This window comes from Nannospalax galili, unplaced genomic scaffold (assembly GCF_000622305.1).
Source record: "Nannospalax galili isolate Female #2095 unplaced genomic scaffold, S.galili_v1.0 scaffold547, whole genome shotgun sequence".
NCBI classification, from domain to species: domain Eukaryota; kingdom Metazoa; phylum Chordata; class Mammalia; order Rodentia; family Spalacidae; genus Nannospalax; species Nannospalax galili.
In genome coordinates, this window is record NW_008355824.1 from 1 (window position 1) to 55051 (window position 55051).

General features: G+C 38.0%; 1 protein-coding gene across 1 annotated transcript; it reads right to left on the bottom strand.

The window, feature by feature from the left end:
* Positions 1-3631: 3631 nt before the first annotated feature.
* Ythdc1 (YTH domain containing 1) lies at positions 3632-20158 on the bottom strand (the record flags this gene model as incomplete). The annotated part of the gene is given in 10 exon segments (XM_008853818.3): positions 3632-3749; positions 3848-3956; positions 5304-5398; positions 5951-6004; positions 6461-6550; positions 9186-9609; positions 9729-10057; positions 10377-10478; positions 15908-15943; positions 20023-20158. Coding segments are annotated over 10 exon segments (1385 nt in total), but the record flags the coding sequence as incomplete, so codon positions are not given.
* Between the last annotated feature and the right edge of the window lie 34893 nt (positions 20159-55051).

Here is a 55051-nt window from a genome sequence, read left to right on the forward strand (position 1 = left end):
GCACCATATGCTCTTTAATCTTTCTTCTCACTATCTGTTACAGAACAGACATCCAGAACAGATGGTATGAAGAGTACAGCTATGACATATCTTCGCTATGAATGACCTAGACAATATGGAAATACTATGACTTAAGCCACTCAACCTGCGGCAACCTAACAAAAGAGTATCAAATGTGGTACAGCCTCTTCTATGCTAAATAATGGGTTGGTCATTAAAGTTAAAAGAAACAATGGAAAGACAAATGGGTTATTTGGAATGGATGAGAAAGAACTGACAGTAAAACAAGTCAATAAATTTAATCCTAGATGAATATTTGAGAAATTATGCTAAGCTTAGGTAATACAAGTAATATTCAAAATAGAACCTATTGCAATCTAAAATCCTAAAAATGAGTAATTGTCTCCTGTTCTCAAAAAAGCATCATCTCCAAATATTCTACAATGACATCAATGTTTCCTTCAGTTTTTACAATTATACACATGCAAATAAATAATTACAACCTTTTTAAATGTCCCAGATTAAAGATAATCATATCGCCAAATTTAAAAAACTTAATATTCATTGTGACTGTATGTGTTTGAGATGTACGTGCAGCATACAAGAGGTCAGAACAACTTGTAGGACTCAGTTCTCATTCCACATTATAGGTGCCAAGGATCAAACGAAGTTGTCAGGCATGGCAGCAAATGCCTTTACTCACTGAGCCATCTCACCAATTTTTAAAGTTTGTAAGTCAATTTATAATTTTGAATGAACTGTACATTTATAAACCAGGGAAGGATGGGGCAAGAGAGGGAGAATTTCTCACCCCAACACTCTATATTCCAATATTGCAATTATATCATTTTAATGTATTCTATTTTTATGTTATTACACGAACAATCATTTTTGAAAAATATTGTACCTAAGAGACAAACCATTCTTTACCTAACCAATTTTACATTTATAAAAATTTAGACACTTTTCAATATTTGCTATAAAGCAATGATAGACTGAATGTGATTTGCAAAGTTTTTCACTTCTCCATTCATAAGCAACCTTATATAGTATCTCCGGATAATCTAAAGATTATCTTCATCATAGTCCTAGCTAGAGTATATATAAGCTTAGGCTGGTTCACCTTAATCTTCTTTACCTTTGGCTCTTCTCTTTTACATAACTATCTGATTCATTTAAAGAGGTAGCTTCCCAATGGAGCTGTAACTGACCTGGAAGCCTTCCCCCTGAACACCAGCTCTCATAGTTCTACAGGATACTATGCAAACTAATAAGGGAGAAAAAAATCAATCGATGCTCCAGTCCAACTGTAAAATCTAATAACCACAACAACTGGCACAACAAACTATCTCTATTGGTGCAGTAGTGGCACTTTGATCTAGAAGGTAATTAACAGCTAATTGGACTTAAAGCGGTATCAATGGGAGGCAACTCAAGGGTAGTACTGTAAATATAGCCAAATACACAGGCTGGAGAGGTCACAGATCCCAGAGAAAGCCCTGTCATATCTATAGACAAATGAAATTTCTTTCTCCCTTATTTGGAGGTCACAGATCCCAGAGAAAGCCCTGTCATATCTATAGACAAATGAAATTTCTTTCTGTATGCTAAATATGGATCCTTATATTTACAGACAAGTATACTGTACACTACTGATCAAAGAAGCTTCTTTTTGCAACAGATGAAGGCTATTACAGTTCCACAACTGGTCACACACAGAAAATATGTCTGTGAGATGTCCTAAGTGACACATCTACAGTGGAATCTCTACACCTAAGGCTCATGAAATACAGCAGAACAGGACGTAGAGAGAACACTAACACATTCCTCAAGTCTCAACAGTGAAACCTCCTTATACAACAGTTTGTGATGCGCAGAGAAGTCCTTAACGGACAAAGTTTTAGAGAGCAAGAGACTGTATGGTATGTAACCCTGGATAGGACTCCTATACTAAACCTCACCTACCCATGGCTCAGGGACCACTGATGAAGAAGGGAAAGAAAAATTGTAGGAGCCAGGGTTGGTACATGAACATAGGGAAGCAAAGGCTTCCAGGCCTCTGGGAACTTGCTTATGAACTTGTGGTGACAGCATGCACAAGAGCCAATATGACTCACTTAGACAAAAACTCAGAATGGGGGAAGTGGGCAACAGGTCCCAACCCTAGCCAAAGACTATTGGCAAATGATTACTTCAAGTAAGTGACTCTAGATATGCTGACTCCAGTGGATGGACTTGCACAGAGGGACATATGGGTACAAAAGCTTGACTGGTGCTGGGCATGGTGGTATGCCTTTTATCCCAGCACTCTGGAGGCACAAGCAGGCCAATTTCTGTGAGTTCCAGGCTAGCTAAGGCTAGCCTGTCTCAAAAAGACCAAAAAAAAAAAAAACCAAACAAAAACCCCACAATGCTTTACCAGATAGGACTTAACATATATGATAGAATACCTAAAATATGGTGGGGGGATGGGGACATGTGGCAAGGGAAGGGGTTTAAATTTGATTAAGATTATAGGAAATGCACAAAAACTCAATAAAAAATTTTAAAAGTTAGTTCTCTATTGCATTCATACAACCTCAATGCTATGTTTCCATGCTCCTCTTATGCTGTCTTCATGAATGAAACATCATTTTTCCTTCTGTACTTCTCTTTTGGTTTATTAAGTCAGTCCTACTATGTAGTCTATGACAGCCTTGAGCGCACTAATCCCCCTCCTTCAGCTACCCAAATGTTGGTATCACAGGTGAGAGCCACCATACCTAACTTTGTTATTTATGCAAAACTAATGCTTCTAGGTCCTTCAAAATCCAATATTCATGGTCAACTTCTAAGTAACAGAGAATTCATGATTCGATATTTAATTTTACAGGTAATAATTTTACTATGCCACGAAAACTTGGCTTAATAACTCAGTGTTACAAAAATTTATTTTTCTGTCTAGGCATGGTGGTTGCACAGGCAGATCTCTGTGAGATCAAGGTAAGCCTAGTCTATAGTATGCTCCAGGCCAGCTGTAAATAAAAGGAGACTCTGCCTCAAAAAAAATAAATAAATAAAACTTTAATTTTCTAATAAACATAGTTTAATTTTAATCCTGTTTTTAAAAATAACAGATACTTGGGTCTGGAGAAATTGCTCAGTGGTTAGAAGAGCTGGATGCTCTTGCAGAGGACCTGGGTTCCATTCCCAGCACCCACATGGCAGCTAACAATCATGGGATCCCACACCCTCTTCTGACGTCTGAGGGCACTGCACAACATGTATTCACTTACACACATACAGGCAATACACTCATATACATGTAATAAACCAATAGACAGCATATTGAGCATGCAGTGTTCCTAAAAACAAATTGTCCACCAATAAATCAAGTCTCCAAAATTATCAGGCAATTCAAAGAGTAATTGGATGTAACTAGAAATGCCAGATATTCCCAACAACTGAAGTACAGGTAACTCAGTAACTCTTTCCTCTCAGCATCCTATATTTGATTATAAAGGCCATAAAGTGTAATGGCAAGATATGTTGTCTTTATTTTTAACATCAACGTAGTATATTTTAACATTATTCTCAACTGGTTCACTACTCAAAAACACAGCAGGTTTCTCTACTAATGCACATAATTTACCTGCAAATCCAGTCAATTTTAAAGACACCTCCAAGCATTTTAGCACTCATTCCTGCTGGAAGTACCCAGTGTATAGGTGATCCACCATGATGTGACTCTGAAGACAGTCTGGCAAACCCTAAGGGAATCATAATTATTACCAAATAGTATGCAGGTTGCTAATGTAATTAGTAAGTGTTATAGTGTTATATGCCAAAAATAAATTATTTTTCTTACCTTGAAATTTTCCACTTTCTCTGACAGAAAATATTAAGATAACACTCCTTGCAGATCTGAATGCAAGATTTAATTTCTTCTCATTTACAGGTAATGTGGACCATACACCCTACAGAAATAATGTAAATATCACAAATTGAAATGCACATGTCCATAGCTATATTGGAAAAGACCAAAAACTACTGATTTCACTGTCTGAAATTTAAGAAAGCTATAATAAAAGTCATTCATTGGTTATAAAAAGTATTGGAAATTATGTGGAAAAATAAGCAGAAACTAGCAACTTTACAAAATCATTAGTTCAATCAGTAAACAAGGAGAAAGCATTAGGCAAATTTTATGGGCTAGAATTCAGTAAAATTAACTGTAAAAGATTAGTAGTAAAGCCATAAACTAAGAATGTCAAAATTCTAGTGGCTTTTTTTTTCTTTTTGGTCTTTTTGAGACAGGGTCTCTCTGTAGCCCTAGCTGTCCTGGAACAATTCTAGTGTTTTAAGTGCGAAGTTTTTTATCTAAGTTGAGGAGGCCTCTGTTTTTTTCCTAGAACTGGAACATAATTATTGACCACGAAATATTTTAACCAGTTCATAATAAAACAGACAGAATAGTAAGATGAAGATAGAGAAATTCTGCTTTTCCTCACAGTCATCAGCTGTCTGTTCATTCACACTACAGTACTTAGTTACTTACTGTAGCCTAACCCCAGGAGAGATAAGGAAGAATGCAACTAGCTAGGCTCTTACTTGCTACCTTCTACTTGTAGAGTTTTATGAATAACTACTGACCTAAGTTAGAAATACAACCTATCAATATTGACTGAAATATGGTTAGAAAAATGTGTAACATTCTGACAAGCAGCTGAAAATATTCCTCTGTTTAAGACTGAAAATATTTAATAGCTGGCATAAAACATAAATGCACTTTTATTTCCTCAAAATCCTGCAGTAACTCCTTTTGGTAGTCTGGGGTGAGCCTTTAAAGCTAATACTCTCTTTTCCATATATATCATTAAGAGATCTTACTTTTAAAGAATGAACTCTCCATAAAGAGAGTTCATTTCAAAAGGAACTTTTGAAAGGCTTCTTTTCAAAAGGAACTCAAAGTACAAAACAATCATCAGTATAAATATAAGTTAGCCTAAGAAACTTTTACTTGTTCAAAAAAGATATTAACAACTGGATATAGAAATATTAACAGATTTATGATAGTGTAAAGTTAAACTAGGCAATCTTCAACACCAAATACTGTGATTTATAAAATATGAAGTAAGTAACTCAAATTACCACCAGGTTTCCTTACTCGCCAAAATCAGATAGTGAGTAGGAAGTGGACTGTAGATCTTTAATTGCTTTAATGAAAGTGAAAGCATCTTAGGCTACTGGAGGTAATTCTCATCAACCTTCTCATTTAAACATTTTGGCTTAAGAATAGTTTCAACAGAGCTGACAGCTAATACCTTAGCTTTGGCAAGAGATACATTCTCATGGTTGTTACTCTTTATGAGGAAAAATCTTGCATCCTGAAGAACATATTTGAGTTTACTGGTTTGATCTGAAAAAAAAAAAATTCGTATTTATTAATCACAGACCATTATCACACAAACAAGTGAAAACTGTACTAAAATTATCCATCTAAAACCCAGTTAAACTGTAAAAACTCAGCAATCACCCATTCAACCTAGAAAGCTAAGCCACGACATATAATAAAGCAAAGCTAAGAAAAGACGACCAGCATTGTGCAAGAAGGTAAACCTAAGCCAGTGATGTTCCGATATATCAGATATACATTTTAAGTAAGAGAATGGCTTTAAGTTTTATAGATTTTTGTCAATTCATCTATGGACTGATCGCATACTGTTTTGTATTAAATATATGTGCATGCTTGTATATACCTAATCAGTATGCCCAGAAACTAAAATATCCTTGTCAGTAATTTAAGATACCCAATTTGAAAAGCAAATAGAGCATGGAGCTGTTTATAATACTTTTCCCCTTGTGCTATATCGGAACATTACCACATTAAAACTATTAATGCAGAACCAATAAGGCAAAATAATGACTTTATGGGGCATGCAATGAAAACAATTTCAAATTTAAATGATACCTTTTCGGACAGCACGAACGGAAGATGATAATTTCTCATGCTTCTTTTCTGAACCTGTATTTAGCCAAAGTACATTTGTTCAGATTGAGCTTTAATAGAGATAAGGCAAAATTTCTACAGTCTTGTCACATAAAATTCTCATTCAAGACATATTATTCTTCCTGGCGCACCCAAACACACAAAAAATACTTCTCAATGTGTACGAGTGTTTTGCTTTTTGGGTTGTTTGAATTTTTAAAAAAAATATATTTGAACAATTTCCCACTCAGAAAACTAGTCACTGAATCATCATCTTCCAAGGGAAAAAAAAAGTGAATTGGAAATTCCACTGAAGCAGTAACAGAACAGGATTAAAATAAGAAAAAGCTTAGTTTCTTCTAGAATTATTACACTGAACATGCCAAAAATCAGTACTAATGAACATCAACAAGTTCACACTAAACTACAGCTTCCACACTTTCTAAAGCAGATTGCAATCAATCAAATGAGCATAATGTTAAATAGGATTACCTGCATATGACTCTGATGCAGAACTTCCACTTCTGTCAAAAACAATGGGTGATATGCCTCGAGCTCTCTTCCTTTCCTTTTTTTTCTCATCTAAAACAACAACAACAACAAAAAATCCAAACAAGTTTCAAAACTATCACAATATAGAGAACCTTGTCCTTTAGATGTAGTTTTTATACAGCTCTTAAGTGTTAGTTATTGCTTCTATCTCTTCTCATTGAACTTCCTCGGGTGTCCCACTTAAAAATGCTGTTAAAAAATACTGTTTGTTCTTGTCACCCATTTCAAGCACTTAGGTACTTAACTACCCTACAAAGCAAGACAACACTGAATAAAGTTTTCTACAAGAGGGGATTTGTAAAACAAATGTAATTTTCTTCAATAAAATTTACTATGTCGTTTCTATACACCAGGAAGCAATGCACTAAATCTTGTGGTTTGTTCATCACAAACTCATTGGTAAGATTTTTGAGAACACCAGAACTCAAAACTTTCCAACTGGAAAGGCCATATGCATGCACACGCCTCCAAAATGATTTCACCCTTCTGATGCAAAGCTTAGTCTTATGTATCTTCAATTCTGCTCTCTACCATTTCCTCCCTGGAATAATTATTTTTATTTAATTTACATTAAACTTATCACTAGGTCTTAATGGTAGTTCATGTATTTATTTAAAAGAACTGGGAATCTTCAGTACACAGAAAAAGATTTAGATTACCCATCATGTAAGGACTCTTATCAAGTTTAATTTGAAATTTTGTAAGCATGTATTGAGGACTGAAACCGAATTAAGCTCTCCTGTTTCTTGCCATTTTATTCATTACCATGAAAAAGTTCTTTACTCTTTAGCTAGAAGATAGGAAGGAATATAAAGAGATAAGAATATATTTACTTTGCAAAAGAGCTGAAAAAATAATGATCACACATACAGTGTCCTACTACATAGCGACAATGAACTACTCAAAAAAAAAAAAAAAAAAACAGAATTTTCTTCTCAATTTTTAGCACCCACTCATTGAGATAGTCACAATTACAGATTAGGAAACCTCAACCCAAAGAGCCAAGTAAAGCCAAGGTCCCACAGATCCTCAGTTAGCAAAAGATGAGGCAGGGCTTCAGGCCTGAGCGTACAATCCTGAGCTCTATTCTTTTGGGGAAGGGTAGCACAAGGGTTTATTAGGACGTACCCTAATAGAGGTACTAGGGGTCTTGCCCATGGTGCTCTTGAGATATGAAACTGGGCCGTTCTACTAATTCTTGAGCAAAACAGTAAGGTCGGTACTTCTAGGACTGGCTAATTTTTGGAGGGTTATTTGTTTTCCAAAGTTGTGACATATTTAATTTTTCCTCTCTGAACAACTGATGAGTCTAACATTACTAAATTCCTTAGGTTGAAAGAGTAACACATCTCTAGAAGCTGTTTAAAAAGAATAGTACATCAAAGTATTATAATCTCAGCGATAACACAGGAAAAATAAATACAAGCAGAAGATCCTGTCCAACTGATTCTAAGTCATGTCAACCCTGGCATTAGTAGGAGAAATAGCAAAGACACTTTCAGCATATTATATGAAAAGTTTCCACAATTCTTTAAGATCATGGCCTCCTCTTAATTACTCTTAGGACAAAAGCACAAAGAAGGCCATCTAGCCAATACAGCTTTTATCTACCAGTGTGTCACTTTATAAGTTACTAAAAAAATCCCGAGAAAAGATAAAGTACCTGGAGAAAGTAAATTGGAGTCCAGAAAAATGATACCCAACTGTGATTCCCTTAAATTTAAAAACAGCCACCTAATAATCAAAATTGCCTTATGAGAAAAATTATCTACTGCAGTGTCTAAAGTGGTTCCACATAAGGGATTTTCAGGGTTCCAGCTAGCTCTTAAATCTATTAATAAAATTTTAGCATCTATTAATAAGATTGTAGGGCTGCCATTCAATCTGAAATGTATGCTCCACAAAGTAAGGTAAAATGAAGTAGAGTAAAAGATTCACGTAGGAACTTGTTAAAAATGCAAACTATTTCAGACCCTAATCATTTCAATAAACCTCATTATTTAACAGTAACATTAAAGACTAACACTGTTCCTACCTAACAAGACAATCCTTCTAAGAAAATACCCTCTACTATTATGGGTGGTTTCACATATCTCCACAATCACTGACAATTTAGTCATACCAGCAATGCTTTTTGGTTTTGTTCTTGAGACAGGGTATCACACATCCTCGAATTCACAATCTTCCTGCCTCAGCCTCCCAAGTGCTTAGTATTTCACATTTATACTGCCAACCCATCTCCCAAATCATTTCTAATGCCCTATCTATTACATAATATGAAAAAAATATATGCAAAGAGCATGATGGAACGAATATTCTGTAACTACTCATCCAACAACTCATCTCTTCAGTTAAGTACCTTTTGGGGGTGGGAGGGGGCGGTTGGGATAGGCTTCCTGTAGCTCTAGATGACCTGAAACTTGCTACTAGATTGAGCTGGCCTCGATCCCAGAGATCGGTCTACCTCTGCCTCCCAAGATGGGATTAAAGTCATGCACCACCACACCCAGCCAAAATTAGTAAATCTCATTTAAAATTATTTAAACATATTATACCCAGTAGCCCAGAATTAAGTTATAAGAGATAACAGAAACAATTCTTTATCACCTCCAAAGCCAATGAAGTCCTTAAAAAAAAGGGGCAAATCTTTTCACATAAATAGTACCTGATCCATCCGTTCCTGAACCAGATCTGACAGATCCATCTGTGAAGGAAACAGACTCAGAACCAGAATCACTGGCCTCACTTTGTGTGTCATAATCATTTCCCTCCTCCTTCTGGTCTCTTTCATCCTGTTCATATTCCTCTTCCTCTTCCTCCTCCTCCTCTTCCTCCTCCTCCTCTTCCTCTTCCTCCTCCTCTGCATCTTCATCTACTTCCTCATCTTCTTCTGCATCATCTTCTACCTCTTCATCTTCCTCCCCATCTTCTTCCACTCCTTCCTCCTCATTCTCAGTGTTGTTGCCTTGCTCATCAGAAGAACCACTGCTACCAGTCTCATGGTCAGAGCCATATTCTTCAGAGTTCACTTCTTCCTTTGAAGACTGGCTGGATCTGCTTGCACGTCTATCAACTTCAAGCCCAATTCTCTGATGTTTAAAGAAAAAGGGAATCAGCAGTCATATAACAGACAAGGTCAAGACGAACAAATAGTTCTAAAGCCTCAAAAGAACTGCTTTGTTTTATTATCTGCAATAACATTTACTACCTCAGAACCATCTGGTGTAGGAGATTTGGTCCTTCGTTCAGGATCCCTTTTCCGAGGACAAGTTTTTTCAGGTTGACTCTTATAAGGTTCTCTAGAGGAACTGCTTGATAGACGAATTTTCCGATCAGCATCTAGACGCTTGTTTCTTTCAGATCTTTGATATTCCTCATTTTTATAATCTGTGACCGACTTTCCTTTTGTGCTAACTATTCTTTTATTGTTGCCAACAGATGAACTTAGTGGCTTAGAAATCAACTGTCTTGAATGGGCAGAAGGCTTTTGTCGCTTGGTGTCAGTAGATTCCATTCGGTCACTTTTTCTTTTTGATCCTTTAAAGTATAATTTAAAAAGACATGTAAAAGTACTTGCAGTTTTCATTAATTTCACCAAAGATTTACAGATAATACACATCAGGGAGAGAGAGAAACCTCCGTGATGTTAACAGCTTTAAATGTCTAAAGTGTTTTTACTACAGAAAAAATTTGAAACAAAACAGTTTCCTAACTGCTAAACTAAACCTGAACATTTAAGAGGTTTTAAATACTTTTAGAAGTACTTTTATTCACAATGTTTGGAGTCATATAGGTTTTTTTGATATTAAATCTCCTTTATTTAAACTGTTATTTCAATGAAAATGACAACTCTTACCTTTTTTCTCATTTTTATCTTGTTCACTCTCTGGATTATACAGTTCATCGTCCTGCTCTGGTACTTCAGTCAAAATATCATCTAAAACATTAAGTTCTCCATCTGTAAACAAATTGAAAAATTAGGAAAATATCAGTATTATTAACCATTTCTTTTTAGTATTAAGTATAAGTGATCATATCCCTCAAGAAGGCCTTATTTTAGGATCAAATGCACTAAACAATACAAGGTAAAGGATATATGTAATTGTTACCTACCAAGCCAGGAGTTTCTACTATGTAAGTTCTGAAAACATGGTAGGCACCAGTTCAATCAAGTAATCAAAGTTAGTATCAGAATGGTGCAAACCACCATCAGGAAACTTCTGGACTTAGAACAGTAACAGTTCTTTGGTCATACCTAAAATACAAAATAAAACCTGTACAGGAAGAACATAAAGTCAACCCATATAAGAGGGTATCTGAAGGTCTATCCAGAAATAAAGAAACCATTCCTTGTTAAAGGAAACAGGAGAGACAACTGAATACATATGAGGCTTAACTTGGAAAACTGGCGAAATCTAAGTAAGTTTTTGTATTGAGTATCAATGTTAATTCTGATAGTATGATTAAGAAAAAAGAATTAAGTATTTAGTGAATTAGTATTTAGTGAAAAAGATGTGTGTCATGTCCACAACAGACAAACGGTCAAAAAAACATGGGCCTGCAAGCACATATTCAAAGACAGATTGACAGAAGTGAGAGTGAGAGAGAGAAAATGAGACAAACAAATTTGACAAATGGTGGAGAGCACACAAAAATTCTTTGTACTACCCTTATAGCTACTTTACCTCAAACTGTTATCAAAATAAAGTTACCAAAGCACTGGTGGTATAGTAGTTAGCATAGCTGCCTTGACAGTAAAGTTGTAAGAATAAAAATTATTGCGGACTGAGGCAAGAGTTCTCAAGTTCCAGGCCAGCCTAGGCAAGACAGTAACACCCTGTTCCCAGAAAAACAAAAAACAAAATAACTATTGCTGTGCTACACGATCTAAAACACTGGCAGCCTCCTAATAAAAAGAGGATACCTTGTTCAGAAAAGGCAACTCTACCTAAATTGACAAATTTAACAGATCCTAAAAACAGAACTCAATTTTGTCTCTCTATTCTCAAACTAACAAGAAAAAAATAAATCTCAGAAGTACACAGAATTGCCACTTTCTATTGATTTGTATATGCCATACATTAAAGCTAATGGCCAATATTAAGTCTTGTAGTATAAAAATGTCTGCAAATTTAAGCTAGCAGAGATATACAAAGTTCTAAATGCTGATGAAACAAAATATTCATATAGCCAGTCTGTGGACAGACAACAAAGCCCACTCAAAGCACAATGCGATTTAACAGCTTGGAGTCTATAAATGGGACTTTTTTTCCTATTAGCAGAAAAGAAATAAGTGACTGAAGATACCTGTACTAAGCAGTAAGAAAAGCAAAGCTACACAGAAAATAGAAATACTAGGTTTCTATTTAAGAAAGATTAGAAAATTATATGTTATGGTATTACAACTGGCTTCTCTAGGAGCTATATTTATCTATATTTATCACTTTAAAATGCAAGAAATATAACATGAGTTATATTTCTTCACTTGCTTTTTAAATGTTACTGAAGTCAAGGTATGTAGAACAAAAAGGATATCTCACCAGATTTGCATATCATTTAATGATCCCTCCAGATTTGAATGGAGGCAAACACCATTTTAGGCTGTATGATTTACTTTTAAAGAATTTAAATGATTTGGTATAAACAATCCAAGTTTGGAAGGTATTTAATGATTACCTGCTCAAAGCTCTCTAATCAATAAAAGTGGAACCGAAGGATCTTGAAACAATCAAATCCATTTGTGGAAAACTATCACGAAATAGGTAAAATAGTGAAAATGATATGCAAATCTATTTCTGAAATCACTAATTTCAAGTAAAAATAACAGCGCCAAAGCCCAAACACACTGCACAACACGGGTGCACTTACATATACATTCAGGCAATACACATATATACATAAAACAAAAATGAAGATAAAAGTTTAAGGGGTTAGAGAGATGGCTCAGCAGTTAAGAGCACTGACTCCTCTTACAGAGGACCCGGGTTTGATTCCCAGCACCCACATGGCAGCTACAAACAGTCCTTAACTCCAGTTCCAGGGGAATCTGAAGCTTTCTTCTGACCTCCGTGGCACTGCACAACAAGGGTGCACCCACATTCATGCAGGCAATACACTCATACACATAAAATAAAAATAATAAATAAAAAAGAAATTCAGAAATTGAAGTTAATGAAGCATACTTTTTTAGTACAGACTGATACCAATCTGGAGTTCAAGCTTTCTAAATCTATTAGATGGGAAATAATAAAGAAACTTAAATGAAACATAAAAGGACATGATACAAATAGAAACTATTAAAAAGTAAGCTGGGTGTGGTGGCACACTCCTTTAATCCTAGCACTCTAGAGGCAGTCAGGAAGAACTGTGTGAGGAGGAGGCCAGTCTGGGCTAACTAGTAAGTTCCAGGCCAGGTGGGCCTATGGTGTTAAAAAGAAGGTGTGTTATTTAAAAAAAAAAAAAAAAAAAAAAAAAAGGTAATAAGCACAAATTTCAATGTAATGTACCAGAGAGCCCTGGCTCTGTATCCACAGCAACATATAAAATTTACTTGATACAGAAGAGCTATCATAACACCCTCACAAGAGGGGGACAGTTTTAATTACTGTGTAATCTATGACATCTATGTCCCACCAAATACTGGCAGGTATATAACCAAGAATTGTTGGCATTTGAAATGGCATTTCAAACAAGTTATGTTTTATATTCTCTCATCCTTATAATACAAATAGAAACTATTAGGAAAGGAAACTAGGAGATAAACAAATCCAAGTTATCTTATAGTAACTAGGTACTGGGAATTCAATCTTCTGAACCCTTAAGTTTCTTTGCCTCTAACCAGACATTAAGAATATCACACAATAATTCTAACACACATACATCAAAGAGGAAAGAGATGAAGGGGTTATGGGGGGCAGGGAGGTAGGGGAAGGATGAGAGAATCTTAAACACACCTTGTCTGAAATGCCATGATACCTATTACTTTGTATGCTAATTTAACAAACAAAAAGAAATAAATAGATCAGTGTTGGGGAAAGAAAATGTTGAGTGTCTCAACCTATACACCTTTCCTTACCATGGTGAGATCTTAATAAACTCTACCTACTTCAACCTTTTTATAGTAATGACTTAGGCTACATGATACATAAAATCTAGTACACAGAATAAAATCTATTCAATAAGCATATCCATGTTCCAATGACATCACCCCAAAATTTGGTTTACAGTAGTAACAATTATTTTTCATTATTGTTCATTGTTCCAGGGATTAACTGGGGTTGGGATTTCTCAGGGGTCTAATGATCATGTTGGCCAAGTTTAAAAGCCTCCAAAGACTGGTCCAAACACTTTGGGCTAAAGAAAAGGCTGAGATGCCTCAAAACAGTTGGGGCTTCTTGGATTTTTCTTTAAGGTCACATTCCTTTATGGCAGCTATGTCTCTGAATGCTATGTCCCAACACAGAAAACTAAGTAGAACCCAGCAACAGTATCTTGGTACTTTATTATTCATAAGAGACAACCAATAAATGCCTGCCCAGGTTCAAAGAGAAGGAATACATCTCTTTATTGCTGGGAGAAATGTCAAAAATGGAAGACACTTTAAAAACCACTACATACCGTTAGTTTTAAGAGATCAATGAATTATATAACTTTTAAAAAAAAAGGGGGGGGGGATTATGCCTACAAGTATGTTAAGTGCACCCATGTCATGCGATACCCATGAAGGTGAGAAGTGAGCATCAGATCCCCTGGAACAGGAGTTAAAGACGGTTGTGAGTTACCATGTGGGTGCTGGGATTTGAACCCTGGTTCTCTATAAGAGCAGAAAATGCTCTTAACTGCTGAGCCATCTTTCCAGTCCTATTATATAACTTAAGGTGATTCCTCTGGCGACTTCCTTCACTGGCTATAAAAGTATACTTTGTACATGTTTCGATTAATTTTTCATCTTAAAATGGTTATAAAGAAAAATAATATAACACTGAACATGCTTTATTAAAGACTATACTCTGACATAGGGAAATAATCTCTATGAAATAGTCATTAGTTTTGGAACAACTTTCTTTAAAGTACCTTAATAAATGTTTAACATCACTTTCTTTGTCCTGAAGCTTATCACCGATATTCTATGCCACAGCACTCTAAACTGTAAATCTCAAATCCTTAACAAGATGGGATGGTCAATAATTTGGCACCAGTAAAAGGTTTCTGAATGCAGAGCAATAAAAAATTAATTCAAAACTCAAATGTAATAGCCCTGAAATGTTTCTGGAAGCACTTGCTATGTTACACCAAGATTACACTGTAGCCTTGGTTCTAAACAAACGACATGCGTATTTTGCACTGGGTTTTAGTGTATTGCTTAAGTTTTATGTTCCTACAGAAATACAAAGAAAATTTTACTTACGGAATACAAAAATATTTTCCTACAGTTAACTGCCAACATATCAATTAATGTATCTTTGACTACATGTTAAGAGCGTTTGGTTTTAAAAATTGCTGTTTGTTGAGTTGCTGACTTGAGTTTCATAAAAATTGTTAAATGAGGCTTGGTTGGCTTGGGATTAGGAAAGAATTTCCAATAAGATCTGAAACAACTCTAAACATACTTCTGTCATTTTGTACTGATTATTATGAAGTGGCCATTATCAGCATCAAGGATTACAAAACCTAACTATAGGTCAAGTGAAAATCACTGTAAATGTTCAACAACCTCTAGTATTAAAAATTCAGCCAAACAGGCTTTGGTGGCACAAACCCTTAATCCCCACACTCAGAAGGCAGGTCTATGAATCAAGTTCCAAGCCAGCTGGGCCTACAGGGAGACCCTGTCTCAAAAAAGAAAAAAAAATTTCTTGGGTGAGAAGAGGTCCTATATGCATATATTCAATGTGTACATCCAATTACTTCATAGTAATTTGATAATACCCTAACCAAACCAAAACACTAGCAGTAAAAGGAGCATAAGTTAATAAACACCACTTTTAAGAAAAGTTCTATGGATATAATGCATGGACTATAAAATAATCCTAATTTCTGTGGAATTAAAGCACATTTGAGTTTCTTTTGATGCTACACAGAAAACTACAGCCCTAAAAGAATCATTTTAAAACTAAAATTATTTCAAAATTAAGCTGCAAAAAAATTTTTTCTCAGAAATGTGAGCAATAAAATTAGCTCAAAGAAATAATTTCATTCAATAGTATTCCAATTTAGAACTAAAATTCAAATGCACTAAAAAGCTATGTACTACTAATCAATAAAATGACTATTACAGCACTTACTCATTTCATGTGCCTATACACCTCGGATGCATAAGTACTTAATTGGGTGTTCTGTTTTAGAAAGGGCCAACCAAATATTTAACATAAAAACCCAGATTCTCACCTGCAAACAACCAGCTGGAGCCATCCTGGCAATCTTCTGTTAAAACAGAGAAGGAGGCATGTCAAGGCTTTGCAAGAGACACACTGGGTTCATGCTGGTGAAACAGTGTATTGACTGATACTATCTGAATACAGGCCATGTCTGGTCTCTCTAAACACAGTAGTATTGCCTCTGTGTTTACAGAACTTTATCTGCCTGATCCTAGAATGAATATATGCCTACAAAACCTAAATAATACTAATGCTAAAAAGATACCATCATTCCTTTCAAAAGGTAACACAGAAGCATCAAACTTCTATTTCAATTCATACAGGCATATATATCAATGTGTTCACATTCTAGAAAATGTGTCTGAGAAATTTGTGTGAAACCTTAGGTAGTTCTGTCATCTTGTAAACATCTTATGCTCATAGATGAAGATATCTACAACCCCTTAAGGCACTATACTCTTATAGGATCCTCATCATACAAGTAATCCATTATTAACTCAAATATTGCTGTGGAGTTCAGGACTATATTTTCTAAGAGCACAGGGGCCAGGGCACAATTCTACTCAATCCAAATGGATTAGTTTTGTTAAAAGAATGTAAGTATTGTTATATCTTGCTATTGTTTCAATTACACTTGCAAATTCAGATTTTTACTTGGAATGGTGTTACTTTTAAAAATATTGTCTCAGGGCTAGAGAGATGGCTTAGTGGTTAAGAACACTGGCTGTTCTTGCAGAAGACCCGGGTTCAAATCCCAGCACCCACATGGCAGCTAACAACTGTCCCTAACTCCAGTCCCAGGGGATCTGACAGCCTCTTCTGTCTTCTGTGGGCACTGCACAATACAGGTACACTCACCTACATGCAGGCAATACACACATACACATTAAATAAAAAAGAAATTGTCTCATGGGGTTGGAGATAGCTCAACAGTTAAGAGCACTGGCTATTCTTGCAGAAGACCTGGATTAGAATCCCAGCACCCACATGATGGCTAACAACCATCTGTAACTCCAGTTCCAGGTGATCTAACACCTTCTTCTGATCTCTGCAGGCACTGCATGGCTCAGGTGCACTCACTGACATACATGCATACACATGAAATAAAATTAAAAAACACGGCCTCAAAAAAAAAAAAAAGCTAATGACACTGGTGTGGTGGCCTAAGCCTTTAATCCCAGCGCTCCAGAAGCAGAAGCAGGTGGATCTCTCTGAGTTCAAGGCCAGCCTATTCTATATACTGAGTTCCAAGCCAGCTGGGGTAAGGCAGACCCTAGGCCAAAAAAAAAAAAAACAACAAAACAGCTAATATACAGAAACAATCTGCCAATATTTTCTATTTACATTGTTAACGTATATGGACACTACAGTAAAAAAAAAAAAAGTGGGGGTGGAGGGAGATGGCACAGCACAATACATGAACACTATTCTTAGGAGTCTTGTTCTCATCTCTCATCTCAACGTATTAAGCGTAACAAGTCTAACAATTCTGTTGCTTGTTGGAATTTTGTTTTAGACTAAAGGAGGAACAAGTTCTCAAAGTAGTTTAGCTTCATATGGTTATGTTTGTACCAAGAATTCCAAAATGACATTGAAACAATTTAAATGACTTAACTAAAATCTCACAACTGTATATTAGATCACAAACCTTAACTCCAGAGGTATCAGGGTAGCAAAGTAACGTCTAGCTGGGACACACTGTTCTAACCACAGAAGTTTGTAGGTCAGAGGATATAAAATACTATTTATGTCCAGGTCCCGCATCAGAGTAAGAGTACTTAAAGGAAACTAAAAAGTTAAATACATTTTCCAACTCAGGCACCAAAGTTCATCACTCATTTTTTTTTTTGTCAATTCACCTGCTTGGAGTAAAACAAAGAGCAAGATTTACAGCAATGTTCCTTCTGTTACCTTACAAAGTACTTTAACATTAGAATTCCTCAGGTACATTTATTATTGAAAGCATTCTTTCAAAAAGTCCATGGACTTGAATTTATTATCCCACCCAAATTAATAGTGTTCAAAACCATAAATACTTAAGGTATAGAGATATAACTGCTTTAAAAGAAACCTGTACACCAGGCATGGTGGCAACACCTGTAATTCCAGCACTGGAAGATAGAGGAAGGTGAGATCGTGGCCAGCCTAGTCTACACAGCATGTCCCAGACCAGCTGGGGCTTCAGGGAGGCCCAGTCTCAACACCCCCAACCCCCCACCCCAAATACACACAATAACTGTGAACAAGGCAAACATACTCCTGGCCCTGGGGGAGCCTGCAGTCTGGTAATATGGAAAGTTATCTACAAAACTGTAAACTTGCATACATTTTGAAGTAACTGCTCTTTGTAGACTACTATACGCAAATAAAATTCATGTAAAATACTTATTGTAACAGAAAAGAGGTACAATTCTTCCTTATTTAGAAAAATGACTGAGATGTGGTTCAACAGTACAGTACTCTTTTTGTATGCAAAAGGCACTGGGTCCCCCAGTGCTTCTTCATAAAAAAGTTTACGTATTTGAACTGCATCTTCACTTACAGCTACTTCTAAAACAAAAATTATTGGTTTTCTTCAGTGTGCATTTTTGTCTACTACCCAACTCTAAGTATGTTCATTCTAATGGACAATATATTCTTTTTTAAAATATTTATTATTTTTAAGTGTATGAATGTATCCCCTGCACGTAAGTGCACCTGCAAAGCCCACAAAGGTCATAAGAGGACATCAGATTCCTACAACTGTAGTTGTGAGCTACCTGGATGTAGGTGCTGGGAATTGAACCCAGGTTCTCTACAAGAGCAGCCAGTGCTCTTAACTGCTGAGCCACCTCTCCAACCCCTAGACAATATATTCTTGAGAAATGAACTTTTTTTTGTTGTGTACAGTTCACCTTGCCTACAAAGGCAACCTTTAAAACTCCATATTAATAAAGTGCATCTTGACAAAGTCTGAATGAATCTTTAAAGCTACAATTAGTGAATCAAAAACTGCTTATGACAAAGACATCTGAAATATATTCCCATCCATTCTACTTCTCAAACTGTCCTTATCCTTGAGCAATTAATTGAAGCATGCTCAACACAGAGACCAGGAAAAAAGAAGACCATAGGCCTAATGTAACTTGATTTTAGAGCTCAATTAACAACCCCTCCCCAATTAATTAGCCACAACCTAAGAAATCTGAGAAACACAGGGCAGCAATTGTGCTGTATTTTCATCTTTACTATTCCAAGACTGCCACGGTCATCTTAAGGCTGAGAAAGACCTCAAGGCAGCATCCAATCTAGACCACTCCATAGAAGTACTGTTGTAGAACCTGCATTAATACTTGTAAATGTCTGGGAGGTATTTCTGAAGAAACGTCATTTTATCTTAGCAACATTAAGTTCTTCCATTTTCTCTCTCCAACTCTCTATAACCTGCACCCATGTATTCCTGGCTGTAACCTCTGGGCGGTATGCACATTATTCCTAAACGAATAAATAGTTACTAGGACCTGTGGAGGGGATGGCAAGAGGCCTTAGCCACATTATTTTTTTCAAAGTATCCTCTTTCCAAAGTAGTACTTGAGGAAAAAAACAGGCAATTCTATTTAACAGAACAGTCAGAAGTTACTTGTAGATATTTCTTGAGATTAATAACCCAACAATCTCATGCCTACTCTCTAGTCTATCAGGGCTGTGACATTAAATGTCCTCAAAACTAAATCAAACAGAAAGATGGTTCTGAAAATAGGTATTACACACGTATAGCCCTACCAGGGAACCAGCCTAGGGGACTGCAACTCACTACAGGCCCTCTCTTAGCCGCTCCCGGGACGGCTAAATGGAAAGTGCGGAGTGGATTCGGAACGCAGTAAAGCCCTGGCGGAGGTGGTTAGGTCTCCCGGAGGCGAAGAACGCCAAGCCAGGCCTCAGCCAGATGCCGAGACCCGGGCCGGTGCCTCAGCGGGAGTAGAGATCCAACTGGGATCAGAGAGCCGGACCTCGGTCGGGTCTCAGCCAGGAGCCCGCCAGGAACAGGGCCGGGGCTTCCGTCGGGTGCCGGCCCTCTCCGCGCTAGGCCCAAATCTCCAGCCCCGCCCCTGAGCTGCCGCCCCACAGCCCTTTCTCCGCACTCACCTTTCTCCTCCCGGCTGTCGGCAGCCATGGCTGCCCTCCGGCTTTTGCCGCCGCCGCCGCCGCCGCCTCCGCGGCCGCCGCCGCCACTGCCGCCGGGACGGGAGTCGCGCGGGCGCCGCAGACGCGGCCGCAGGCGCACGAGCCCGTCCGTCAGTCCGTCCGGCGGGCTGCCCGCGTTGACCTAGCCTGCGCCGCTCCCCCGCTCCAGGCCCACCCCCTCCTCGCTTCCTCCGTTCCCCTTCCCGCCTTGCACTCCGGCCTCCGGCTGCCCTGGCCTCAACCTTCTGGGCCCGCTGAGGTACGACACGACCAAGGGGGAGGGGAGAGGAAACCGATGGCGACGGCGGGCGGCACAAAAATGGAGCCTGCTTCCTGCGTGAAACAATCCCGCTCCCGAAAAGCCTCGCGCTGTTTACGTTCAGTTTCTCTCCCGGAACGTCACAGAGCGGAAAAGGGAGGGGCAGCGGGACGAGAAGGGCGTGACGTCAGCACGTCACCCCGCCTTCCGCAACCCGGATGTCCCCTGGGACCTGCCCTCCTTCCGGCTATCACATGGTCCAGGGGACTTTGAGGTTGTGTTGCGTTGCTGGGGACGCCTGAAATGTTTGGTGGAGGCCCTGATAGGCCTGGAATAGTAAGAGACACTGAATAAAAAGGGTGTTCCTAAGGCGGGAGTGGTGGCTCTCGCCTTTAATCCCAGCACTCCAGCACTCGATAGGCCAGGCAGGAGGATCTCTGTGAGTTCAACGCCAGCCGTGGCTACAGGGAGACCCTGTCTCAAAAAAAAAGATGTTTATTTATTCAAGTAGTAGTGTTTACTGTTGTTTCACTGTCAATATTGTTCTAGACCCTGGGATTAAGTATTTATCTCTAACCAGGCGTATTCTGAGGCAGAGGCAGGTGGATTTCTGTGAGATTGAGGCCCTCCTGGTATACACAGCAAATTCCAGGCCAGCTAGTGTTACAGGAAAACCCTGTCTCAACAAAATGTTTAGGATCTGTTTTTGCCTCCAAGGAATTCTAAATTTACCTTCTAGTTAAGGCTGCAAGGCTTGAAAAATAACTTTAAAGCTAAAATGAATTTTATGAAAGAAACAAAAGGTTACTTTAGGGGGCTGAAGAGATGGTTCAGCAGTTAAGAGCACTGGCTGTTCTGGCAGAAGACCTGGTTTCAGTTCCCAGTACCACATGGCTGTCTAACTACTGTCTGTAACTTCAGTTCCAGGAGATCTGAGGCCCTCTTCTGACCCCTGCAGGCGTTGCACGACACAGGTGCACTTATGTACATGCAGGTAATACACTCATATAATTTTTTTAAAAGGTTACTATAAACATGTATAAAGGCCTGTGTGTTGAGGTGAGACTGATGTTTAAAGGATAATGAGCTAATAGTAGTACCAAGAGTCTTCCAGAGAGGTAGCATATACAAAGGCTTGAAGGAAAGAGACGATATGAAGGATCTGAACGGAACCCCAGTGAACCAGACTGGAGATGAGTGAGAAGGCAAGTGGTTGAGATGATGCTTGAGCAACAAGTTACACCTTAGAAGCTAAAATAGTACGAACTCTGTAGGGAGACAAAATTGGAGTTTGAGCCCTTTGGAGGGTAGAAAGAGAAAACACCTTGGGCATTTCAAAGATCCATTCATAAAATGTAAAAGCACGCCTACACAAGCTTAAGGTGACCACACTCCTCAGGAAACAGTTTCTGAAACGTTTTTCCTGATACTCATTGTATCAAGCAAGGCCAGGTTACATACCATAGGTTGCAACTGGTGCTTGGTAACCTAAAACCCCTGAACCACCAGCACAGTATGTCTGCTTTTATTGGGTTTTTAAAGAAACCCCTATGGGGGCTGGAGAGATGGCTCAGTGGTTAAGAGCACTGACTGCTCTTGCAGAGGACTGGGTTCAATTCCCAGCACCCACATGGTGGCTACTAACTGTCCTTCCCTCCAGTTCCAGGGGAATCTGCAGAGGACTGGGTTCAATTCCCAGCACCCACATGGTGGCTACTAACTGTCCTTCACTCCAGTTTCAGGGGAATCTGAAGCCCTCGTCTGACCTCCACAGCATTGCATGACAATGGTGCACTCACATAAATGCAGACAATACACTCATACACACAAAATAATAAAAGAGCTAGGCATGGTGGCACACCCCTTTAATCCCAGCACTCTGGAGGCAGAGGCAGGTGGATCTCTGTGAGTTCAAGGCCAGCCTGGTCTACATAGTGAGTTCCAGGACAGCTGGGGCTACAGGGAGACCCTGTCTCAAAAAGACGAAGAAAAAAAAAAAAAAAAAAAAAAAAAAAACCCTCATTCATCATACTGAGCATGGTGGCATATACCTTTAATCCCAGCACTTGGGAGGCAGAGACAGAGGCAAGTGGATCTCTGTGAGATCAAGGTCAGCCTTACATAGCAGGTTCCTGTTCAGATGGGGCTACAGGGATACATTGTCTCAAAAGAACAAAACAAACGAAAGTCCTCCACCAAAGCATGCACTTCTCATTGAAATTTGTCTTCCACCACTCCCTCTCACTTGGCTTAGTTCTGGCCAATTTTAGTAATCCAGAGCATATCCACTAAATGTGTGTATGCAGAGAAAATAAAATGATAGTTGGATTTTATTATTTAAAGATTATGTAGAATGAGGAATAAGAAAATTCAGTCTGAGTCTTAAGAGACTATCAGTATGTAAAGGGAAAGCAAATATGTAATAACTTTAACAATTTTGTCATACCAGAAAGCAAATAATCAATGCTAGGATATAATCAAAATGACTCAGGAGAGGTGTTAAAGTGGCTCCTATTGTCAGCTCAGGATGTTTGAAGCAGCTGTAAAGATAAAATTGCACTAGTTGAAACATAGCAAATATATTTGAAGCTATGAACACATTATAGTTCAAAAGTTCATTAGAACCATTTGGATGTTGGGAGAAAAGTAATTTGTCATGTTCATCACTTTTTGTTTGCTGTGTTTTTTGAAGCAGGGCCTCACTTTGTGACTAGCCTCAAACTCATCATTCTCCTCCCTCTACGTCTTAAGTATTAGGCATGTGTCACCATGCTGGGTGTTCATAACTCTTTAACAAAGTGAAAAAATCATCTCTATTTTGTCTTTCCAATTTAAACTGTATTCCAGGTTACCAAATAAGTAATTAATGAAGAGAAATATTCCATAGCAAAGGAATGAAATAAATACATCAACATTTTACAACCATTAACAAAATAAACAGGTAATTCCATGAACTATGTGTAATATGTTACATATATCAACATAGCAAAAAAAAAAAAAAACCAACACAATAATCCTGTGTGCCTCCTGATACAACTACATCTGCTATCTATGATGACTAATCTTCCTTGTCAACCTGAGTATATTTATAATCATCTAGAAGATTGATGAGGAACAACTCTAGGTGTGTTGGAGAGTATTTTTAGAGAGGATTGACTGAAAGGGAAAGAGCCACCCTGAAAGTGAGTGACCCCATCTCATGGGCTGCAGGCCAGGATGGAATTATAAGAGAACAAAGAAAAAGCCCCTGGGTACCTGTATCACCTTCTCTCTACTTCTTGTCCACTCTGAACTTCTCTGCTGTACCCTCTCCACTATAATACAGTGATCCTTCTGAAACCATGAGCACAAATAATTCCTCTTTAAGTTCAGGAATTTTATCAGGGTGACAAAAGGAAGGAAGGAAGGAAGGGAGGGAGGGAGGGAGGGAGGGAAAGGAGGAAAGGAAGGAAGGAAGAAAGGAAGGAGCGAGCTCATAAAGACTGCATAGATTTAGCTTGACACAAGTTCCTTGAGTCATAGACTGCTGTGGTGCTGAAATTACCCCAACACTAATCAGTTTTCTCTGCATACTTTCCTAGCATACTATCTAGAGGTGTCTAACCTTTTGACAGCATAGTATGTCATGTGACAAGGTTTTGGGCTGCATTCATAGCTGTCTGAGGATACATGTGTCTTATGTGCTACAGGTTGGACAAATCTGCTAGACCAAATCATTAAAGTAGTATCAAGTTTTAGGACCAATCTCTGTACCCAGGAATGTGCCTGACTCCTTGATATCAGCTTTTAATAAATCAGGTATATTCTAGTTTTGAAGAAGTCACTTTTCTCTTAACCACTTTCTAAACCCCTTATGGTCTGACCCAAATTACAAGGATCTACCTGATCTTGCCACTGCCCAGTACCATATTTTTCATTATGTTTCCAATAAATTGAACTTAGTTCAATTCGGGGACTGTCTTCCTCTTTTCTTTGAATTCATAGCTCCTTAGAATCGGTTCTAATTCACTGGGACCATTTTGTTTTGAAACAACAATTTTAAGTTAGTGATTCTAGTGTACAGTCAGAAAGGATAATTGTGGAGAAGGAAGATGATTCTGCCACCCAGGAAACATTTGATAATGTTTGGAGAAATGTTTTATTGAGGAGTTCTGACATCTATTGGGGACAGGTCAGTTATCTTATTAACCATTCTATGATGCACTGGAAAGTCCCCCATAAACAAAAACTGTGCCTTCCAGTGCCAGTAGCTCAGGCAGGAAATTCCAGGGCATTGACAGAACATAGATGGATACGCCAAGCAATCCCATATAAATACCACTAGCAAAATCCAAAAAATAGGAAATTTTGTAAAACAAACACGTGTTTTCAAAAGTAAATTGCAAGGAAGGAGTAAATGAAGGTGAAAGAGTAACCTATACATCAAAATTAACTTTATAGAAATATAAAATACATACCAGAGGTAGTACTGCATGTGATAGGTTTTTCTTTCAAATTAATATGCAGTAGAACCACAAAATGGAACCTTATTCAGAAATAGGATTATTTCAGATGTACTTATTAAGAGGAGGTCACACTGAGGAATAGTGTAATAGGACCAACAGGACTCGTGTCCTTATAAAAGTAAAGTGACCGCAACAAAAGCACAAAGAGTAAAGGCAAAAGTAGGGGTTAGGGAGATGTAACAAAAAATCACCAAAGAAGTTGAGCATGGTGGGGCATGCTTTTAATTATAGCATTTGGGAAATACAGACAGGTAGATCTCTGTGAGTCAAGGCCAGCCTGGTCTATAGAGTAAGTTTCAGGCCAGCCAGGGCTGCATCCTACTATCCTGTCTAGAAAAGAAGGAAAGAAAAAAAATGTTATGGTTTGAATATGAAATATCCCCATAGGCTCCTATTTTGAACATTGGTCCCTAACTTGTGGCATTATTTTGAAGGCCATGGAGCCTTTCAAACAAGGTATCTATCTGGCTGGTGGAAGAAGGTTACTGATAAGGATCTATTGTGGTGGCAAGGCACGGCAGCAGGAACAGGAAGCTGAGAGCTTACAGCTTCAACCACAAACATGAAGCAGTGAGAGGAAACTGGAAGTGGGGCCAGGCTATGACCTTTCAAAGACCACCCCCCAATGATATAGTTCCTCTAACACTTCCTAAAGATTCCATAACCTCCACAAACACCACCACCAACTTCAAACCAAGTATGTAAATACTTGGACCTATGAGGGACATTTCTCATTCAAATCAAATTTACTAAGAGTAGGCTTTTTTACTCAGGGACTTTTGTGGACGAGGTTGGCAGAATGTAAGAGCTGGAGGAAGGGGCGGAGTGTTGTACTCTAACCACTATATGGGCAAGCTATAGTCACACTTCCTTCCCATACTCATCAAGGAGTCAAGGGAGGAGTCAGTTACCCCCCCACCCAATCATTCGACCTTAGCTGCATGTGAGGGAGGGGCTAAGGAAATAGAAGCCCAGGCACCACTTTCACCATTTTGTGCAGCTGTTGGGAAGTCACAGGATCTATATTTGAGTATGGACTCAAATATAGATCTCTTCTACTCTTTTCTCAGCTTCCTAGTCTGCTGTAAATAGAGGGTGCCCACCCTATGCTCTGTTAAAAAAAAAAAAAGATAGGTGTTTGGATAGATAGATGAGAAGGACCTGAATAAACCACAAGTGGATGGACTTGCACACAGTGGGCCTCAACACCCATGACAGAGTATATGGAGTCCAGTGGGGGGCTATGGGAGGGTGCTGGTGGGGATGGGGCTATAAAGACGATTGAGATTGTTTGAGATATTCTGTATGAAATATAACAAAATTTAATAAAAATTAATTCTTTTTAGAAATAGTAGGTCTTTAGACCTTAAACCTGCCTTTGCTTCTGGTCTAGCTTTCTCTGCTTCGTCATCTGCCAAGATGTGAGAAGCTTCCACCAGGTGTTCCTACTACCATGGTGCTGCTCCTGGCACCATGCCTTCCCCACCTGAAACCTCTCTGAAACAGTGACTAAAAATAAATCTTTCCTTCCATAACTGTTTCTGTCATACATTTTGTTCACAACAATGCAAAAGTAACTTATATATTAGTTCTCCTTAGTCTATCTTTCCTGTCTTTTCCATTTTTACCATTCAAGTATATTTCCTCCTAACTGGCTACTTCCTACTAGATCCATACTGTCATGTCTGAAACCATGAGAAAAATTTTCCTAAAATACTGTGATCGTTGCTTTCCTGTCTAACATAATATAAATTGGCCCTTTTGTCTTCCAGAAATAATTAAACCTTAAGCAGACTTTCCACATTTTGAAACCATATAACTTTTCATTCTTATCAACCTTTCAATGATCTAGTTGAACTGAAATTGTCTCCCTATTCTCTGTTACCTTTTTCATTTTCTGTATTTACAAATTTGTTCATAGATTTCTACCTAGAATCCCTCTGTTCCTGTTTCTATAAACTGCCATTTCCATTGGTTCACCTTTTCCATGTATTCACAGCTCTTTTTAAGATTGTGTGTGTGTGTGTGTGTGTGTATGTGTGTGTGTTTCCAGGTTTTGTATTACATGACACACAGCCAGCACTGCCTGAAGTTTGTTGAATTAGGGTGAGATTACTATCTGAGAAGTCTGTGGCCTGGCTTAGAGTGAGACCTCTGAAAAGTTGGCACATCTTGTATTAGATGATTAGATTCTCTCTTTAAAGTGTGGTTCAATAATATAATAATCAGATATGAGAAAAAAGGGAAAAGAGAGGCCATGAATATCAAAACGAAATGCAGTCAAGAGAAGAAGATTAACTCCCACAAGGCCACATTTAAATAACATCATCATGGAGCCTAGAATTTCTATGTGAGTGGTGTGAGAGCACATTCAGATGATGGCAAGATGTCAAGGTTGTTGTGCAGTGAAATTTCATGAACAGTTAAAGTTTTGTGAACAGTTAAATTTTATTCATGGTGAAGAGGAAAAGAAATATACTCCGTGCATTTAATATTACTCTTTGTATGTGTACAATCTTTTTTTTTTCACTTGGATGATTTTTAGATTTTTACATTTCACTGTGCTTTAGGACATAGTAACTACTTTGTATTGTTTTGCTTAGTAAATACTTAACTATAACTGATAGAGGAAATAAAACTAATAATGAAGAAGACAGGAGGCCAGAAATACCACAGTTCTCTGATGGAAATGTCATAATTTTGTTGCTAAGAATGTTTAACTAACTGCACCATACCTGCTTTTGTAATCAGGCTTGACCATTTAACCAAGAAAAGAATTTCTTGTAATTGTTCTGTTCAGTGTAGGCCATTGTGTTGTAAATTATGGGCTTAGCACAGTTTAGAACTACCAATGATGTAATAACTGGAGAGTGACATGAAAAACCCTATATAAAGTGAATTTAACTGCCTCAATGCCCAGAACTGCAGAGTACTAGCTCTCCTGGCTTCATTGGTGTTAATTAAGAAGTGAGTTCTCCAACTTTCTCAAGTGCTTGATGTCTAGGCTGCCTGTTTCTCCTAACAATGATAACCAAATTTTCTTGTAATTTGAATACAATGTTAAAAATTGCAGAAAAGGACTAGGTTTTTGGTCAGTTATTGTACAATTTTTACCTAGCATGTATGAAGCCCTGTGCTAGATCTCTGATACAGTTACTCTCCCAAATGTAGAAGAAACAGGCTACATTAGTTGATAAACATATTTCACTTAGAAACAATTGATTTTGAGGAAACTTGGGTAGTATAACCACAGATTCACAACGGAGCCAAGAAAGGAAATCATTTTTAAGGGCTCTGAAATACTGTTTACACTGAAAGAGGACTTTTAGAAAGAAGATAGTTTTGTAAATAGTTCTTGATAAGTTATAAATAATCAAAATAAATTGAGAAATGAGTCACTGAAAGTTACAGTTTATTTCTGTGTCATTAATTGTACTATAATATGAACTTTGAATATGGTGGAAATAGAACCAACTCTGGCAAGCTGCCCTCTGGCTTCCATATGTGTTGTGATATACCCCCCCCTTCCCCTGTTATAAATATTTGTAAAAAAAAATTTTTTTTTTTAGTTTCTTTTGCTAGTGAGCTTGAACATTTTAATTCTCACCACAAGTGAACTACAATTAAGTCTTAGCCTGCCTATTTCTCTAGCATTTCTGAGCATTGCATTTATAATTAGCTCATATGCTGGGAAACAGCAGGCTTGTTTCATTCATGTGTACCATTATTGCTGGTGAAATAGGACAGCTCTCTAGACACCCCTTAGTGTAGTGTTAAGCTTTGAATACATATTACTTTTATATGTAATATAACATATTCAACTGTAACTATATAATTTGGGGGGCAGAGGGCTGGAGAGGTGTCTCATTGGCCTGAAGCTCTCCAACAAGGCTAATGTGACTGGCCTGTCTCTACTTCCCCAGTACTGGGATTATAAATACATACCACTATACCTAGATTGTTTTACATGGGTTCTGGGGATAGAAATCAGCTCTTCATGCTTGTATGGCAACTGAGCTATCTCCCCAGCACTATAATTTAACTTTTAGTAATTTCTTCGACAATTTTTTTTTTAATTTCTGAAAATCCAAAAACAGGCTCTTGTATGTCATTGTAAATGTGTTCTGACATACAGTTGTTTCCTCTTTCTCCTCGTGTTTGCATAATGCTTTAGTGTAACCAGGCTATAGCTCATGAGAGCAAACAGGTAGAAATGGGTCCCAAATCACTTCCTCTAGAGAATTTGAAAATGAATTAGACCAGGCTGAGATTATAACTCAGGGATATGTAAAACATGAACTACTCACTCTTTGATCATAATGTGAAGAGAACATAAGATTGATCTTCCAATAAAGAAAAAGGAAGAAATACAAAGGGAAAACTGACAACAAGGAAATCTATATCTTGGTTTTCTTAAAGCATTCAAATTTTCTAGAGTAGTGCTTTCTGAGACACGGATTCTATGATTAGAATTAAGCAGACAATCTTACCTTGTTAGAGTAACTTCCCTTTGTGTTGAAAATAGTTTGTTTTTTATTTTTTGCAAACAAAAAAGAGGAATGTGGAGAAAAACATGAAATATAAAAATTAACATAATAATTATAGAATACAAGGTGAGAAATGTTCAGTTGATTCTCAAATGAAAAGGTAGAACCTTGCACTGTTGATAATGGATATTAGAATAAATATTTGAACACTCTTTTCTGACAAAACCACAATCTAGAGCTACTATTTTCATTACATCTTATTGTAATGTGTTTTCGATTAAATGACCTCTCATTGTCATAAACAGAATTATTTTGAGTCAATTGAAAACTGAATAGCTCTCCTTTGGCCAGTGGCTTAATCACCATCTTCCTTACTTTTGTTTCCTGTGGTTATGATAAAATATCCTGCTGAAGGGTCGCAGACCATTATGACAAGGGAGTCACAGAAGCAGGAGCTTGGCAGCTAGTCACATCCACAGTTAAGAAGAGAGTCATGAATACTTGATCCCATGCCCAGGATCCCAGTTCAGGGAATGGTGCCACCCACAGTGGGTTGGGGCTTCTCACCTCAATGAACCTCTGCAAGATAATCCTGCATTGGCATGCCCCAGAGGCTAACCTAACCTAGAAAATTCCACACGAGTGTTCGCAGAGGCTTGCCTCCTAGGTGACTTTAGATCCAGTCAGTTTGGCAATTAACGTGAACCTTCACACTATGTATACCATATGACTTTTCATCTGCCATTTTTCTTCTTGAAATATTTTCTGGACATCTCATGGTTAATTCAATTTTGAGTCATTCATTTGTTTTTAATTTTGATTTTTGTTGCTGGGAATTAAACCTAGGTCTTCACACATATCAGGCAAATTCTTTTCTACTGAGCTATATCCCAAGCCCTGGGTAGCTCAATTTTACAGGCCTCAACAATAGTTTCTTTGGCTGTATCACCAGTCTCACTGTCCATTAACTTATGAGATCTGGAAATCAGCTTGCTAGTTTAACTTACAGCTCCAGCCATTGCAGTAAAGGGAAGGTGCTGTGGCCTGGTGAGTAGGTGGGTGAGGGAACTGCACACAAATGGCCAATTTGCAACTCTCCTAAGTTATATAGTGTTCCTACTACTATATAGTACTAGAGACTTATAATGGGGGAATGACTCTATTAATCATGTGTTTCTTTTTTCTAGAATGTTCTTTTGATACTACATGAAAAGTGGCATTTTATTATACAGGTTTCAGCTCATCTCACATCTCATAATCTAGGAAATCATACGTAGGCCAGGCTGAACTAGAACTCACAGAGATCCACATGTCTCTTTGAAATATTTGATATTAAACCCTTCATTAGCCTTTACACCAAAGTGCCTCCCAGATTCTTTGTGGCTCATGGGTATTGTTGTAGTTTGCGTCTCTATTGCTGTGATAAAAACACTAACCAAAAACAACTTGGGGAGGCATGATGGTTTGAATGAAAATGTCCCCCATAGGCTTCAAGCATTTGGACATTTTGCCTCCACATGGTGGCGCTGTTTGGGGAGGTTTTAGAAGGGGTGGCCACCCTGGAGGAAGCACATCACTGGGGGTGGGCTTAGAGAGTTCTTAAGCCTTGCCAGATTTCCATTCGCTCTCTTGCTTCCTGTGCCTGCATGATGATGTGAGAGCTTAGCTTCTGCTGTTCCTGCTCCAGCCACCTCCAGCCACCATGCCTCCCTGCTATGACAACTGTAATTCCCCTGGAACTGTAAGCTCAAATAAACTCTTTGTTTTATAAGTTGTTTTGGTCAGTGTTTCTATCACAGCAACAGGAAAGTAACTAACACAGTAGGAAAAGACTTATTTCGCCTTACTCTTTCAAGGCATAGTCCATTGTTGAGGGAAGTCTGGCAGGAACTCAGTGCTGGAATCTGGAGACAGGAGCTAAAGCACATACAATAGAGGTACACTGCTTACCAGCTTGCTCTCCTGGCATGTGCTTAATCTGCTTTCTTATGCAACATAGGCCCATCTGCCTAGGGGTGGCAACCACCCACAGTGGGCTTGTGCCTCTCACATCACTCAACAATCAAGAAAATGTCTCACAGACATGTCCACAAGGCCAAGTAAATAGAAGCAGTTCCCCAATTGAGATTCCCTCTTCCTAAATCTGTCACGTTGACAACTGAAGCTATCAGCAGTTAAGAAGTGAATGTGACATCCTAAGAAGAAGATGCATGACATCAAAAGTGAGTCATACAGCTAGCTCTGTATTGCTGTCAAATCATCCATATTTCTGAAATAATTTCCAAAGTCTTGAAGAAAAATATGAAAAGAGGAGATCTTCAGTAAATATTTTGTAATCCTGTTATAGTGAAGAATGGAATCTACCTCTGGGTGGACACATGCCATTGTTTCCTTCTGAAATGTTAATCCTATTTGGCAGGTCAACCACCAGGCCAAGGGACCACTCTTCAGGAAGGTGGGTTCACTACAAGCTACACTGAGAAGTGATGAGTAATTATCTCCTTAGTGAAATACTGTAATCTTCTTATCCAGAATCTCCACTCTCTGTGACATTATTTCCTGAGTGACAACCATAAAGCTCTGTTAAATCTGCTCTTTTTTCCCTTTACTCAGAAAGTGTATCTTTTCCTTTTCTTCTTTATATCCCTTTTCTAAGCATGCCTTCCCTAGAACTTTGGGCTTCACTCTTTGCTTAAAGCTCTCCTTCCCACCACATGACAGCTTATTGCCACGTGGCTGATGTCCATCCCCTGGAACTGGAGTTACAGACAGTTGTTGGCTGCCATATGGGTGCTGGGAATCAAACTCAGGTCCTCTGGAAGAACAGCAAATGTTCATAAGCACTGAGCCGCCTCTTCAGCCTCCTGCCATAGCTCTTAACCACTGAGCTATCCAAACGCCATCAATCATATTTTTTAATTAAAAAATAAAAATCTAAATGAAAAGGTAGATTGTAATGATAACAGAGCAATTTACTATGTTATTTAACATTTATATTATTTTAGAGTTTCAGGATGTTATACTTTTTTTTTCTGGCGTAGAAAAATACAATACATCCCTGAGTCAAACAGAGTGAGTACTGTTCAAGTTTTAAAATAATGATTGCAAAACTGTCCTCTTAAGAAATTCTGTAAGTTTGTACTCCTAGCCCTCCTTGTTCCATATTGTCAGTCATGATTAATACATTTGTTAGTATTTTTAGAAGGGGAATGACTTTTAAAATTTTTGTGGGGCCAGCAAGATGGTTCAACCAGTAAAGGCACTTGCTGCCAAGCCTGAGAACCCAAGTTGGATCTCCTCCAGAAGCCACATGGTGGAAAGATAACCAACTCTGGCAAGCTACTCTCTGACCTCTATATGGGTTGTAGTACATTGCCCTCCCCCATTAATCAATATATGTAAAAAAATTATAATAAAAGTTTTGTGTTTCTTTTGCTAGTGAGTTTGAACATTTTAATTCTCATCACAAGTGAATTATAATTAAGTTTTAGCCTGTCTACTTCCCTAGCATTTCTGAGCATTGCATTTATAAATTAGTTCATATGGTGGGAAACAGCAGGCTTGTTACATTCATTATGTGTACCATAAATACACATGTGGAAGTAGGATAGCGTTAAGATCTAGAGACCCCTTAGTGTAGTGTTCCTCTTTAGATTATTAAGTAAATACCAAAGAAACTTTTTTCCTTGTACAGTTCCTCAAATTCAACATAGAGCTGGTAAGCTTTAACTCAAAACCAAGAGTATGTTCTTGGTTAGGATGCATCAGTTAAATGTAGGTGCAAATGTAAGAATTTGAATATGTATCAGTATAATTTTATGGCAAGGAGGAATTTCCTATTCATGGGCTGACCTATGAATATCTAGCCCATAATAAGAGTCATGGAAGGACATTGTATAAGGAAGAGCTCTATCACTCTGGGAAGTCCAACAGTTCTAAATACCCAGAGTTGCCACTCTGCCAGTGGAATCTGCTGAAGGAATAATACCTTTCTTTGAAGAAAGGAGGCCAGGAGAATTCCCAGGGGACCCTCAGACTAGACAGCACCTCTGGGGTCCTTTTCTTCTAGTATGAAGAATACACAACACTTATCTTGAGATGGTGGGACCTTTATTATTAACTATTATTGTTTATGGGGCTAAAAATCCTCCCCTTCCTTCCCAAGTCAATATAGGGATATTAAGAGGAGACATGGAGAAATGGCTTGTTTCATTCATTACTCGTATTTAGTCGTTCACAAGGGAACCAGCTTGTTCTACCCTCACTTGTGAAACTAGAATATTAATTTCTCACCAGACTAGGGTAAGACCTTGTTCATGAACATTATACTTTAACAGCTTTATTTAAAGCCTAGGTGATCATGAGACTGCAAACTGTCACTACTCTCCACCTAGTGGCAAGAGAGGCTAATTGAAGGCAAGGCCCTAAAGAAGAGTCTCAGGTGCCGTGGCCCAAATATTCAGAGATCAGTAAATATTTTAAGACCAGAAATATTCCATCTTTGTTTTGTTAAATTATAATATAAATAATATAAAATAAGGTGTGATTTTAATTTGGCATGATAATGTCATGAAAGGAATACCTCTACTGGCTAATGAACAGAATATTCACAACTACAGGCCTTTTCTATCTTATCCCAGCTGGTCAGTTAGCCCAATTGTTTAAATCATGGTACTAATATCTAATCATCTTCAACCTTTTATGATCTTAAAAGTCATGTCTTTAAAACTCAAAGGCCATTGAATTGTATTTTAATAGTTCTAAGGGTGAGATTTAGAAATTGGGCTGCCAACCAGTTTGGATCAAGATCAGAACTGGGTTCTCAATTGAATGATATTGGTACAGGAACACTATAGCCTGTAGATATGAATCAGGATATGATCAAATGTGTAGCTAGTCTGGTTAGCTGACAGTCAGTTCACATTAGGCTGACTGACATCAAGCCACTGAGTGGAATGTAGTTGCAGTTATCATCTATCAATTCTACTATATTTAACCTTCTATTTATATTAGCCAGAGTTCATGCTGTTATGGCTACTAGCTCATTTGAATATTACTCCAGAATCTAAGGAAATATATGTTCATAGGGAAAAAAATAACAAAATATGAGCACTGTAAACACTATGTAAGGGAAGAAAGCAAATGAACAGCAAAAGAATTTTGGAACATAGGAACTTTTAAAAGCTTAATAAATATCTTTAAGGGCCAAAAAGAGGAAATTGGAAACATAAACCAGAATACTAGGTATGAAAGGTGAACTGAAGCCTGAAAAAATCTAATAACTAAAAGAACTAAAAAAAATCTAGTATTAGATTAAATTTTGCTGTTGTTTAGAAGACACTTTTTCAGGATGAATTTACCTGAAAATCAAGCATGTGAGCTGAAAGCTCAAGCTATGAGCTCTTGCAGGAAGAATCAGGAAGTAACAGTGTTAAAAAACAGTGAGAGAAATGTGTGTGGTGGATGACGTTAGTATGTAGACAACAAAGCACAGAGAAAACTTTAAGAAAACTTTCAAGTTAAATTTTTGCATGCAATTAAGAAACGTTATTATAAGGCACACAGGCCTCAAAAGGCTGACACACAAAACTCTTAATTTGAAAATACGTTGATGCTATATGTTTGAGCAAAGAAAGAGTCCAGGTAGTAACCACAAGGTATGGGAAGTGTGCTCACAGAGGGGTTCTGCAGTGTGTTTGTACATGTGAGTATGTGCTATTCTATGCTCAAGCAGTGAGATTTAAACTACTGCATATAATTACTCATAGTGTGAGCATGGACCACCAAAGTGCTGAAGCAGTTTCCTGAACTTGTTCCTGTCATGTCAAGCTGATAGTACATTTCTCTGGGACACTGGGCAAGTATGAGGAAGTGGCTCAAGGTAGCATCTCTTTACCATGACATGGGATTGTGTCAATATTTTAATTATTGATATGGTCATGTATACTGGCTGAATATGAGCTCTGATGCAAGACACAATGACTTCATGCAATAATCTAGAACATACTCTTTTTTAAAAAAACAAATCTTGGGTAGTTATTATATTACTGAGAAGTTAGTCTATAGTAAAGCAATTTGGCTTATTAAATAGCCTTATTCTCTTTACAATGTAGCTTAGAAAATGTAAGTAAAGGACATTAAGTTATAATAAATTAGAGAGAAAAATCAAATGCAGTTTTACTCAAGATATTTTCCTGACAACTCAGCTTCTAAGATTTTTCTAGGCTTAAATGGTTATAAATATTCTCTACAATTTTCTTTCCTGTATTAAAAAAAAGTCAAATTGAAGTTTTTTTTTTTTTTTAAATTCTTTAACAGTTTCCTCTCAATTGTAGACCTCAGTCAAACTGCAGGCTGGAGGGCCATAACTGCTTGCAGATAAGGGTGCACCCTATGTGTTTGTTAATTAATTTCTTTTAAATTTATTTTTATGTGTATGATTGTATGCCTGAATGGAAGTGATTCAACATACATGCAGTACATGAGGAGGCCAGAAGACAGCCTTAGACCCCTGAAACTAGAGTTATAGAGGACTGATAGCTGCCATATGGGTGCTGGGAACTGAGCCTGGGTCCTCTGCAGGAGCAGCCAGTGCTCTTAACCACTGAGCCATCTCTCCAACCTTTTACTTATTTTAGGACAGGGTCTCACTATGTAGCTTTGGCTTTCCTGAAACTTACTATGTAGATCAGGCTAACCTCAGAAATCATAGAGAACCACCTGCCTCAGCCTTCCAAGTGTTGACATTAAAGTTGTGAACACTATGCCCCCCAGCCATCTATTATCTTTTCAAAATTTGTTTGGAAAAGAAGAAATAAATCACAGTATCCATGAAGTTTTCACTCTAATTTTGAAATAGAATATGAAAAATAATAGGATGGCCAAAATGATTCAGTGGGTAAAAGCACTTTCTACTAAGGCTGATGAACTGAGTTAAGTCCTAAGACCCACATGATAGGAGAAAACTGACTCTTGCAAGTTGTCCTCTGACTTAACACACAAAAAACACAGACACACAAGACACACTGGGGCAGGGGGAGGGAGGAAGAGAGGGAGGCAGAGAGAGAGATAGAGATGAAAGAAGAAAGTGGGGGCAAGAGAGAAAGAGAGAGAGACAGATTAAATACAAAGGGGGAAGCTGAAGAGGAATTCCAGTTTTCAACATTTGTTACAGGACTTTGTAACAAGACACTATTAAACTTTTTGGTTTTATTTTGGCACATATTTGTACATATTTTCAGGGTCTAATGTAATGTAGCAATTTTTGTATACATTGTCTAATGCTAAATAGAACGGAGAAGCTCTAGTGATTTATTACACAGTAGGATGCTGTAATTAATGATAATATACTCGCTATTTCCAAATGGCTGGTCCAGAGGATTTTGAATGCTCTTACCACAAACAGACAATAAATGTTAAAGTGATGGATATGCTAATTACTGGGTTTTTTTTTTTAAAAAGTGACTACACCTCTTCTGTAGACATTTGGGTCTTTGCTGTGTGTGTGAAAACATTTGTGTCTCTGACAGTTTGTCAGAGAATTTTTAGATAGAAATCTCTAGTTAAAACTCCAAATTACACAATCTGCCCAACTTTGTACTTTAATTGCTATCTGCCTTGAGGCTTTAAAAGATAACTACATACGTACAATAATGATTTCTCAACTGCTTCTTTAAATAGTGAGATAAGTAAGCAATTTTCTAAAGAAGTTACATGGGTGGCCACAGTTACTAATGTGCATTATCTTTTTGTTTTGCTTTTTAGTATTTTGATACAGAATGTCAAGGCATGGCTGGAAATTTATGAGATTAGACTGTACCCTACTCTAAGTTTTTCCATATTGTATAGAACAGTGGCTTTCAGACTGTGCCTTGCACTGAATGACTCCATTTTGGGTTCATATCACTCTGAATTTTGTTTGTGAAAGTAAACAACCACTCCTTGCCCAGCATAAGCCGCAAGTCACAGACTGAGAAATAACTTACCCATAACTATAAAAATTACCACATATGAACTTGTACATTGGAAACAATGCTGATAGCTAATCCATGTCAAAAAAAAAAATACAGGCACATTTTGCATTATCAAGCATACCAACATAACAAAGGATGAAGTACTGTCACTTAGATTATATAAAAGGAGGTTCACAAAACACTTGGATGTAGTGGCACCCAGGATCAATAGGCAAATAACTGTCACCAGAGCTTTAGCTCAGTATGGTCCCCATGACCTTAGGCAATCCACTCCAATTGCCTTGCCTTTCATGAAGATCCAGTGTTATATCTCAACTCAGCCTTGACCCAGCACTGCCTTGAACTGCGTGGGTGTGCCTCCAACAAATTTGTGACCAGGTCCTTTAATATCTAAGCACACACAGTGACTCTTTGCATTTGTTTCAGCTCTTTGCACCTGTGTTCCATAAGGCCTCTTTGAATTCTGAAGCCTCTTGGACCTTTTATGTGATGCATAATGTGTGATCTGAGTGTTAGTATTAGTAATTAGGCTTGAAATGAAAGAACCCGTGATTGCCATGGGTCACATTCTCAAGTGAAATCAGAAATACTTGGTGAATTGTAGCTAAGGAAACTGAGGAGGCTTGCAAATTTATGGTTATTCAACAAATTCTGAGATTGTTGAAAGACACAAGCATGTCTGGCTATATTTCTAAGATGGTGTGCTCACAACAAACTTGCTATGTAGCCCAAGTTTATCTGATTTGTACAGCCTTTCTGTCTTTGCCTCCTAAGCCCTGCTTTTACAGGTGTGTACTAACATGTCTGATCACATTGTTAAAATGTGTGAATGTTGCCATGATGGGACTAGAAGCCAGATTCAAAGACTTCAGAAAACTGGTATCATGCTCTGTGCTTCAGAAGCAACTCAAAGGGATCGGTGAAGGATGCTGTCATATTCCATCTGCTGTTTGCTTGTGGGGGCTGGGGGACAGCTCATAAAGAACATAATATAGTAAGTTAGGGGAACATTCAGCATTTTCACTTGAAAAACTTCAAGTAAAATTAAAATCTGTTAGTTGCTTTCTTAGTCCTTATTTAATAGTCACCAAAAAAATTTCCCTGTGTTAATTTCACTTTGATCAAGTGTTTCTCAAAATGAAATTAGAAGATGGGGAATCCCAGCATATATACGTAAACTCACTTATTCTGAGAAAATATGTAACATTATAGAATACTAGAATTGAGATAGACTACATTTTGATTTTTTTAAAATTTTTTAAAAAATATAAAGATGTGGGGGCTGGAGAGATGACTCAGCAACAGTTAAAAGCATCAATTACTCTTAGAGAGGACCCAGGTTCATTTCCCAGCACCCACATTGGCAGCTAACAAATGTCTATAACTCCAGGTCTAGGGGATCTGACACTATTCTGGCCTACTTGGGCATTGTACAAACAGGTACACTTACATGCATGTAGGTTAAACACTCATATATATTTTAAAAATAAACATTTAAATAAGTGATGATTTCGATAACAAAAGGTTGTTTGGTCCAAATAAGTTGTTTGATTTCTTACCCTTTCCTCAATTTCTAGCTCAAACTAATGTTCACTGATAGCCTAGCTCATTGAATAGAATTGATATTATTATAAATTTTACTTCCTCTCTCCATTCCAAACATTTTTTTTAGCTCTCTGTCTTTCTAACCACACAGAGGAGAGGATGCTGTAGGGCAGTAGCTCCCTTGATTCAAAGTGGTGAGTTTGCATGCAGCTTGCCCAGAGCATCCTGTCACACTGTTGCAATATCATTTTTGGATTTGTTGATTCATTGTTTTTGTAGCGTACATAGCCTTCTTATACTAGTATCCTAAATTCTAGGTTTACGTGGTTCTCAGAGCCAAGACTATAAAAACAAACAGTTTGATCACCACAGTCTTTTAAAAAATAAAATCATAATGACTTTCATCTTATTACATAGTATATGTTTACTATATAAAATTGGAAAAATTGAAGTGGAAGAAAAAATATTGTTTGTTTGGAGAAAAAAAACTATTTGGTCTTAATCTAAAAATAGTAAATATTTACTATAGGAATTTCAGATGGTAAAATTAATTATGGAAATTTGACAAAGACAGATGATCAGTCTAGGAGAGACTGATTGAGCTGCGAGCTTAAATAGTGATCTTTGGATTGGATTAGAATAAGAATGATTACCCTTTTGGTTAATTACTAATTATAATTTTGGTACTATATTTTCTACTGTTTCTAACTCTCAAAAAACCCTTTAAAAATACTTTTATTTGTGTGTTTGTGTGTATGTATGAAAGTGCCATGGCCAGTGTGTAGAGGTCAAATCATAAACTTGGATGTTGTTGGTGTTTGCCTTCCATCTTATCTTGTTTGAGGCAGGGTCTCTTGTTTAATACTATGCTGATATTCCAGGCAAGCTGACCACAAGCTTCTGGAGTCTGTCTCTACCTACTGTCTCAGTGCAGGAATACCGAGACTACAGACACATGCCACTATGTCCAGCCTTTACATGGGTTGCAGGGATCTGAATTCAGGTTGTTAGGTTGGTGCAGTAAACACTGTAACCCAATGAGCCATTTTGCCTAATGATGTTAATGGATGGTCCTACCCATGGTGAGGATGGCTCTTATCTCAATGAACTCTATGTAGAACTTCAGTTTCTCAAAGATATACCCCAAATCTTGTCTTTTAGGAGATTTTAAATCTTGTCAAGTTGACAACCAGTATTAACCAGCATAATATCTTTTAATATAAAGTTTTCACATGCCATTTGTCATAGTAAAAATGTAAGCAATTATTGAAATGAAGAATGTAAGGTAAAAACTGGAATTAATTTCCAAACTAGGAAGTCAAAAAGAAGTGTATTGCAAAATTTATTGATTATTTTTTCCTCACTTGGCCATTAGCCATGTTTTCTATTTATTTCTCCTCAGTCTTATCTTAAAGAAAATTATAGAAGGATCTTTCTCCTTTAATGTCTTAGTACCTTCTTTCAGGAAGGATACATACAGCTTACAGAAAACATATATTCGGTTTAGTGTTTTATGTCTTTCTGTACAAGGAGAAGAAATTGTTAAGACCACAGGCTGACCTAAGACAAACCATGGTTTGTTTTTCCAGCTAATATGTTTGATGCATAATGTATTGTGATCTCTGTCTACAAGTTTCTATTGTGTGATATAAACAAAACTGCTTTGAAATCTGTTTTCAGTCAGTGTAGCAAAATGGATATTCCTACAGTACTTCTGATAGTCTCTAGCTGCATACGTGATACACTAGGCTTCTGTAAAGCCTCATGTCAGGTTTTTGCCAGTTAGTTTCTATGTATTGCTCAGCTTTTGCCATGCCTAATGAGGGCTTTCATATCCACAAGTAGATGTGTCAGGACCACTTGGCAATTAATTCATCCAGGAACTTTTCTATACTGCTTTTTGAAAAAGTGTCAAGGCACAAACTATTAATGCTGATCCCTTTCTAGGGACAATAGAAAGGTATCTTGAATGATTTTAATATTCAAGTAATGACATAAATCAACTTGTATCTGGAAAGCAGAGAGCAGATATGACAGAGTTTCCAGTTGAGAAACTTGGTGTGCTTATTTATTTTTATTGAAAATATTAACTACTCACCTGGCTTCTAGCTGTGATAGATTTAAAAGGAAAGGACATTTTGCCATTGATTTTAATAATCCTTAGTCTTCCCATGCCAGTAATTGAAACAACCCTGGCTCACCTATAACTTGGTTGTCATTCTCATTTGGTTTTGTCTACTAATCCTCCATAATAATGTCCAGGCTGGAGGCAGCAACTCCCCCTCAGATGCCAAGAATGGCAGACACCTTGGCAAAAGTGAATGACATGTAAGCTCTATAGCACAGATTAAGGTGATATCTAATAATCTAAAAGTCATCTCCTTCATTTTCTAACATTTCCACAATTTTCTCTTGCAGAGTCTCTAAATTGTGCTTGCTCATTGGACATATTTGAGAAGATGAAAAAGAAAAGTAAGCAAAATGAGAGTGAATGTCAATTAATTAAAAGAAGGACAGACTCCACATTGCTTAGAAAATAAAAGCATAAAGGAATTATTTCAAAATATCATTGAATTGATGTTTTTATTCCCATATTCCTTCTCTTCCCATCTCCATCTCATATCTTCAGCATCTTTCCTTTGTCTCAAATGTCAAGGGAGGTTCAGGAACAAAGTGTACTGATCAAGACTAGCATATATTTTTAAGAACGTAAATGGAGATTTATGTATGCATGTTTGCATGTAAGTTTTTAGATATGTATGTCATTTAAATTGTATCAAAGTACAAGACCAGTTTCAGCTAGAACCATGGTGAGGCCTTGGAGTCATAAGGGCTGCAAACCAAATGTCAACAGATGTTTGACTGATAGAGGAGTTGACTTGAGAGGTTGTTGTGCCATTTGGCTTTAATCGTAGGAAGTCACTGACAAATGTGAGTGAACTTTTTTTTTTGTCTTTTTGAGACAGGGCCTCCCCATAGCTCCAGCTGGCCTGGAACTCACTATGTAGACCAGGCTGGCCTTGAACTCACATGATCCACCTGGCTCTGCCTCTCAAGTGCTGGAATTAAAGGCATGTACCACCACCACTCCCGGCTGTGAGTGAACTCTTACTACAGTCACCATTTAAAAAGAGATGCAGCTATTGAAGACCAGCTGGTTGTTGATGTTTGAGAACATGAGCTTAGTTTTTCTTAGGATTCTTTTTTTGTTTGCTTGTTTTTGAGTCACAGTCTCACTGTATTGATCTAGCTGGCTTTGAACTCATTATGTAGCCCAGGCTGGCCTTGAACCCATAGTAATCTGCTTGCCTCTGCCTCCCAAGTGTTAGAATTAAGATCTACAACTTCTGGCAATTGATTCTTTAATATTTTTCCTTTTTTTTTTCTTTTCTTTGCACTGCTATAGATAAACCCAATATTTCTATGGATCTCAATGGAAATGTGAGACAGTGGTGGTTTATGGCCATTGGCTAATAGCTGCTACCATAACTACTATTTGCTACGCCTAGAAACTCATACTCACCTGGATTTCAAATTTCATGCATGACAACCAGCAGACTTCCAGATAACATATGCCAATATGCACACAGATGTGTGTACTCACACTTATGCGCTTGTACCCATGTACTTGGGATGCATATGAATGAAAATTATATTTCAGAGCAAAACTCATATTTTTTCTATTGCTAATATCTGAATCCACAAAGTACTCTAAACAGTCTCACTAGTTCCTATAGTTTAGTCTCCAATTACATGGGTTATGGATGAAAAGAGTTACATTATGATCTCCATGTTCCTTCATCAAATCTAGTACAGTTTGGTTTCAATCTTGCCTTCAGGATGAGACAAAGGAAAGTTGCCACTGACTGTATGACTGGAACTCCAATCCTATCCTTCTAAAAGTGAATGCATGACCAAGAATTAAGTGGGTCAAAGAAGGAAGCATTGCTACAGAGTCCAGCTTCCAGGCATGCTATGCTATTGCACTCTTGGATCCACAGCATTTATTATTACCTGCACATGATCTACATAGGATTGGGCCTATTAATGTCCTGTCATGGAGTGGGAAGGGGTTCCTGAAGATTTAGTGCAGTTCAAGATTGATAAGGAGTGAGAAACAGTTTCTGCAATGTGTAATCACAGGTAAGGTATTTCTTCCCATGCTCACCCATGCTCCTGTAGCCAACCCTAATGAAATCACTGAGTCATCTAGTAAATAAAAAGCCCTGAAAGTATGGGAGGAAGGCTATTTGAGAAGAGGAAGGAGATTAGTGGGAAGGGGAGGGGGATGTACTCCTCCAAAAAGCATCACAGGGCACCCAGGGAAGGAGGGTGGGGCCTAGACACAGGCAGAGTTAGTGGGAAGGCAGGATAGGAAGAGGAAAAGGAATGTGTGCAGCTGCTGGGGCAAATGGGGGGGGGGCATCTGGCAAGCAAGGAAGCGAGATGGGGTATTTATGGACCTTGGGTGAGAAGGTGGCCCACAGGGTACAGGTGAAAACTAAGGGAGACTGGGCGGCGGGTGGAAAGTGATCAGAGCACCAGTCTTTGTAAGTCCTCCCTCCCTATCATGTAAACTATGTGAAACACAAGGTAAAAATGAGTTATGTTGGTTTGTCCACCGGTGTCAAGAGCACAAGACCCCGAGAGAGTGAGGGTGGTCAAACAGAGTGGGAAGGAGAAAATTTAGTGGCATAAATTGGTCTAGTCTGGTAGGATTGCTCTGGAAATGACAAACCATGGGAGTCTGGGAAAAGCAAGGGAGTTAATGGTGATGCTGAGATGGATCTCACAATGGATCATGAAATATGTAATTACCATGATGCAGGTGATGCAGACACTGACAGAAACAAAGGAAAAAATCCCAGGGCCTCAGCTGTGTTGTAAATGCAGGAAATAGTTCAGTTGCTAAAGAAAAAAAATGGAGTCTGTCACCCACCATAAGGATCTGAGAACTCTTTAAAGGTCATAGAAAACCAAGAAAAAGTTCTCTGAGCCTTGGACACAAGTGGAGAACTGAAAGAGGGGGCATGGCCACTTTGCATAATAAAAGATTTGCCCAAGGCAGAGGAAGCTGGAAAGGCTAGGGAGTTACTGGCAGACTCAGTTTCAGCCTCAGAGCTTGAGAGAGACAAAAAACGGGACATTTTAACTTGTGTAAGGTCCAAGGACTTAGGAAAAATGACAGTAGTGAAAAAAGAAAGGACCTAAAAATAATAGTAGCTAAAGCTGTCCCTCAGATCCAACCTTTGATTCAAAAAGAGGGACAAGCTAACAGTATTGTAAGTAGGAAATACTCCACACTGGAGCTGTTAAAACTAGGAAAAACTTAAAAGCAAGTAGTCAAAGAGCCCCTCATCACATGGCATGGGAGGGTATGGGACATGGGAGCAAGTAAGTCTAAGTCCTTCAGAAGCTTCACAGCTAAGTTATATAACCACCCATCTGTCCTTGTGACGCAGGCTGTTCAACCTAGGCCAATGTAGTGGGGAACAGTTGTTAATTGTTGGCTGGTGCAAGGTATTAGAGATACATGGTTATCACCAATGGAAACTCCCATAATTAACAGGGGCTGGAGGACTATAAAGGAGGGACAAGCATTACTGATAGAACTAGGTATGAGAAAAACAATATATGATGTCCAGTTCACTGGGCCAGATAAAGCTGTATTCACCAGAGTTATAAAGGAAAGCTTAATTCAACTGGGATCTCAAGAACCATATAGAGCTTTAATGGTTTTGCTAAGCCCTTTGATGGGACAGGATCTTTGTAAAGTGAGAGAAGCTTTAGCAGATCTAAGTGACTCTGACCAGCCTGTAAAACATGCCTGTAGAATAACAGAACATCCTACAAGAGACATAAAAAAGACCAGATAGAAGAAATGGTCCATTGGGTTACTCGAAGACAAATGGCAAGATTTATGTTGAGCCCAAATTCTCAAAGAAAAAATTGATAGAAAACCAAATTTGGTACTAAGGAATTTCTGGAAGGCTTTAAAACCAGAAGAATAGTTTACAAAAGGCATTCAAAGGATAAAAACTGTCCCACGGGTGGTTAAGGATCTGCAAAGCTTACATAAGTTGCATTTCTCTCCTGAGAAAGGCTATGCTAGGGGTGGAGGCAGTTTTTCCTGCCAGGGCCTCCCCCAGAAGCCAGGTATGATCAATGGAGAGATGACAGATATAGCTACAGTAAGGAGGCAGACTCAGGGCCTGCCTGACTCAGGGAACCAACAGGTGCAGTGGGGATAAAAGAAACCCCCTGCCTCTTTAGCCCGGTGCAGGGTCAAGCAACTGGAGCCAAGGATAATTGTATCAAGAATAAAATAATAAAAAGAGACTCCATTTAAGATCCCCAGAATGCAGAATGACTCCAAAGGGATAACTAAAGATAGTAAATAATTAACCAAATTAATGCCTCTTACCCATGCTATGGTACCTAACATAGATCTATGGAGGAAACAGTTAATATGAATGGATAAAACCTTTCCATGCTGTGTTAGACCTTGTCTATGGTTGATTTAATATATGATTTTAACCTTTGAGTGTTTTACAGATATGAAGCTCATTTGAAAGATACCTGAAGAAACAAAGACCAGCTGTAGCTTTAAGATTCTTGGGAGTTTTATGGTTGGGTAAGATAAAACAGAGGCTCCCAAAACTATGCAACTATTAAGAAAAACTACAGTACCAGGGGTGGGTTGCCCCCCTATGACTGATTGTCAAAGAGAGATACTAGAGGACCTCAAATTCACCAAGGCTATTGTCACCAATGTCAATTTTGTACTAGAAAGGTCAGTAAGGCCATGTTTCAGAAGATGCTGTATGATGTGAGCTGAGACTAAGCCAAAAACTCCATGTCGCTGGATGGATGGCTGTCATAGTGCCAAAAGGCACTATGCAGATGGTTGGGGAAGAAAGGATTCCCTATGATTCTACTCAACAATGGACCCCATGTGCTGCACACTATGGACATGCCAAGCAATGCCTGCAAGTGTAATAATGGCTCAACTATCATATCCACAACTGACAAATTTGTAATTGTGTTGGGAGCTGTTAGTCTATTATGTACATTGAGCTGTGGCAGGCTTGTTTACTGAGTTTGTGTTATGCACACCAGTACCTAATTTGCCTAATCAGGAGGAATGTGTTTATATGGAGAGCCTCACAATACCTGACCTGGAGGCAATAGTGATAAACAAAAAGATCAAAGAAGCCTTTGAAGTATCTGACCGCTCCTTGACCCTCAGATACAGGTGGGGAAAACAGCTGTGGAAACTAATTGAGTTCTTCTGTATAAGCATCTTTTCTGTCTCTTGTTTTTCTTTCAATCCTCACTCCCCTTTTCAGGTACTGTCCGTCTTGGCCGGCTGGCACCGGCATAATTGGATAAGGCCCATTCCTATGGGTGGAAGACACATCTAGTACTGTAGACTAGGCCAACCCCCTGTGTCAGGGAAGGCTACAGGCCCCAGTGGAGAAGCCGTTGCAAGTGTATTGTTTAATGAATGTAGTACACTTACTGGGATATCTTCTAGGCATTTTTATTTACATTTATGTTTGTTTAGATATGTCTGCTTCCTTCCATTTGTCCTTATAGTAGGGGAAATACCACTGAGATAGATCAATGGCCATGGCTTGAAGACAAATGATGGGGAGGCCCAAGAAGTCACTATCTTGCCATGATACAAGAGAGCTCGCCATGCTTTTGTCACCCCCTTCAAGGCTCAGGGACCCTTGAGGAAGATTGGCAGAAAGATTATGGGAGCTGGAGGAAAAGGGTGAAGTGTAGCCTGGAAACCACTTATTCCTCTGAAGAGCATCGCTGGACACCTTGGGAAGAAGGGTGGAGCTTATCCGAGTTAGCATTGCAGAGGGATTGGAATGGGAAAAGGAAGTGTGTACGGATGCTAGGGAGAATGGTGGGAGTGTCCTGCAAGTGTGGAAGAGAGATGGGGTATTTACATACCTGGGGTGGGACTGTGGGCCCACAGGGTGTGGGCAAAAGCTAAAGGAGACTGTGGTCGGGCCGCAAAAGTGATTGGAATGGCCGTCTTCGTAAGTCTTCCCTCCCTATCATATAAAACATGTGAAACCCAAGATAATATGAGTTATGTCAGTTTGTCTATCCACATCAAGAACAAAAGACCCTGAGAGAGTGAGGGTGGGTCAAACAGAGAGTAGGAAGGAGGAAATTTAGTGACACAGGGGACAAGAGAAGGTAAAGGGTGTATATATGATTAAAATACATTATTGTTTTGGTCTTTTTGAGACAGGGTCTCCCTGTTGTCCCAGCTGGCCTAGAACTCACAATGTAGACCACACTGGCCTTGAACTCACAGAGAGTTGCCTGCCTCTAACTCCTGAGTGCTGGGACTAAAGGCCTACACCACCACACCCAGTATGATTAAAATACACTTTATACATGTATGAAAATGCCATAATGAAGTACTTTATAATTAATATTATAATAACCCTTTAAAATGAATAAATATCACTTAGAATTTTCATTCAGTGAATAGGCTGTATCTAAATTTAGGAGAAGTTGTCTCTTGTTCTATGGAAGTTTAGTGTTGCAAATTTCATTAATGAGAACATTTCAGCCCAAGACTCAGGCTCTGTGGTTGGTGTCTTCTCCTCTATATGCAGGGCTTTCATCAGGATTAATGCATTCTGTGTGTTAGTATAAAAGACCTACACCAGCATGCAGAAAAATTGTTCAGGCTTTCTCAGTGGAAGCTTCACTTCAAAATTTAAAGTGTGTACTCCTAGATAATTTAATTTCAAAAAGGAATAATCACAGAGAGGCTAAAGTGTTAAGTAAGCATGTATCCAAAGCTATCTTACAGGTAACTCTCAGATCAACAGTAATTCAAAACAAAACTTGAAAATGTACAATTCAGCCAGAAAAGTGGACTGGCCAGACACAAAGCAGAAGCAGTCACTCAATGACTAACATCACCAGAAAGAAATATGCACCATACTGAGGAAAAGATGAGGTCAACCCACCTCCAGTTTGGAGGCAAGTTAGCGGATAAATGTATACTATGGAGGAAGGTCAATCTGGTACATTAGAATAGCCTAATTAGTTCACGATGCTGATTTTATGATTAATGAGCAATACTCTGATAATTTGGTTTTCCCAGTAGATTTGCCTTCCAAGACAGAATGTCCTGACTACTCTGAAAATTGTAGTTCACTTGACTAATTTTTTGACAATATTTATTGTTGCAAACTGACAAAAATGTTTTCTGATTTATACTTCAGACACACAAAAATATTGTGCAGCTGAATGGTATAAATGCATTGAGGTCTCTACATATTTTATACATTCAATAAATATTTGATAGTTTAGTTCCAAGGAGGCACTCATAGATGGCAATATGGGTCAATAAAGAGCTTATGCAGTAAACTATTTTTTAACATATTCATAAGCCGAAAAATACATTTTCATTTTTCTAAAATTACTTGTCAAGATTAAGTGAATTTGTCTTTCTCAACCTACAGAATTTGCATGAAGGAGACAAAATTCATATTTATTAATAGTCTACTGTTGCTTGGTTCCTTAAGTATATTATGTCATTTGTTTTGAACAATAATATTGGAGAGTAAAGTATATATTCCCCCTTTTATAGAAATAGGTTTACTCATGCTTAGTAAAACTTGCCTTGGGTCACATAGCTAATAAATTGCAGGGTTAGCATTTAAATCCAAGTCTAGATGACTTGTATTCACTCTAATTTTTTTATGGCCATATTGCAGCCTTAAACTCCAAAAGAACATATAATCTGGTCTGCTACTAGAGTTTTAAATCTGCCCTAACTAAGATTTAAGTGTGATTTTAATGAGCCAGAAAGGAGAGGCAATGACTTAGGCCTGGCAGAAGTTTGAGGCTGGTTAAAGGATGGGCTTTGTGATGGGAATCTTGCCAGATACACAGAGAATTAAATAAAAAACCTCGGAGATCCTTCTTGTGAGGAAGAGGTGAGGTATAGGGAACAAGCAAAAAATAAGTATGTTAACCAAATGAATAGACTGGGTTCAGCTTCCAGTGATTTTCTTCAGTGGTAGAGAAAACAATGATTGTGTTTGGCAGAGGCCTAGGAATAGAAGCCACAGATCATTTGAAATGCAACTAAGATGTAATTTAGTATTTAATATTAAATTCCACTCAAACAGAACTAGAAAATAAGACTGCCAAGTTCTCAGTCAGTGTCTCTGAAAATAACTTTTTTACCTCATAGTTTGACTATTTACAGTTAGTATTAACATTTTTATTTATTTATTTTTGTGACTAAAGATTGTACTCAGTTGTTTCACTGTAAGCAGTGCAGTGTCTGTCTGTCTGTCTGTCTCCAAAAGACAAAAACAAAAACAAAAATAAGTAGGGTATGAATTCTCTGTATATTTACATAAATCTAAAGTATGTTTATATGCATATTGAAATCTAGAAGCATATATATGTATCCATGTAATAAATAGTAACATTCTCTAGGTTAAGGAAAATCTAGCTAATTTCAGGAAGTTTACTCCAAATAATTTCATGGCTCTTTGATCACATTACTAAGTACAAAGTACATATCTTAGTGAAAGAAGGATGCAAGGTCATTTGTGCATGCTTATAAACCACCTTGCCAATGCCATTTTTTCTGAGGGTAAGATAGTCTACTATTTTTTAAATATTTTATTTATTATTTTTATTTTATGTGTATACGTGTATTGCCTGCATATAGATAAGTGCACCTGTGTCGTGCAATGCCCGCGGAGGATAGAAGAGGCTGTCAGAGCCCCTGGAACTAGAGTTACTGACAGTTGTTAGCTGTCACGTGGGTGTTGGGATTCAAACCCAGGTCTTCTGCAAGAACAGTCAGTGTTCTTAACTGCTGAGTCATCTTTCCAGCCCCTACTATTTTTTTTAATTGGGAGGACTATTCAAAACAGTGTTAGCATGAATGTCCTTATAGGAAACATTTTGAAAATATTCTTGTTTAATCAACGCCCATTTTTTAAGGCTTGGGTAAATAATTGCACTGGACCTTTCTTCCATAACATACTTCTTCAGGGTCCTATGAACCACGTGAGCAATTCATCTGCATCATCCTTTTCAGTTTAGCATTGTATTTTGGAATCAACCTAAGATCATTAAAGGTTGATACCCAGGTCCCATGCTCAGATTTCCAGATTTCATTGCTATGTGGTGCAACCTAGCCATAAAAGATTTCAAAAGCACCTCAAATGATTCTCATGAGCTAAAAGGGTAGGGGGCATTCTATTCTTTTACTTCCCTTGTTTACTCTAGAAACTCAAGTTTAATCTTAGACCTACATCTTATATTTTCTCACATTCTCTTCACATGAAATTTGAGTTTCAGTTATTCCACTCCCACCTGAATGAATTGAATTGAAGGCTTCTTTCTGTAGCCTGACTTTTCTCAGAGCTGTAATTCCTATAGGAAAGTCAGTAGTAATATTATACTAACTGGCTTCCAGAATTGGTGTATTTCTAACTGAAAAGACATACCTGTGTGAAAACACCCTGCCCTTGGTAAAGAGAAAACTAACACATTTCATAAATGCCAACACCAATGGGAATGAGTTTTCCACTTTTTAGTTGATTTCAAACCTCTGTTTGATTTTAGACTCTACCCTCTATAGCCATTGCCAGAGTCTATGTTATCAGAGTAGTCCCACTATGAGAACACAAATCTGAATATTTGTCTTGGGAGCATGAGTCATCAAGGCTGTTTGTCTAGAGTTTTATTTGCATGAAGAAGTTTCTAGAGAACAGCAAAATTATGATCGCAGGGTGTATAATCAAGACTGGATTAAAAAGAAAATGTGATATGCGTGTGCAAGGAGGAACTGCCTTTAGATTTCCAGTATTGGGTGAGGAACTCAGATCAAGGCTGGAGAACACTGGGGTGTTCAGGGCTCATCCTGGTGATTTTAGGTTGGGAGGGTCACTTTGGGGATTAACTCGTCCAAACTCAGAGGTACAAGTTCATTGTTCTTAGAAGAAAGAAACCTAAAAAACAAAACTATCCTATTTGTATTATAAATTCCTTAATTGAAACAATTACATTCCTTATGCAAGCAACTCTGCCATAATTTCAACCAAATTAGTACTGACAGATAAATTGTGGAATTTAAAAAATTACAGAAGCCAAAATATGGAAACAGCTAAACTGAGATAGGTGGAAAGTGAAGATCCTTCAGTCTCTGCTTGGAAAAGTAACTGTCTTTGACAGATAATAAAAAAAAATAGGTATAAGCCATCAAACAATTTATCTCTTCACCTAAGGTGAAAGCTCTGTTGTGTAGGGACCTTGTCTGTGCTAGCATTTTGCGGTAGCTCTAAGATTGTCAGGTATATGGTAACCTTGTAAGAAACATTGTTGACTGAATAATACCCCAAACCAGTGCTAAAGAATATGGACATAATAGGAAAATATGAGTATTCAAATATGTTGGGTACTGATTTGAGTTTTTGGGAATATAATTCATAAGATACACTAATTTTGTTATACAGAAATGCATAATTTTCATTGAATCTGGCCACCAGGAAGTGGATATATAAAAACAATGCAAGCATATAATCTTTAAATTTTTAAAAATTTTATGTGTATGAGTATTTTCCATGTATGTATGTAGGTATAGTACATGTGTGCATTCATTGCCTGCAGAGGCCAGAAGAGGGTGTTGGATCCCTTGGAATTGAAGTTACCCATGGCTGGAGTTAACTGCCATGTGGGTCCTGGGTGCAGAAACCAGGTCCTCTGCAAGAGCAGCCAGTGCCCTTAACTGCTGAGTCATCTCTCCAACCCCAAGAATATAATTTTAAATTCAAGCACTTTATTTCAACAGCCAGATTTAAAATCTTGACGGTCAGGAAATAATTCAGCTTCATTCGTTAAAGTGTCAGTGAGGAAAAAGCAGGATCCTCATAGTTGTAGTGAGACATGCTAGGAAAAGTGTTAAGAACTTTTTTTAACTACCTCAGAGAGCTCCCTACTAGCCAGACCTACCAGCAATCTCATTTATAATTCTTTGGCATTCGACAGAGAGGGAAAACTGTAGAAGAAGCACTGTGATACTTCTCACCCTGAGTAGTTCAGATATTTCTGCTTTTCCAGAGCTATGCAAAGGCCATTGAGTAGAGAGCTACAAGACAGACATCCCAGGATTACACAGTGATGGCGTAATAGTACAACTGTGGCACTTTCAGTAACAAACCAAAGGGTTCAGCGGCCCGATTCTATAAAATTTCAGTTTCAGTAATGACAAATAGAGTCTCTTGAATTCAGTTTGACTTAAAGCCAAGCAGAAGTTTTAAGTTAATTGAATTTTCAGGAAGGCTGGGAAAGCCCTGGTCTTGGAACTGAGATTGCAAAATTCATTTTGTCTCTGCAAAGGAAATGCAGCTATCTAGGGAGAATCTGTCCAATAATCCTCAGAGGCAGCTCTGAAAACTGAAAGACAAAGGAAATCTTTCCAGGGAGCAGAGGTCAAGATACAGAGTAACTCCACAAAGATATTTTCTCTGCCTTCAATATATCAAGTCAGAAACATTTTATATACAGCGCATGCTTGCCATAAAGGATTGCTGCAATTGACCTCTCTTAATGAGTCACTTTATTAGAATATAAAATATTGTTATTTTGACTTTGCTATCCCTTCATTTACACATCTGGATCTATTCTCTACCTTCTAGCTTCCTCTCAGCCCTAGAGTTCATGCCATGCATAAACATCATCAGTGTATTCCTAGGTTCTCTGATTTTCAGTTGGTTTCAGACAGTGGGAAGGCACAACAACATACTAGAGAGAGGAAGCACAATAATACCAGATGTTTATCCTAAGACTGACTCCCAGTAAAGTTATGTCCTGTGGTCCTCAACTAAGGGTCATTGCTCATCTAAAACCAAATGATTGCAAGTAATTCTTCTTTTGGTAACTTCTGGCCTAGAAGCACTAGCTCAGCTGCTATAAAACCTTTGGTTCCTGAATTATATTTTTGGGTCATTCCATACACACCTTTGTAAATAATAACTTTGCAAACAAGTTCTCCTTGAAAATTTCCTCTTTAGTTGTTCCATCTATTTCTTGTTGGGACCTTGATCAAAAGAACATCACAACTGGTCATTTAGTCAAAGACTGGTACTTTGGAACTTCACAGTACAGCCTAACTCAGGAGCATGGAGGGGGATTGTGCATCCCATAGAAGATGTGAACCGAAGGCCACTAAGCTCCTGACATTGTGAAAATCTAATAGACAAGATTTTATGTAATTTCTCATTGGGCAAAAGAGATGTGTTTTGGTAGTGCATGGATGATTATTGGCAGGGATATTTTTGGAATGCAGGTGTGTCTTTGGAAATATGTTAGGTCATTGAAGAGCAGATTGTAATGAGTACTGACTGTGGTTCTATTTTATGTCAATAATTTTTCTTTTCATAAAATAATTTGTATTAGGACCTCCCCAATTCAGCAGCATCATCTCATCATGATAAAGGTATAAATAGACATAATTGGGGGCGGGGAATGGAGAGATGGCTCAGCAGTTAAGAGCAGAGGAATAGGATTCAGTTCCCAAAACCTGCATGATGTGAACAGATATAATTCCAGGTCTATGGAATTAGATGCCCTCTTCTGGCTTCCATGGGCATTGTACACATGGGTGCAATTACATGCAGGAAAATACCTCTCACAACATAAAATAAAAATAAATAAAAATTAAAGGACATAATTGGCCTGCCTTTGCATGAAATTTAAAATGATACATGTTTTAATATTCTGAAAAAATATTCACCTTAAGAGGATAATAATGAGGTGTTACACAGAACCAAATTTAGAATGCTTTCAATATTTATGGAACAGTCACATTCCTTTCATTATGATAGGGAATTCTAAATACTGTTTACTTACATGACTGAGACATCTGAACTATTTTTATGTACTTTATGCTTCCTCTACCATTTTGGAAATCCTCAATAACAAGAATGTTATTGTCAAAAAAATAAATTGTCATTTATTTTCCTTAGATAACTTTAACCTTAATCTAGTAAAGCAATATCTTTTTGACAGCCAGCCAAAAGATAATTGTTTAACATGATGTATCAAAGCTAAAAACCTGTAAAAGGAATTTTCTCAAAAGCCACATTTTCCCTCTAATATACAGAGTTCCTTTGTGAGTCATTACTTTCTGACCCTTCTGAGTATTGCATGACTGGGTCCTACCCTGGCTGCAAGCTCAGTGAAGGGGAACTGCTCATAGTATCCTGTATGAGGTGGTAAATTTGTTCTAGCATGATGTTATGGTAATTTTTTCCTTAATTAGGAAAAACTATGTAAAACTGTCTGTGAGCTCATAAGAATAAAGTGCTATATTGATATCAGACCCCAAACTTTGATGAAAATAATTTTTTTATTTATTTTAATTAAAAGAAGCATTTCATTACAACAGCATTAACCTATTCAATAACATTTTTCTGAGCTAGGGTACATCTCTTTCAAAATTGGCTGTACATTTCTAGGTTTACAGATGAATTATTACCCTTATATAATCTTTTACTCATTATAAACTCTATAATAGACAGCCTTCCTCTCCCACTAGAGGCTCCATACTCTGCCATCCCTGTCACTGTCCACTGTGTTGTCAGCAACCCCCATCCATTCCCCACATCTGCCCTTCTGGTAAATCTGGTCAGCCAGAGGTCCCTGTTCCAGGAGGGTCAGCTGTTCCTCATCTACAGCAATCCATTGTCAGTATTCCTTTGGATAGAATTGGGGTCTGCTGTTCATTTTTCCAGTAGTATGTTGGGTTACTATCTGGAAGAGCCTTTATCCATCCTGGCCAACAACTCGAAAGAAGGTATCGCCTGTCTGGCTTTGCTGTTTGTCAAGTAGCTTTTAGTTATATATGTATGCTCTTACGAAATTATATTGGCCCCTTTAATCTTTGGTTACACTTCCCTTTTGGGTGTTTAAGGACATACAATTGGAACAGATAAAGTGATTTGTTTTTACTCTTGAGGTCATTAGAGGATTTGTTCCTCAGGGGTCCCATGGAGTTGGGAGGAGCCCCTGGCTCCTTTCTTTTACCAGCTCCATCCATGTGAGGATAAGTCAAAGGTCCTGCTCGACCATTGTTGGCTCCTCTTGGAAGCATGGAGGAAATGATTCCTCCATGTTGACCCTCCTCTTTATAGACTGGACACTGGCTCA